General features: G+C 33.0%; 2 protein-coding genes and 1 long non-coding RNA gene across 4 annotated transcripts; 2 read left to right on the top strand and 1 right to left on the bottom strand.

Annotated features, from left to right (window-relative positions):
* Nucleotides 1–26,093: 26,093 nt before the first annotated feature.
* Nucleotides 26,094–26,747, top strand: LOC115875644. 2 transcript variants are annotated; one of them, XR_004049039.1, is made up of 3 exons: nt 26,094–26,266; nt 26,385–26,664; nt 26,715–26,747. It is a non-coding gene; the product is annotated as an uncharacterized LOC115875644 (long non-coding RNA). The 2 variants fall into 2 exon arrangements; XR_004049038.1 differs by lacking the exon at nt 26,094–26,266 and having other exon boundaries at nt 26,273–26,664.
* Nucleotides 26,748–26,840: 93 nt separating this feature from the next.
* Nucleotides 26,841–68,242, top strand: LOC115875673 (facilitated trehalose transporter Tret1-like). Its single transcript, XM_030891204.1, has 7 exons — nt 26,841–26,947; nt 27,914–28,022; nt 29,688–29,823; nt 49,765–49,973; nt 59,595–59,724; nt 61,065–61,204; nt 67,447–68,242. Exons 1-7 carry the CDS (start codon nt 26,841–26,843, stop codon nt 68,230–68,232), a joined length of 1,617 nt encoding a protein of 538 aa, XP_030747064.1. The 3' UTR covers nt 68,233–68,242.
* Nucleotides 46,681–49,012, bottom strand: LOC115875643. Its single transcript, XM_030891155.1, has 3 exons — nt 47,741–49,012; nt 47,429–47,654; nt 46,681–47,371 (listed from the first exon to the last, which is right to left on the bottom strand). Exons 1-3 carry the CDS (start codon nt 48,092–48,094, stop codon nt 47,253–47,255), a joined length of 699 nt encoding a protein of 232 aa, XP_030747015.1. The 5' UTR covers nt 48,095–49,012; the 3' UTR covers nt 46,681–47,252.
* Nucleotides 68,243–72,089: the final 3,847 nt, after the last annotated feature.

The following is a 72,089-nucleotide window of genomic DNA, read 5'->3' as shown; positions in this document are numbered from 1 at the left end:
AGATACAGATATTGCAGTTATTGCATTAGCGCATGTTGACCAATTTAAAAAAGAAAATAAGCTTGTTTGGATGGAAACTGGTCAAATTTCGAATAATTCGTTAAGATATATTAATCTTACAAAGATACAGGGCTCTTTAGGATCAACTCTTAGCCAAGCACTACCAGCATTCCATGCATTTAGTGGTTGTGATTAAGGAGCCTCATTTTATGACAAAGGAAAAAAGAAACCTTTTGCAATATTAAAAAATATATAGCAATCAAACTCAAGCTGCTTTCGCGTTATTGGGGTCAAAGCCATTTAAAGACATCCCTCAGGAAACACTAAATACTCTGGAAGATTATGTTCGCAAATTATACTGAAAACCAAATTTAAAGTATATAGATAAGGCCAGAATGGAATATTTTATTAAAACTTATGGATGCATATCAGAAAAAAATCCAGTTTTATTAAAGTAACATTTTAATGCTCAAAACTTTCCCCCCTGCAAATCAGTATTATTGCAAAAAATTCGAAGGACCAACCAAATTGCTGCAATTTGGACGAATGCAACCAAAGCTACTCCAAAATTTTACGATCGACTAAATAATGGTTGTATATTGAAGGAAAATAAATTCGATATATTGTGGTTTGAAGAGCATCAAACGCCCGTTCAACTTGGTGATATTTTACATAAATCTGATTTAACTAACGAAAGTGACGACGACGGGGACGCCGACGCAATTTTGGTTGAATCAAGTGACGAGGAGGGTGATTTCTTATAGGTATAAATAACGACATATTTTGTATTTTGAAATTTTGCAACAAGTTTTTGGGAACTTATTAGTCTTTGATATAACTACATATCCTGCTTTAAGGTTTTAAGAAATATTTTTTTGGAAACGATTTTTCAACTAGATTCATTTGTAGGGGATATATTTTTTTGTTTTATTTTTGTTTAGATAAATACGTTAAGATTTGTTAAAGTTCCCTCCCTCTTATTTAGGTTACGAAAGGTTATTTGTGAAAGAATAAAAATGGGAGGCTGACCTGCAATATTTTAAAATCCTGTTTTATAGTTTTAAGAAATGTTTTTTTTTAGAATGATACTGGATTGTTGATTTGTTGAAGTTCTCTCTTTTATTTAGGTTACTTATTTGTAAAATAATAAAAATGGGAGACTGATTTTGTGATGTTTTAAAATCCTAAGTATTTTATAGTTTTAAGAAATGTGCTTTTTTACAATACTTGGAGAACTAGATTCGCATTTATAGAACATATTCTTTGTTATAATTTTTTTTAATAATAGTTTTAGGTTTGTTGAAGTATTCTTTAACTTGAAGGTTTCGTTAATGAATACAAACGAGAGACTGATTTTATTAAGGTTTAAAAATCCTGTTTTATGTTAGTTAAAGAATAATTATTTATTTTACTTTTACTTTTATTTTACACCAAACCTAACCAGTTTTTCAATAAAAATGTTTAAATATCATTTACCAAAGTTGTTTAATATTTAGTTCACCAATTTGAGTAGTTTTAATTTTTTATCAACAAGAGCAAACTTGTCAGTTTGACAGCGTCTGCCACAGAAACGCTGTCAAATATTTCGTCTGCCATATGGTTTTTAGTTAACGTACTAATAAGGGAATACACACACCAAAATTAATGTGTAATACTTTTCGATCACTTTATCGTAAAATATGTCACTTTGACAAGGGTCTGCCAAAGTTAAGCTGTCACATAGGTAGTCTGCTTTCTTAAATTTAAAAAATACCCTTGTGCTTTATCTTATTTTACCAATTTAAGCGATTATAAATATTGTTTACTAAGAGTGAGCTTGTCACTTTGACAGCGTCTGCCACAGAAACGCTGTCAAATCTTTCGTCTGCCATATGGTTTTTAGTTAACCTACTAATAGGGGAATACATCCACCAAAATTAATGTGTAATAATTGTCGTTCACTTTACCGTAAAATATGCCACTTTGACAGGCGTCTGCCAGGGTTAAGCTGTCAAATAAATCGTCTGCTCACGTGATTTCGGCACATTCTTAAGTTGTTTCTTTAAGTGAGTGAATATGGGTTTTGATCAATATTGTTCACCAAATCTTAAAATCACCCTTTTTTAACTGCATCCCCCTAGTTAAAGCTGCCACTTTGAAACGGCAGACGGTCGATTTTAATTTGTCTATACCATGTATAATTAGACCCTGTAGGTGAAAATTTTGATAAATATCGTTCACCTCAATGTTTGCCAGCTCCTATACTATATAAAGAAATATTTTTTAGTTTCCACAACTTTATAGTAGCAAGACGTCAATAGGAGTATAGTACCCGTTACTTTATAGTAACAAACCATAGTTGCAGTTACTATTTTGGGACCAACAATCATTACCCAAATACCTCGTAACTTTAAGACCCAAAATATAGGGTACTGCGACTATTCTGCGACTAAGCATGGGACTATATAGTAACAAGTACTTCATACACCCAGTTTAGTAGCATAGGCTGGTAGCCGTTCCTTATTTATTGTCACTATGTAGATTTTGCCACTTAGTGGTAACAATGAAAGGATTTGCGTAGTCCCAGTTACTAGACGCAACAACCCATTTTTGCCTAGATAACGGATACTATAAATAATAGATTCATAATCTTGAGTAAATTTTTCATATTTTTTGTTAGAACCATTTTCCCCTATCTACCAAAATAAAGTGGTGGGGGGAGGTTAGATTTGTTTTTATATAAGTATTAATAACTCCGGACTGGATGATCGGAATTTAACAAGCGAGGGCTCGTTTAAAAGAGCGTTTCTTACTTATATCGTACCATATAAATAATAATAATAAGCTTTTGAATGTAGACGCTAGGGGGCGTTGTCTTATAGTTTAACAAACATTGCACATTTTCTCAAAAAAATTAAATGCGATAGTATATGTAATTTTAGCTGATAATAAAGAGTAATAAAAGCTTAAAAAGTCAGCGAAAACCGCATATGAATATCCTCTTTCAAACCGAAGATATTAGCAAAATTATAATAAATACGAAAAAATAGGCCTTTAATTACCTTATTTTTTTTAACACGGTTACAGTAGCCCTCTTGATTATGACCATTCTAATAAAAAAAAGATAGAAATGATTACTTTATTCTAAAATCGACAATATACCAGAATACGATATGATGTAATACGAATACCAGATGTATTAATATCTAATAATTAAGATATCAATGGCAGTGAATAAGAAACGACGCTTCAATGAAGTCATGGTAGGCTTTGGAAAAAATATGCTTTTAACGGAATAGCATAAACGTCAAAGAGTTATTAAATCAACATTTTGATAGTCTTAGCAGCGTTTTTTTTTTCTTTTGAAGAAAGGCATTTTTAGAAAAGCAGTCAAAAGATAAAAAAACGCTCCTGAGACTATCAAATTGTTGATATAATAATATTTTCAGTACTATCTCTTTAAAAGCAACTTTTTTCAAAACCCACCATGAATTCACTGATGAGGCGTCGTTTCTTAGTCACTTTTATTGATATCTTAATTATTAGATATTAATACACCTAGTATTATGGTATTCTGGTACATTGTCGATTTTTTGAATGAAATAATCTTTTCTATCTTATTTTTTATTAGAATTGTTAAACTTGGAAAATAAGTTCGTCATAATAATGCTTTTATTTATTCACTATTCTAAAAAACCAATATATAACCGAATGATATTTGAATTAGATGGAAAATATGGAATGGGATATATTGAATAGAATATATCAGTGGCTATGGGGCGGAGTACCCCCGGGTGAGTCTTACTATTTAACTATCAATTTTATCCAGATCAGTAAATGATTGTTTTGTTATTTTCGTGTACAGGGTGAGTCAACGATAGAGAAAGTCCATTATCTCATTTGTTTCGAGGTTTACAAAAAAGTTTTAAATACAAAAGTTATAGGGAAGGTTAAGATACACATTTTAAAATTATTATAGAGTATACAGGGTGCTTCAAAAAAGTTTGGCGAATATAACATATGCTTTTTTAATTTCCATAACTTTTTTAAATATAATCTTATATACCTAAAATTAATAGTTTTTTTAATATTTAAATTTGTTTAAACAAATGTTAGATTGCATTGTGATGAAAAATTGTCAGTGATGCCGTTGTTTCTGAAGTTGGACAACTAAAATTTAGTAGGAGAATTTCACATAGATATAGAAAAAGATCTATGCAAAGATATTTTAGTTAGATGCTACAGGGTGTTCAAAATATATTTATGAATTTCAACTACTTAAAATTAAAAAATTTCAAATTTTTTAAATGGGATACCCTATATATTATCATTTTTTCTGATAGATTTTACAAAACTCTTCAACTTTTATTAAGTATGTCATATACCTATTTTTAATAGTTTGCGATTTATTCCAATTTTTTCTATTTTTACCTATATTTTTAATACAATAACGCTATAAAATCATAGTTACCATGACAAAACAAACTATTTATTACTTATCTTTAACAAGTAGCTTCATAATTAGTTACAATTGTTAGTATTAGTTAAAATTAATTAACTTTACTCAAATAAACTAAAATCGCAGTCGTGAATTTCTTTGTGTATTTCTATATTATGAAAAATGACCTTGGGGGGGTTTCGTCGGAGCGAATAGCGACAGATTAGGGTAATACTAAATTACTTAATTGTTGAAGACTATTGATATAGTGACTGACTATAATGTTTGACTGATTATAATTCATTTCGTAAAGCCCATATTACTACTGCCGCCAAACCATCCCATTACACACTGAAGATGTTTTCTAGATAATCTACATCTATTCTTATAGTACATAGCAAAGCACTATATAATATATAGTATTGAACCAAAAAATATGGTTTTCTTGGCTTGTTCGTGTATATCAGTCACATTGACTAATTCATTTCAGGAAAATATGTAACTATTACCTCTACCATTACCACCATACGACAAAATTCAAATTTTGTTCTTAACTTAACAGACATGAAATTTTGATAATTATTATTTTTTGTCATTGCATCTATAATGTTATAGCGTAACTGTATTAAAAATATGGGTAAAAATAGAAAAAATTCGAATAATTCGCAAACTATTAAAAATAGGTATATGTCATACTTAATAAAAGTTGAAGAGTTTTGTAAAATCTATCAGAAAAAATGATAATATATAGGGTGTACCATTTAAAAAATTTGAAATTTCTTAATTGTAAGTAGTTGAAATTCATAAATATATTTTGAAAACCCTGTAGCATCTAACTAAAATATCTTTACATAGATTTTTTTCTATATCTCTATAAAATTCTCCTACCAAATTTTAGTTGTCCAACTTCAGAAACAACGGCATCACTGACAATTTTTTATCACACTGCAATCTAACATTTGTTTAAACAAATTTAAATATTACAAAAACTATTCATTTTAGGTATATAACATTATATACAAAATAGTTATAAAATTTTACGCAAAATCTAAAAATGAAATAAAAAATATAGTGTTGCATTTAAAAAACCATATGTTATATTCGTCACACTTTTTTGAAGTACCCTGTATACTCTATAACAATTTTAGAATGTGTATCTTAACAGTCCCTATAATTTTTATATTTAATATTTTTTTCTAAACCTCGAAACAAATGAGATAATGGACTTTACTCTATCGTTGACTCACCCTGTACAATGAGAGAGTGCTTGCCAATGACCAACTAAATGGATATTTGAGGTGAATTTGCATTGTGAGACCCGGTTGAGTAAGCCCCAGAAATAAGCGATTTTACAGAATGGTCATAATAAAGAAGGCTAGGGATATCGTGTTAGAAAGATAAGGTAATTAAGGGCTTATTTTTTCGTATTTATTATAGTTTTGCTAATAACTTTGGTTTGAAAAAAGATATCAAGATGAGGTTTTCGCTGAATTTTTAAACTTTTATTACTCTTTAGTATCAGCTAAAGTTACATATACTATCGCATTTAACTTTTTCGAAAAAACGCGGAATGTTTGTTAAATTGTAAGACAGCGCCCCCTAGCGTCTACGGTCAAAAGCTTATTTTGATTGTTTATATGGTATAATATAGAATAAGAAACGCTCTTTTAAACGAGCCCTCAATTGGTGAATTCCGATCAACCAGTCCGGAGTTATTAACATTTAAATAAAAACAGATCTAACCTTCCCCCACCACTTTATTTTAGCAGATAGGGGAAAATGGTTCGAACAAAAAATATGCAAAAATTACTGAAGATTATGAATCTATTATTTATAGTATCCGTTATCTAGGAAAAATTGTGTAAAAACTCCTTTTTCTTATTTTTAATAGCAGTTGCGCCCTCTAGCGGCCGCTCTACAAACGTGAAAATAATTTCCAGCAATTTCTCATGCTCTCTTTAGGTAAATATTTTTTCCGCAAGCTCTACGACTAATACTTTCCGAGATACAGCCGAGAGCTATTCTTAGTGGGACACCCGGTACATAGGATAAACTACCCGTACATAGGACATCCGTTCATAGAACACTCGTACACAGGAACTACTACCCCTACATGGGATAATGTCCGTACCTTGGACATCCGTCCCTTGGAAATCTGTACATGGGAACACTACCCGTAAATTGGACCCTAAAAATATGAAACTCGTGTTTAAAACGAGGTGTAATAAACACAATAAACCTACCTCGAAATACTTCCGAGGGCTCTATAATAAACAAAGGCAACTGTCCTTTCTTCCATTTAACATTCTGGAAGACAAAAGCAAAATAACACCAACGTGTCAGCAAAATACAAATACGAGTTAAGTTGGGCCAATCCAAAACTCTACCCTAAAAATACTCAATAAAAATATCGAATCTATAAAAGAGATCTCATCTTTACCTGTAGCTTCGAAATAGCAGCTGATTCAAATTATGCAGCAAGATTTAAGAAGTGTGTCAATAGATTTTACACTTTTGCCTTTTTTGGACAAAAGCACGATACAGAGTTTCGAACCGGTCACCCGTCCATCCACTAGTATCGCCTAACGTTGCTTAAATTCGGTGTTTTAATGGGAACCGGTGTTTCGACGTAGCTAGGCCGTTGCGCAAAAGTGAGGTTATATTGCCGAGAGCGGAACCTTGAAGCGATGTTGACAGCCCTCCACAGAAGCAGTGAAACGATAATAGGGTTGTCGACTAGAGAACGTAAAAATTACGCCGAGCGCGTCAAATAAATTATCAGGCCTGAACGATACGGAATCCGGTGACGATACGCCAGACATCATACTAAGGGCTGGCAAAGCTTAGTCTTGGGTCGAGATTTCCGTATGTAAGAAGAGTACAATGCGTTTTATAATGTACCGAACAAAGAGGGAACAGTAAACACGTTGCCAAACACATTAAATATACAATAAAAAGGGGATATAGCAGATTTGTCGTAGTCGAGCGGCCGACCCAATCAGTACCACTTGTGTCTAGCCCTAGCAGGCAACTATTAAGCCCGACCAATCACGTTAGAGTTTTTGACAAACACAAATGAATTAACACCCTTCAAATAACCACGCTAACCAACCTGATTGGTCAAGCTTAATAGTTGACTGCTAGGGCTAGACACTTCTATCAGTACCTCTGTCAGTACTTAAAGTTGTAGGGAAAGGTGTACGTCATGCGTTCAGCTTCACGATTTAATTACGTCTCGTGATACTTAATTTGTTTATTTAATAACGAGTCGTAATTTTCCCTATAGCTTGAATTTTTTTAAGTTCAAGCTAGAAACACTTGCATTTTTGGTAAAAATAAGTGGAATTGAGTGGGTGGTCGATAGTGGTCGATAGTGGTCGCGCTATTAGAACTCTGAATTCAAAAATTGATATCTCGAAATCTATTAGAAATAATAGATTGTAGTTTTATCAAGAACTTTGTTAGTATTTCTGCTGTATTTTCTTTGTAGACAGTATGTAAAAATCTTCATCAATAAAAAAATTACACGATTGCTGAAAATTGCTATGCTCTAAAAGTAAATGGATGGATTGTTTACAATTTTTGAATGGAAAAAACAACCTTATCGAATTTTTCTTATGTAAACATATTGTAAAATATCCGATCTTGAAAATAAAAAAAAGTTTCAATATCTAAAGTGGTTCTTGAGTTATGGCCTGTTATGTGTTAAAAAGTTGAGTTTTTAAATTATCGCGATAACTGTTCGCGATACGTTTTCTCGTTATAAAAAAAATGACACCCTAACGATATCCTTATAATTCCACTTCAGATGCTCAGAAACATGTCTAATTATCTAGTTATCTCTTTAAAAAAAGTATTTTAAAAATAAGCGGTTTGCGATCGTGATTTTACTTTACTTGATACGAAAAGGCATATCGGCAACGCCGCAACAGCACACCATCGCGCCTCGCGTCGGTCTGTCGCATTTCTCTCACTCCGACTTAATAAGATCCCTATGCGATTTACTTCCACACATGTAAATGCCGACCCAAAAGTAACAGTTGCCAGCACGGTATATCATATATACAAACGACATGTAACGAACTAAAAACGTTAGAAAATATTTATACAAAAATTATTAAACCAACTGGATAGGATGGGGATCGAACCAGATCTCTTGGGTAACAGCCAAACAAACTCACAGCTAAACCACGGCCTTTATTAGAGAACAATTCCAGTGAATATTTCGTTTAAAATCTGCTCTCCAACTGAGGCTGTCTAATAATATATAAAAAGTAGAAATGTCACACTAATACTACACAGATGAGATAAACGTATAATTTTATTGAAAATTCCACTCCTGTAATTTTTAACCAATCAAAACGTGTTTTTTTGACAAATCACCATGGCAACGGCTAAATTTTAATGAAGATTTTTTCCTTGTGGGCACCCAACAGCGAATTATCCTGGAAATTTTTTGACGTTTATAATGACAGAATATCTTTTTGAGAGTCTGGTTTTTATTTGTTTACATGATAATTTTGATACATTTCAATTACAAATCTGAGATGGAAGTTTGTAAACTGCTTCCATACGCTTGACTTCGATTTCCTAGTATTCGCGGGTGTCAACTGCTTAATCTCCTGGCGAATATTTTTTTTGCTTTCATGACCGAAGCGAAACATTTTTTTTTAAGCCGTGCCGCTTGACAGCTTCAAAACTGAAATAGTTTTTAGTTTTAAGTGTCACTTAGTTGTCATAGTAACTAAATAATCATTTCGGCCAAAAACATTCGTCTTCGACTCGGGAATAATTTTCAAAATATTCATGAGCTCGAAAAAATTTCCGGAAATAATTTAACCTCTAGTGGTATTACTAGTGATTATTTATATAATAAAATGTTTAACTATAATACATCTAAATAATTATAATCTTATATAATAAAATTTGAGGAATTTAAATTGTTGTATATATTAAGCGTAAAATACGTCGCGAAAAAGTCAATCAACTAATAAAAAAGACATAAACAATTGTTCTGAGGTTCAAAAATGTGACTCCAAAGGTGACCTAATTTTTGCTCTACGAAATAATTCTGTGCAAAACTAGAGCGGAAGTACTAAATACAATTTGCAAAAATATATTTTCATTATCAAACAATGTCGTCTAACATTGAACGTGTCTAGAAGAGCAGAGTAGTTTTCGCATGGTCGAAAATCTCTTTCGTTATTCAAACCACTGTAATGCGAACAAAAAAAAGATAGATTGTAAATATTTTTTAAGTAAATATTTTTTCTAGAATAAATTTCTAACCTAGAAACAATTAATTAAAACAATTAAATATCGGTTTCGGATTAACTGCAAATAAATATAAAAAAGTAAATGGCACCCTGTACATTTTTTTCAGGAGGAGGGGAAAAATCTTGCATAAGACACCCTGGTCTTTGGGTAGTGTCGGATTCCTACCGACTAAAAAAACCTTCCTCGCATTCCAATGCTCTATCCAGATGGAAACCGCTTGCGCATTACTTCAGCTGGAAGGCTGTCCATGCGGTATGACACCGCATTCTATTTTCTTTGGTTTGTATTTTTCCTCGAATGCATCTATATGTAATTTTCCATTATGTTTCACTGCTTTACAGCCCTTGCATCATATTTTTGGCATTAAAAACTTGTCCGCCACTGTCCTGTTGAAATCACTCTCTAAACGGTTCCATTCATTGCAGAGGAATAGTGTCTGTTCAACACTATTAACTTCCTTGCAATACATGCATAAGTTGAGGTGGATCTCTCGCTTTTATACAAATAGCTGTTAATCTGTTAAAGCATCCGTGCCCTATCAATGCCTGAGATACAAAAAATAGTCTGTCTCTCCAAAAGTTCTGTCTAACCAGGTGTTAATGTCTGGTATGGGATCATGTGACCATCTACTATATCTATCTAGATTCCACTCCTTTTACCATTCATTCTTGCCTCCAGTTTTGATGTCCCTTTGTGTCTTTCTCTTGTCTCCTATACAAGTAGATAATATAAATTTTATCTCTTTATATATTTATATATAAAAAATTTTTATAAAAGATTTTGCATCAAAATTTCAAACCACAGAAGTAGGCGTTTATGAAAAATGTTTTTGTTGTTGTTCTAGGACTGGAATTTATTTTTCACAATTTTTCACAATTTTCACAATCATTTTACTACAGCTCTAATAAATTATATTTAGCTTAGATATATTATTTTTATTTGAATAATATACAAGGTTTTTAAAATAATTTATTTTTTAATTTAAACTATATTTTTTTAAACTATATTTAACAACATCAACACATTTAAACTATATCTAATAACAATACAATTTAATAGCAAACCAAAACATGAGATTTTACTACATGCGTTAGACATGTTAAGTATAAACAATCGACATGAAAAGAATAATGTTCAACATCGACATGTTATGTACAGACGGGACCGTTTTTGAACATTTCTCGCGGAATTCATTAACTCAGTAGGGGTGAAAGATACCCTCGCATAACCGCTAAGTACTTCTAATTCTTGTCTAGATTATACGGGCAGATTAAAAATAAGAACTTTATATTCTTTCGCAAACATAAAAATACATATGCACGAAGTCCGGTGGCCTCGGCAGCCAACGTTCTTGTTGGGGAACTTTATTAGCTATCCAACTGTTCTCGAAATTGACTTCAAAAATTTGCTGATAACTTCAGCGTTCTGAGGTTGTGCCTCGTCTTGCTGGAAAAATATATTTTCTAGTTCCATTAGGGGCTGATCATCCATAAGTTAAAAATTGAGCTCCAGACACCGATATTAGTTTTAGTCTATCTCCTACAGAAAAACATCCAATTTGATCCACCCTGTACATGTTTTTGCATATTTACATACAGCTCAAAATTCTCTTTTGAACGACATATTACAAATTGATCTTATCTCTCAAATGGTGGAGGAGAGCGGCTTGGCTCCACAATCGGTATAGCGGAATTTTGAAGTTATTCGTAACAATCAAGTCAAAAGTAACGTACGTCAAAAATTAAAATGTAATTAAATCCTATGAAAGATGTCTTGAACATGTCATAAAACGGAAAACAAACTCGAAACCTATCCATAAATAAACACACACGCAAAAAAAATGTTACTTCCCGGCTCTACTATATCTCGATGTCATGTCAGATAACTGATGGATAACTGCCTTTTTCAGACTTGTTATTTTTTGGAACTGATTTGAGCCGTACAAATTTCTCTTGTGGGCGGTGTGCCAAATTCACACACGGGCAGTCTATAGGCCGTATTTATAAAAATGAAGAATTTACTTTCAAGTAAAAGGTAGAAGCAAAGGTAGAAGTAAAAGGTTTTGCTACAATTCGTATTTATAATCTCTACCTTTTCCTTGCAAGGAAATGCTTTGGATAAATAAAGTAAAAGGTACAGAGATTAGCAGTTCGTGATTTTGACAAACTAGTTGAAACTTGCAGTGTGCAATGAACTAGATTAGAACAGCCTACAGGGGTGTTATAAAACCTGTAGTTTAACAACTTCCTTTCAGTGGCGGACTAAGCCTGTCGGCGGAGCTAAATGTGGCCCCCGGTGTGTTTAGATAATGATATACTTCTAATGCACATTTTGTAAAATTTGAATGACGTATGTATAATGGTTGACAAAATTCAAGTATTTATACAGGGTGTCCCAAGATGAGCCTGCGTTAGAAGTTTCTAAAGAACTACAATATCTAGATACGAGATTTTGTGCATATTATTGTTTCACAATGAGGTCTATCGATTAAAAATATTTTCAATAAGGCGGCACTTTCGGAAGTACCGGAAGTTGACAGCAATTGTTGACAACAGAGATTTTTTATTTTTTCCTTCCATAAGCTTTTTTCTTTCCTGCTTAAGCTTTTCATGCATCCGTTATCTGTCGATGGATAAAAGGAATATTGCTGGATGAAAGGAATATTGCTGGTTGCTGTAGATAATTTGCTCAGTGAAAATACCTAAATAAAAAGGACTTTTCAGGTCAAAAAATGTCAAAAGGACACGTGGCAACCCTAGTGGGGGTAGTTTTTTTACCCTTCCCGTATGTTTTCTTGATTTGTGTGAAAGCCAAATCTTAAATCACTTAGCAAAACATAGACACCCAAAATCTCATTCAAAATGGGCTAATGGTTCTGAAAATATCTGGAAAAAAATGTGTTTCTTTTCTTAAAGTTTGATACCGTCTAATTGCCAAACAAAGCACTTTTGGTAAATTGTGTCTAACGGGCTTATTTTCATTCCAAAAATATGTAGAAATTTTGGGACACCCTGTATAATGTGAGCCAATTTTAAAAAAAAATATTAAATTTGTCATAAGATGACAAAACAAATAAATGGGAGATAATTCCAGCCCCATAATATAATATCCTTTGAACCGAAAAAAGAATTTGTTATTCCTTTCCAAGTTCAAAAGTCTGAGATGTCAACCACCCCGTTTATACACTCTAATGCCATAAGCAGATTTAATAAGAGCAATATAATAATACTTTGTCGCAGTTGATAAACTGACGTTTTTTGACAGCACTGCATCAACGACGACTCCTCTTGTATTAAATTTCGAGACAAATAATTAATATTAGTTTAGGGATGTTAAAGATAAATTTGATGGCAGTTTAAAAACAAGTGGAATACATCAATATATCAGCATATATTACCGTTCTTTAAGATAAAGCTTCATTCAGAACCTCGCAAATAGTGGAATAAATTAGTGGTTTCAATTACACGTTATACCGCTTTATACTTTTTAGTTTACGATCATTCACAATGTTTAAAAAAAAGAATTAAAATTAATAGAATATCCTAGCAATAGCTTGCGGTGGTCAGTTGTATCCATAGAGAAACCCTAATATTTAGCTTATAAAACAATCAACTTTTGATTTCTGACCACAATTTCTCTTGGGGAAAGATAATCAAAGGCCAAAATGACATTTCTCTCGCAAAGTATAATTAGAGGAAAAGTTAAAAGTTTGATAACTTTTCTACTAATTGAAAATGTCTACCACTAATTTTGACGTTCTGAATGCTTGCATTGAAATTAAAGGAACAAACTTCTACGCTAATTGAAACCACTAATTTATTCCACTAATTGCGAGGTTCTGAATGAAGCTTAATAGCTCAAACAATTTGAGTGGGTAAAAACAAAAAGCAAAGCAATCAAAATTTAAAAATATGAAAATCCATAAAATAAACAAACAACAATATTTCTAGATAAAGCAAGTGTGTTGTAAAGAAATGTGTTATTGAAGAAAGGATTTAAGTAATACCTATGCTATAGATATTGCAGAACAAGCAAGGATTAATTATGTTTTAAAAATAAATGGAGTTAGACAAAATGTTTAAAATATATTGCCTTGAATTCCAAATATTTCCTTAATTTCTCTTTGTAGAAATTACATTTACATTACACAGTTTCTTTTCTTTCAGTCTTTGTTCTTTGTGTTTTTTTTTGCTTCTGACGATGTGTGTGTCTTTCCTAGATAATCGTAGATGTATTCCTAACATTTTATTTTTTGAATTATCCTATTATATCTGTATTCTTTTATGAGCTACATATTTTTAAATACTGAATTTGTTGAAAATGGAGCATATTTATAAATATTGAATTTGTTGAAAATGGAGCTCTCAATCTGAATTCCCACCGTTATATTGAGGATGTCCTCCAAGATGTTGTAGTTCCATTTGCTCCTTTCATTCAGAATCAGTTCATACTGATGCATGATAATTCCAGACCCCACGTCGCGCGGGGTAACGAGTTAGGAGTACGAGTAGTTAACGGGTACCTGGATGAGGTTGGACTACGAAGATTGAAATGGCCCCCTTGTAGTCCCGACCTCAATCCAATGGAACATTTGTGCGATGAACTTAAAAGAACTGTTCGTTGTCTTCCTATTTCACCACAAACTTTGCAAGAGCTATGGCTAGCATTAACGGAGATTCCTCCGTTAATGCTTTTTTACATATGCTACCCTTAGCTCTTGCAAAGGGTTTTTATGATTTATAGCGTGATATTCATCAAGCTATAGATCAAGAAAGGGAATAACTAAGGTGGACATACACGCTATTAAAATTATCATAAAATTCAATAAAAAAAGTCAATAAAAGAATCATTGAAATCAATACTTTACTTTAAAATGTGTAGCTCATAAAAGAATAGAGTTAATGGGATAATTCAAAAAGTCAAATGTTAGGAATACATCTAAGATTACAGGGAAGTGTTTTTTATCCAAAATTTCGGTCTCATTTTTTTCACAGGGTGTTTTGAATTTATTGCAAAAAACATCGTTTTGATTTACACCGGTATAAACCCACGTAACCGAAGAATATACTCCATTAAAATAATAAAAAACGATGCCAATATATTTATCTTCATACTGATACCATAACCATAAAAATCGGATTACAAAATAAAAAGTTGTGAAACATCAAACTTAGTCAAATTTTTAGGGTGGCGGAATTTTGTGCCGTGCAGTATATGTATAGTACTTCTTAGTGCTCAATTACGTCACTTAAGGGACTTCGATAAGTACTTCTTAACTGTTCAAAATGTCTTACTATTAGAACACACATCCCCAATTTCACCTACCTAGGGAATCTCCCCAAATCACTTCTTAGTGCTCACCTCCGTCACTCAAACAACCATTGTGCAAAATTTCATGCTTCCAGACCAAGTGGTTTAGGCTGTGCGTTAATCAGCATTAAATATAAAAATACAGATTACAAAAAAAACACTACAAAAAAAATATAATATACAAAATTCTATTTAAAATGTCGAAGATAAAAAATAATTTAAATCCATACGCTTTATACTGATTTGGTCATTGAAGTGTGGTCTGGATTTTAACGTGTAAGACACTGATGTAGGCAGCTTAATGAAAAATCAAATGTATTAAAAAGAAATCAAAGTTGGGTTGATACATTTCTTCTATACGGTATCGCCGGATTTTGCATCAAAAGTTCAAACCGCACAAGCAGATTTATGGACAATGTTGTATCTAGGGTTGGAACCTTATTTTTCACAATTAGTTACTCATTTTACTACAGATATAATAGATTATATTTAGCTTAGATTTATTATCTTCATTTCAGTAGTATATATATGAAAGATTTTAAAATAGTTCATTTTTTTTCTACACAAATTTTCCTACAAACGTAAAAACCGGCACCACAGTATGCCGCTTTCGATTTTGTCTCTTTCTGTCAACCGGCCATTTATATTATTCTCTGTCTTACACGTTAAAATCCAGACCACACTTCTGAAATGACCAAATCGGTATAAGCATCCCTAATATTCATCACAATCCTATCTCCATAAATGTCATCGACCGTATACCCTGCTGGCAAGCGAAACCTTGGGTCGGCGTTTACATGTATAGGAATGAATCGCTATGGCATTCTAGTAGGGTTTCATCGAGACGAGAAATCCCGTCTCGAAGGCAATTTCTCGTCTCGTCTCGATCATCGAGACGAGATATTAACAAACTCTGGATGTTTTTCTCGAAGTCAATTTCTCGATCTCAATTCGAGATTCTCGAAATTTCGAGTCTCGAAAATAAATAACTGATTTATTATTATTAAAAAATATCATTTTATTAAGTCTGCATCGAAAGAGAGGGTACATTTTTTCTGTTAAAAAATTACGTTATAAAATACAGAGAATACATGTGTAACAAAAAAAGACTTTGGCCCAAAATCCCAAAAATAAAAATATATTGTTTTAAAAAGCGAAAATCAAAACGATTCCTTTATTTTTTAATTTAGTCGTTTATCCATATGGGTTTAAAATTTGCCTAGCTACCTACGAAAGTTTAGAATTTTTACTTCGTTGCAACAAACTGATTTTTGTTTACTCGAAACAGTCTTTTATTGAAAAACTTTTTTTCTTCGACATTACTTAAATTCGTTTCACTCATTAGGAGATAATAGTGAAATTTATACAAAAATGGTGCCATAAGAACAAGAATATATTATATTTACGGCATTTCTTTATTCTGAAAAAACCGACTGATCGAACAGTTTTGGGGAAGTTATCTTTTGATTATTATTTGTAATAATTGTAAATAAAGAAATGTAAATTAGCATTGTACGAGAAAATAAACTACATAAATGAGTTGGCAAAACCTCATTTAAGATGTATTATAATAGTCGAGGGAACTTAACATTATTTGTTGTTTTTCATCATTAGTTGTTTTGTGCGGAGGTAAAATGCCTTCGTCTATCGCCTGTCAAACCCTTATGATTGAGTTTTATTCCTATCTTTCCTCGCCGGCCCTACTATAGTGTTTAAACACATAAACAAAAACTGAAAGCCATCCAGAACCACATGCCTCGGGAGTAGCGGGGTGCGGGAGGCTTGTTTGCTTATCTTTGAATTTGAAATTATGTGACGAGCCCATCAGTCCGTGCTAACGCAGCGGTACACTTTGTTATATAATAATAATAATTATTTAAATTCTTGGATGTGTAACAAAGATATATTTATGAGTGCATAAACAATAAATTTGTTATAATTTTGTTACTTAAAAAAAATAAAAAAAAAAAAAGGTTTTTTGAAAAGCTCGAAAACTATTTGAGTTAAAGAGCTATAAATTTAGGTGAATGATTTTGATTCGACACCAAATCGATCCCCTGAGTGCGAGTCAAAAAAAGCCGTGGGGGCAGATTTCCCATATTAATCCGCCTATACCCTTTAAAGTTTATTTTTCATTTTATGACACTTACCATCACTATCATCAAATCTTCTCTATTAATGTTTATCTTATGTTTTGTTCATTTCTAAATGTTTCGAATTTATTTTTTGCGTTTTAGTTTAAGAGTCTTTTTTTCCTTTAAAAATATGAAAGTATTTCTGTTTTTACCTTTGTTATCTTTGTTATGTTACTTTTGCTTTGTTAATTTTCTTATGTTTAAAATGAATTAAAATAATTTCCCAACATAGTTTTATATTTCCATTTTTCTAGCGTTTTATGAGCTGTTGATTTATTGCAGCATCTAAAGTTTTTCGAGATCGAGAAATCTCGAAAAAATATCTCGATCTCGAAAAATATCGAAGTCATTTTCTCGATCTCGTCTCGAAAAAAATAGAGAGAGCAAAAATACGAAGTATTTATTACATAATCACTTAATTTGACGCTAGATATTCCATGCTCTTGGAAACATACTTGCCTTCTGTCTTTATTCAGTACATCCTATTTTACTAAGCGTGTTGGCCGTACTCTTCGTACACACGAAAATCGGCACCCAAGACCAGAAATGCCGTCCCTTAGTATATCGACCGTGTATATCGAATTTTTAAAACTAGCTAAAGAAAAAAAAGTTCTTTCATACATCTACTATATTAAGTGAACTTTAAAATAACTTTTAAAAAACAATTTTTGCTGCAAAAGTATACTTAAACCGTTTATAATTTTGATATTAATTCGTTATGTGTAAATATGATTAAAAAATAATATCATATAAGAAATGGCCAAAATCTACATATATAAAATGCTAATGTTTATCTGTGTCGTCTCTACTGAAGTAACGACTTGCTCTAGAAAGATGCTTTTTACTAAAAGATAGCTAATTGACTCTTCTAAAAACTGTCGTCGCCGGATTTTTTGTTTTTCATTTAATTAAACAAAAAATAAAAAGTATTTTTTTCCCTGATGTCGTGGCGAATGCACCAGGCCTTCAACTAGTATCTCAATAATTTTCTATTGCTTGAACAATGTAACAAACTACTAATACAAGTTAAATATCAAATTAATTGTCTTAATTTAATTACTAAAATATTTTCTTATTTCTGTACACATTTTATTTTCAAATTGAATACGATACCACAACGATACCTATAATTTCTAATAAAAATTAAAATTTCGACTAGCTAAACACATTTAATATTCTGATTCGCACGTAGCATAAACATATTAAAGAATAAATAACACCTAATGTATGCTATCTTAAAGGTTATGCGAAAACTCCAACTGGCAGACCTTCTTGTAGGTGTGGGGGTCATCCTAATTTTAATGTCAGCAAGGCGAGCAACATAAAACAAAAAGAAATGCTTCATTCAATCACATTATCAATGCGGCTATCATACAAGAAATTAAAAAGCCAGTGCATCGCAAACCACCAAATCTGATAAGTGATTTTACAGTGTAGAGTGACAGTGTTTTCGAAGATTTGCATCTAAAATGTGTAACGAAAAAGAATGCAGGTAAGTTTCATTCATGATCGCTCTATATGCTTTATCAATCTAGTCGAAATTACTTTTTGAAAAAAAAATTAATTAGTTAATATGGAAATTATTTGGGAATTAATACTAAAATTGCAATATGTCATATTACATTAAATTTATTTAAAGAACAATTATTTTGTATAAATTATAGTTGGACCCTCAAAATTTGTTTAAGTGATATAATTGATTTCATCAAACAGTTGCTTGTATTCATTGTTGAATTCACAAAGTACATCAACCTTACAATAAACAATACATTTAAAATAAGTATTAAATGGCCTATATCTGGTTTTTAAAAACCAAATAGTAAAAGAATTTTTAATGTATAAACAAAAATATTTTCTTAGCATAAATTCTGTCTATGCCTTTACAATGAAATGAAAATATTACTGTGTCATGCCTTACAATAAAATGGTATTTTCCGAACGTCAAAGAGCAAATTTAAGCAAATTTCAAAAAGCTACATATATTCTTGAAGAATAAAACTAGTACTGTTTTATTAACTTGATAGGCATAGTTTTCTTAAAAAGCAAATTTTTATTTATTGTAGTACTTAGACATATAGGAAAACTGAGCGTATTGAGAGCAGAGAGATGAATATAATTTTAGTCAGATAAAGTGTATATTGTTCTCATGTAGTTCATTACTGGAAGATCAACAAATTCTCTCTAACTTCATGTTTTAATTCAACACAAACGAATACAGATATTTTTATTTTTTTAGTTTAGATATTCATTCACATAGACAGAATATTTGTATACAGTATGTCCCCAGATTGTCTTTACAAGAGAAAAAACTTTTTTTTATTGACGTTTTGCGAAGAATGCATTCTTGTAAAAAACTTTGCTTGTTCTAAAATGATTTAATCCCGTTTATATAATAATAATAGCTCCCGTATATAGCGTTTAACGCCTTGGGAGTAGCAAGGTACAGCTTGCCATACTAGAGCCGTTCGGTATACAAGGAAGGTAATGTGGCTAGCACTACGCATCAACCGCCTATTATTACCTCAGGATTGTGAATCCCAAGTACTCATTTAAGGCTGAGTCGACCTAGGTACCCAAACTATTTTTATTTTAATAAAATTTTTATTTTAATAAAAATAGTCGGCTGATGCAATGTCGGGTGTAGGGATCGAACGAATCCACTACCTTGAGATTGGTATAGTGTGACCAACGGATCTGTAGCTACGGGGTATCGGCAGGGGAACGCAGTTATAAACAAAACACGCCCAATTTCATTCATAAAATAGGCATGGGCGTACGGTGTTTTATGATAATAATGTGTATCATAAATATAATACTCTAATATAATTTTTTTCAAAAAACTTTATGCTGTTTGAATCGTTACTGTTGAGTTAGCAGATAAACACTAAAAGCTTTTATTAAAGCTCCCTTAAATATTTTGAATCATTTTATTATTGTGTTGTTAATATAATAGAAGAAATAATTACAGCTGGGGATTGGAACCTTTGGTGTTACACAGCAAAATAAAACACTAAATCAGTACAATACACCAAAACACTTTTAATTTTACACTGGACGCACGTTTCGCTAACCATGTCTGCCATCACCAGATGATCAAGACTGAGTCTTGAGGTATATTTATTTATATCGGTACTAACTATATTTTTTTCTATAATACATAATTTTAGATATAACTATTTCCAGCAAAAAAAAAATCTTGAAAATAGTTAACTTTGGAAGCGCAAACAAAACATAATTTTACTCACCAGTAGATCCAATATTGCCTATTACACCAGATATGGTATCGCTCCGCCAGCAGTTTTTAAAGGTTAGGTCATTGTCTACCCATATGTTTCATCCAAATAGATAATACTTGGCTATATTTTCGAATTTCGCGTATATATTTTTGCAATGCAATCTCTCTCTGCAATATAATGGGCCGCTCCATTAATAATTATCTGTTATTTTGATATTTACGCCAAAAAAATTCATTTGATTTTAATAACCCCCTAAGCATTTCCCTGCAAAAGGAAAATTCGATTCTTCCTGCAATTTTTGCAAAAGCTTTCTAATTGTGGGGACGAGTTTGAATTCGAGATAAAATCTATTTATCAAATTCCTGACCACTTGGAAAAAGTCGTCGAGCGTTTCAGCAGCAATCTCACGTGGTCGTTTCTTTCCAGGGCTGGATATCATTTTATTGGGGTTAGTTTCCAGCCTTTTTTTTATCTTCTGTGTGATTTTTTTTATAGCCGATAAGCTAACTCCGGTAAAAAGAAATATCCGCTCAAGTTTACGTTTAAGCGGCAATTTAAGCGAACTCTCTGTAGCTTCTTCGTCGCAAACCCTATTATGAACACAAGGAAATAAACCAAATGAGATTTCATCACGTTTTATTTATATTTATTTTAGTTTAGCTAAAATATTTAGGTAAAATGTGTGCTTTTTATTTTGTAATATTTAATTTTAATATTCTAATTATATTATTATTATTCTACTTACCTATATAAATTAGCTATTGTTTCTCTTGTCTGGCTATGTAGCGTCTTACCCTTAACAAATTTATTCATTTTAAAAACACAAATATACGATCAAACTTGATATTAATAATTAAAACTACGAACGAAAACATTATAACAAGATAACAAAACAATAAAACACAACTTAACTATCAAATATACGAAAATATAGGAATAAAGTTTAGGGATAACCGGTATAAAATAATGAAATAAAGTAATAATTATCAAAAGAATGACACCGCCACTGGATATTTCAATAGTATTCAATATTCCTACTCTTTTCAGAAGAGAGACCGTGAAGTTGGGGATAAAGCAAGCGAATAGGAAAGGCGTAAAAGCCATGGCAACCGCGTGGTAACAAATCCTGTGACGTACTCTCGCCAATCATGTTCGATGAATAGGCGGCCATGCGCGGCGATGCCGGTTTGCCAATGATATCGTTGAAAAATCTTGAACTTTCATAATAAGCAGATTATACAGAATGAAAGAAATAAATTATTAAATAAAACATATCGAACAATATGAACTACGTCAAAATTCCTTAGTAATATACGTCAGAATATATGCTAAACACATTATATATAATAAAAATATATTAAATTTATAGTTCATGTCTGGCAATTTTGCAATTTTATAGATAAACGTGGCAATGTCGATTTTTTTTTCTCGCATTCCTTCCGTAGCTTCAGATCCGCTGGTCAAACAGTAGACGAGAGCATGTACCTCTACGCCACTGGGCACCCCGTTTATACTTTTCACAATCCCGTTTATACTTTTCCAAATATGCATACCGTTTTAGAGGAAATTCAAAAAAACATGAAAATGTATTTGATTTTTTTTCTTTGGAAAGTTCCAAAAACTACAAGGCTACAATGGTAATATAATTTCGATTTCATTCTTTGATAGATCGTTAGAATTAATTTTGATTAACGTCACATTTTTGATGTTGTTAAAGTATCACATTTTCCGATAACTATTATCACCGTTTCCGTAGCATTGAACTAAATAAATTTTGTGCTTCTTTAACAATGTAGAATACACGAAAACTCTGGGGTTTAAAATAAAATACTGTTTGCTTGCTGGCTATCGTGTATTGACTCAACTCGCCTTTCCGCATTACGTAAAGATAAACATTGTTGTTTACAGTTATTCAGAGTACATTTTTTATATAATAATAATCTCTAAACTATTGAACACTACAAACAATTTAAAACAAGAAAAAATATGACGTTGATTAAAATTCTGTCAATAATATCAAAGAATGAACAAGAACAGACATTTCCATGTTTTTATTTTAATCTTCTCTGAAACGGTATGGAAATTTGGAAAAGTATAAACGGGATTTTAGCAAATAACAAGCAAAACTTTTTATGAAAAATGCATTTTTCCAGTATAATTTGCTAATTGGATTTGTTTTTCACATTAGAATTAACTTTATATGGAGTTAGTTACTGTAATAGATTCATTTGTAATAAGTGTAAATCAATTTTATAATAATCAGATGGATCTCTTAAAAATATTTCTCATAAACAATATGTCCCCGGATTGTCTTTACAAGAGAAACAACTTTTTTGTTGACATTTTGAGAAAAATGTCAACGGATCAGAAATTTTGATTTAAAACCCGGCAATACCACATAGAAGAAATGTATCGACCCAATTTTTATCTCTTTTTAATACATTTGATTTTCCATTAAGCTGTCTACATCACTGTCTTACACGTTAAAATCCAGACCGCACAGTTTCGATGACCAAATCGGTATATAGTGTGACCAACGGATCTGTAGCTACGGGGTATCGGCAGGGGAACGCAGTTGTAAACAAAACACGCCCAATTTCATTCATAAAATAGGCATGGGCGTACGGTGTTATATGAAAATAATGTGTATCATAAATAATAAATAAATATAATACTCAGATTAATAATTTTTTTCAAAAAACTTTATGCTGTGTGAATCGTTACTGTTGAGTTAGCAGATAAACACTAAAAGCTTTTATTAAAGCTCCCTTAAATATTTTGAATCATTTTATTATTGTGTTGTTAATATAATAGAAGAAATAATTATTACAGCTGGGGGTTGGAACCTTTGGTGTTACACAGCAAAATAAAACACTAAATCAGTACAATACATCAAAACACTTTTAATTTTACACTGGACGCACGTTTCGCTAACCACTGCCATCAGCAGATGATCAAGACTGAGTCTTATTTATATATCTGTACTAACTATATTTTTTTCTATAATACATAATGTTAGATATAACTATTTTCAGCAAAAAAAAAATCTTGAAAATAGTTAACTTTGGAAGCGCAAACAAAACATAATTTTACTCACCAGTAGATCCAATATTGCCTATTACACCAGATATGGTATCGCTCCGCCAGCAGTTTTTAAAGGTTAGGTCATTGTCTACCCATATGTTTCATCCAAATAGATAATACTTGGCTATATTTTCGAATTTCGCGTATATATTTATATCCCTCTCTGCAATATAATGGGCCGCTCCATTAATATTTATCTGTTATTTTGACATTTACGCCAAAAAAAAATCATTTGATTTTAATAACCCCCTAAGCGTTTCCCTGCAAAAGGAAAATTCGATTCTTCCTGCAATTTTTGCAAAAGCTTTCTAATTGTGAGGACGAGTTTGAATTCGAGATAAAATCTATTTATCAAATTCCTGACCACTTCGAAAAAGTCGTCGAGCTTTTCGACAGCAGTCTCACGTGGTCGTTTCTTTCCAGAGCTGGATATCATTTTATCGGGGTTAGTTTTAAGCCTTTTTTTAACTTCTGTGTTTTTAACAAGTTTACGTTTAAGCAGCAACTTAAGCGAACTCTCTGTAGCTTCTTCATCGCAAACCCTATTATGAACACAAGGAAATAAACCAAATGATATTTCTTCCACGTTATTATTAACTACCGATATAAATTAGCTATTATTTCTCTTGTCTGACTATGTAGCGTCTTCACTCTTAACAAATTTATTCATTTTAAAACACAAAAATACGATCAAACTTGATATTAATAATTAAAAACTACGAACGAAAAACATTATAACAAGATAACAAAACAATAAAACACAACTTAACTATCAAATATACGACAAATATGGGAATAAAGTTTAGGATAACCGGTATAAAATAATGAAATAAAGTAATAATGATCAAAAAAATGACACCGCCACTGGATATTTTAATAGTATTCAATATTCCTACTCTTTTCAGAAGAGACCGTGAAGTTGGGGATAAAGCAAGCGAATAGGAAAGGCGTAAAAGCCATGGCAACCGCGTGGTAACAAATCCTGTGACGTACTCTCGCCAATCATGTTCGATGAATAAGCGGCCATGCGCGGCGATGCCGGTTTGCCAATGATATCGTTGAAAAATCTTCAACTTTCATAATAAGCAGATTATAAAGAATGAAAGAAATAAGTTATTAAATAAAACATATCGAACAATATGAACTACGTTAAAATTCCTTAGTAATATACGTCACAATATATGCTAAACACATTATATATAATAAAAATATATTAAATTTATAGTTTATGTCTGGCAATTTTGCAATTTTATAGATAAACGTGGCAATATCGATTTTTTTTCTCGCATTCCTTCCGTAGCTTCAGATCCGCTGGTCAAACAGCAGTCACTTGCATTTTTACTAGCGAAAAGTTATTCCATTATTTCCCTCGTTTTTGACCGAGATCTACCGCACGCTACTACACAACCAACCATTTTACAGTCTTTTTCGATAAATCACAATAGTGTCATTGTTAATTTAAGTTCTGCTACAATTTCCTTCTAGATTTACTACCTTTAAACAACTATCAGTAGTAGAATAAATTACATAAAATAAGTTCAGTAAAGACTGACAAATCCACAAAATTTCAAATCCAATTCAAGTTTGTCAAATGGATCGTCAAACAGAACTGTCAAGGATCCCCACCCTAGAGCCCTTTGTCCGGCCACCTTGCATGAATACATGGATAGCATTATACTCCTTCCTGAATTTTTTTATTCAAAGTCACAAATGAAATTAAAAAATTAAGTCCAACGAGAGAGACAGTGAAGATTTCGAAGGTCGACACTCAAAAAATGTCACAAAAAATAATCTACTTTTGAATTAAAATGACGGACAACTTACTGTCACTGCCAAGCATTCTCTCATTGGATAGGCATTAAATGTGAGAGATCGCCTACGATTTGTGTACAGCATGTGTACAGCTGTGTACAGCTATATATGTGTACAGCATGTAAATAAAAAAAATTGGCGCCGGGAGGCACGTATAGCCGGCCATACTAAAATATGTTAATAAAAAGTTGGTAGGCAGTTCTTTTAGTTTCAAAGTAAAGGAATTTTTTCAATTTTTTTTATCTCAAAAACTGCGACTTTGACTGGTTTTGATGTTACTACAAATTTTGTTGCAAATATTATTTCTAATCTTAAATTGAAAACCGCGTTTCGCTAGCTACTGTAATTTTGGAGTTACGATTTTTTTAAATTTTTAACCCCCACCAGCCCCTCACTCCCACCAAAAACTAATGGCCAGATTCTCGGGTGCCACAGTATTTTTGTGCCAAAGTTGGTTAAAATCGGTTTAGCGGTTTTTGAGTTATCGTATTACAGACGGACAGACAGACAGACACCATGAAAATATTTATTCAATATTTATTTAGGTCATTTATGCCCAAATAACTCATTTTGAGTGAAATTAAAAAAACTTTTATTTGCCGATCTTAATAGCCTATCATACCTATTGGTATGGTCGGCTAAAAATCATATTTAAAACTTCTGTAGGTTAAGACCAAGGTTATTAGATTCTACAGGTTACCTCAGTCGGCAGATTTTAGGCGAGAGGTGCGCGGAGGACGGCGGGTGTGCGTGACGTAGTTCTGAGACCCGCCGTATCTCTTTTTAATACCTTCCATTTCTTTCTTTTCATACGGTTTTAATGGCAATGGCCGTTGGTTTGGTAGTGGTTTTGTGTCGTTTTTGTATTATTTCTTTATTTTCTAATATTTCTTTAAGTGTTACTGGTTAAGTTAATTGTGGTCTGTGAACTACACATATTTAAGTACTTTGTGGACAATTTATTATTTGCGTAGTTCTCAGGAACTGGCAATTAAGTGAGTATAATTACTTATATAAATGTTCAGACTAGAGAAACGTTTATCGGCATGTTTATACTAATTTTTAATAACTATTTTTTTTTGAAAAAAAAACAATAAGATTTAATATTTTTAGAATGCTGTGAACTCAGTGTACAGTTACTACTTGTCAAAATAGCCTAGAAAAGGCTAAAAATTTGGAAAAATTATTAAATTTCATGCTTTCCCGAAGAATACCGAAATTACTCAAATATGGGTGCAGATTCAAAGGGTGTAGAGTTGTAGAGATGGAAAATGGAATGTAGAAACTTGTAGGATTTGTTCAGATCATTTTACCGATGACGATTATGAAAGAGATCTTCAAGTAAGAGGAATTATTAGGACTTGGAAACTAAGAAAAACATTAAAAGCAATTGGTAAATAATTCAAAGCTTTTTTTGGCTTTTTTGTAATATAATATTTTTAGTTATATAGGTATGAGTAGAATCTTATGTAAAAGTAAAAAACAGTCAGTCCACCTGACAAAATTGATCCATTGAGGCAAAAACGAGTTGAACAAAGAAGAACACAAGTGGCGGTGGAGGTATTACTAATGAAAAATTTCGAGGAAGGCAATGTAAATGTTGCCGAGGAACACAGTACCGTAGCATCTGGAGCTGTTATTACTTGTGTTGGTCATCCAATATATGATGAATTATTGTTAAAATATAATGAATTGAAAACTATCCTATCTCTAAAGGAAGAATTATTGATGGCAGAGGACCAAAAAATTAAGAAATAACAAAAACAACTTTTAAAATCTCAACTACACTTGAAGCAGAAAAGTCCTATAAAACAGTAGAATACTAAGTCGGTTAGTTTATTTATAAATTTTAAATTCAACTTTTGTTCTAAATTTAAACTTTAAGTTTAAAGAAAATAAAAAAGAAATGCTAAGAATTTTTTTTTACAATGTAAATTATTTTTATTTATATACATATTTAGAAATTAATTATACAAACCATGTCGTAAAATTGGTATTTCTGAATTGTTTAAAACTGTTTGTACTAAATTTGCATATACATCATTTATATTACAAATAAATAATTTATTGCTTTGATTAGGTACTTTGATTTATTTATTTCAATAACTATACAAATTCATATATTACTAAATAAAAATGTAAGGGTATTGATAATAATTTCCAAATATTAAATTTTATTTATTGTATCTATTTTTATAAATATATACCAAAATATTTATGAAAAAGAAAATCAAGATTTATTCACGATAAGATCCTTTTACAAAATCTTCAAAATTAATTAACTTTTTACGTTTTAATACATTTACACATTTCATTTAAATTATATGAAAATAATTTAATTTTTTACATTTTAGAAAAAAATATAAAACATTACAAAATAATACCAATCTTTTTGTATTTTGCATTATTTTAAAGAGACGACAAAATACAAATTTAAACTGTTAGTACGAGAGAGACAAAATCCATATAACTTCTAGGCTAGACAAAGAGGAACTGGGTCTCGGGCTGACGTCACGCGCTATGATTGGTTGGGCTTAGGTGAGGTAACCTTTAGAGTATAATAACCTTGGGTTAAGACAACATTTAATTGCCTTTATATGTTCTAATATGCCTTTATGTTCTAATATGTTTTTTTGTTATAGTATTGACGTCGATAGAAAAATAAAATGCTCAACATGCAATTTATATACTCCCCTAAAGGACACAAAGCCAATCAAAGACAACGGGACACTTCGTAAGACTTTAGCTCAGGTAATTAAAAATATAAGCTTCAAAGAATATTTTTTCCTCTAACTTAAAGTGGAAATTGATTGCTAATACAGGAATGATTTTTTTATTTTTCAAAATTTTATTTGGACTTTTTTTTTAGTTGAGATTTCTGATTTGTATTTTTTTCCCTTAAAATAATAATATAATTTGAAAAGTTTTATAATTACTTATTTATTATTTTACGTTGTAAACTTCTCTTTAATAAATAAGTACATGTATATTAAAATATCTGCAAATAACTCAAAAATATGCCACCTAAAGACAATGGCTCAAAATAAAATTACAGCAATTTAGAATACTAAAATTACTGCAAGTAATATTAACACAACGTCGTATAGAAAAATTGACGAAACGGAAGTAATCGAAGCAATAAAAATGCTGAAGAAGGGGAAAGCTGCGGGTCATGACAATATAACAGGAGAAATGTTGAAGAATTTAGGAGAAAGTGCTGTCACTGTTTTCACTGATTTTCTCAATAAAATTATAAATGAAGAGGAGGTACCCAGAGACTGGGAATTGGGAATTATTTTGCCTATATTCAAGAAAGGTGATAAAACAACATGTGCAAACTATAGAGGCATCCCTTTGCTTAGTATACCATCGAAGGTGTTTGAAAGAATTCTGGAGCAACGATTAAAGGGGGACACAGATGAACTACTCGATCAAGCACAGAGTGGTTTCAGAAAGGGAAGAAGTGTGCAGGACCATATATTCACGCTCAAACAAATGGCAGAAAGAATAAAAGTAACGGGGAAAAATATATATGTAGCATTTTTAGACATCGAAAAAGCTTTCGATAGGGTACCGAGACAAGTCGTGTGCAATAGCCTAAAGAAAAGGAATGTCCATTCAAAGCTGAAAAGTGCCATAATGTGTTTATACAAAAACACAAGGAACTATGTAAGAACAGATAATGTGGTTTCGGATATTTTTACCGTAAATAAAGGGCTGAGACAAGGTGGAGTCCTCAGCCCGGCCCTGTTTAATTTAGTTATGGATGACATAATAAAGGATACAAGTGCAGCTGTTACAAGAGTATACGCCGGTCATAGAAATCTACAACCAATTTGGATAAAAGAATGTGCATTTGCAGATGACTTGGCAATTTTAATTAACAGCAAAAATGAACTGAAAAGAAATTTAGAAATCTGGCTGGAAGCTCTTGGAGAAAGCAATCTAAAAATCAATGATATTAAAACAAAAGTTATGATTTTAGGTAAAACAGAAGTCAATATGAATAAGAGATAAATGACATCAATTTGGAACAAGTCGATTCATACAAATTGTTAATATTGAAAAAATGCAGTTTAATCGTAATACAATTATTGACGATGGAACCTTTGGCGCTACAACAGCAAAATAATACTCTAATTTACCACTATACTATACAGATTATTAGAACTCTAACTTTTAATCATAGGATACATTTTAATCATCTCCTAATGAGCCTAACGTGCTAAGCGAATCGCGCATCCACGATTAAAAATATAGTGCCTTGTTGAATAGTGGTCACCAAGATTTTATTTTGCAAGCCATAGTTTTTGCAATAGTAATATAATAATTACTATCGATTTAGGGTTCATTTTAACAAAAGCTAAAAATACTGATTTTGTGATTTACTTTCTATAATATATTCTAAAATTTCAGGTTCTTCTTACTAGTGCAGTAATGCTGACATCGGCTAGTTGTGGTATGCCGGTGGGATACTCAGCAATATTATTACCACAGTTGAAATCAGCTAATGGTACAATGCAAATAGATGATGAAATGGGATCATGGATTGGTAAGTACATTGGTACTGCATGTAGCTAGTGTATAACAGGGTTTATTTATTGAAATAAAATCCTAATTATAAAATTTGGAAGATAACAAAAATTTGCAAATTTAAATGGTTGTCCGAATACCAGAAAAATATAAAGGCATAGTCAGGACCAAAAAATCGATATTCACAGTAATTATTTAATTAACAAAATGGTAAATAATATTTCTGTCTCAGTAACAATTCTCTAATAATTTTACTTCTTTTAAAATTATTTACTTTTTGAATTCTTTTTGAACTTGACTAATAAGATAGATTAAAGGACAAAAAGTAAAGTTCTTGCCTTGTAGAATTAAATTTATTTATAAAGTAAATATTAATATTAACATATTATCAGAAATAACACAGCAGTACTACGTGCCTCAGCCATGATCATTATAAGTAACCTTTCAAGAATAACAGAAAAATCATTCAATTTAATATTTTACCTTGTAGCTATTTTTCAATAAAATAACAATAAATCGCAATATATTACCTCCGTGAGATCTTGACCTAGGAATTACAATCCATAAAGGCAATGGCTGATATTTTCGACTTAATTTGGGTGAACGACCTCTTAACGAAGTTAATGCAAATTGACGCAGTGGTATCAAATGCATCGTCGTATGGTCAAAAACCTTAAAACAAACATTTTTTTTTTCTAAAATAAGCCATCCGATGGATTTACGAGGTATGTCCCTATTAATATTTCGTGACGCTCTGTATATCTTATAAATGCGCTCGAGAAAGTTTAATCGACTTATAAAGTTACGTCCAAGGAAAGAAGAGACGATTATTTCACCAGACGACGCACATACGAAAATTATGCTTATTTAGCGTGCCAAAGTAAAAAAATCTGATATATTTAAAACATATTTTGTCCACGCACGATTTGTCCACACATATTTTGTCCACGCACATATTGATTTGTTTGCGGAGCATGTAATTGGCGAAAACTATGATGTTCTGGGACTCTCAGAAACGTGGCTGTCTGGTAACGTGACAGATGGGGCTGTTTTATTAAATGGTTATAACTTAATACGAAATGATCGAAATGGCCGAGGTGGTGGAGTGTGCTTCTATATTAAAAATTCACTAAAATGCAAAGTTCTAACGGTTCCCTTAGATGACTCTACGTTGGAGCAGATCTGGGTGAGTGTGAGGGTGGGTAAGTTAAATTTTTGCCTGGGATCGGTGTATCGTCCTCCCGATTCTAATTTGTTGTGCTGTGTAAATGGTTTGGAGAATACTTTGATTGATGTGTTGCCTAAATTTGACTGCGTTTTATTCGGAGGAGATTTAAATGTCAATTATTTGAACAACGACAATAATATTTTACAAAAAATGTTCAACAAATATGGCTTAACACAAATGGTGGATTCGCCAACTAGAGTAACTAATGTTTCTCAGACGTTGCTAGATATTATTGTTTGTTCTCGTCCTAGTTTAATTAATGATGTAAATATTGTAGATATGGATCCAATATCGGATCACTCATTGGTTACTTGTACACTGAAAATTTTTACTAAAATTGACCAAATTAAATATCGTACATATCGTGATTATTCAAATTTTAATTATATCGACTTTATGAATGATTTAGAGATGCGCAATTGGGATCATATATATAGTCTGGACGAAGTTGATAAAATCGTAGAATACCTGAATATTAACATAAACTCAATTTTTGATGATCACGCTCCCATTAAATCATCTAAATTTACCAAAGCTCCTGCTCCGTGGCTTACAGAGAACTTAAAAATGATGATGAAGTTACGAAAGAAAGCCCTTTCAAAATATAAAAAACTTAAAACGGACGCATCCTGGAATTATTATAAAGATTTGCGTAATTTTGTTAGTATGGCAGTGAGAAACGAGAAAAAAGCTTATCTTGTCCATAAATTCAAATGTGATCCCAAGCAGTTCTGGAAGACAATAAGGTGGCTAAATATTAAATCGGTTGCCGACATAAAACCTGAAGAAATCCATAACGACCCTAATCAATTCAATAGGCATTTTACAGAGAATATTCCTGCCACTGATAGAAATGACAAGTTTTTAGACAAAAATTATGTAAATAAGACAATAACACTAAATACTAAAAAATTTACTTTTAAAAATGTAGATTGTACGCTTGTTTCGAAAATAATCTCTAAATTAACTTCTAGTGCTGTTGGCAGTGATGGTATAAACCTAAAAATGATATCTATTATAACGCCCTTTTTAACACCTCATATTGCATTTCTTATTAATAAATGTTTGTCGTTAAATGAATTTCCATCTGCTTGGAAGCATCTCAAATAATACCCATTCCCAAGATTTCAAAACCTACTTTAATTTCTCATTTTAGGCCCATCAGTATACTGCCTACACTTTCAAAAATATTAGAAAAAGTAGTCCATGAGCAACTTAGTCTGTTTTTAGCGAAAAACAATATACTTCCAAGTACGCAGTCCGGATTTCGCCCTCATCATAGTACTAATACAGCTCTGCTAGATGTCACTGATAATATTTTCCGAGCATATGATAAACATGAAAACACTTGTTTGGTCTTGCTAGATTATAGCAAAGCATTCGACACTATAGACCATACTATTTTATGCAAAAAATTGTCATATTTTGGATTAGATAGTAGCACAGTTAATTTCTTTCAAAGTTATTTAGAGAATAGAGAGCAGAAAGTGAATTTTAGTAATGGTAAATCATCAGATACTGTATCAATTACTAGAGGTGTTCCACAGGGCAGTATTCTGGGACCACTATTATTTACAATTTACACTGCAGACTTTTGTAAATGCCTCGAATATTGTTCCTCCCATCAATACGCCGATGATTTTCAGTTGTATTTTTCTTTTGAGGAGGTTCGATCTAACAGTGCAGTGGCACTAATTAATTCAGATTTGGCGGAGATATACAAAATTTCTAGTGCACACGGTCTAGTTCTTAATGCAAAAAAAACTCAGATGGTACTGCTTGGGAGGAATAGGAAAAATATTATTGATAATACTAATTTTAAGATCAAAATTAATAATGATATTATAAACAGTACTGACTGCTGTCGTAATCTCGGTTTATATTTGGATGTTGGACTTAGATTTGAAACTCATATTTCTAGATTGCTTCAGTCAAGTTATGGTAAACTCAAACAACTGTATTTGCATAAAGACTATTTAAATTCAGATATTAAACTTAAATTGTGTGATGCGTTGATTCTTTCTTGTCAGTCCTATTGTGACACAGTGTATTGGCCAGCTTTGACTTCAAGTCAAAAATTAAGTCTGCAGAAGCTACAAAATTATTGTTTGAAATTCAGCTACGGTATTAGAAAGTACGACCATGTTACACCGCTCTTTGGCATGTCAGGTTGGCTTACTCTGGAGGAACGATATACTGCTCACTTGTCAACTTTGGTATTTAAGATATTGAGTACCGGTCTTCCAACTTATCTTCGACAAAAGCTTATAAAGGGGTCTGAAGTTCACGGCATGCACACCCGCTATAATAATAAATTAGTAATACCAAAACACTCCACTGCATTATTCCAAAGGTCATTTAGCTACAACGGCGCTAAACTGTTCAATTCGTTACCAGATACTGTAACAAATTCGCCAAGTATAATTAGTTTTAAATATAAATTAAAGGAAGTACTATTTAAAAGATAAAATACATTCTTTTTAAGAAATGGGAGAATCTATTTGCATATAGATGGATAAATATTTTGTTTATATCTTTATACACATTTCCTGCGACGGTTAGATGGAGTAGCTATGCTAGATCTCGCCGTCTAAAAATTTATGTAATCATTATTTGTTATTATAACTGACTTAAATAAAGACATTTATTATTATTATTATTATTATTATCTGTTGCACAATTTATTTTTTTATCATTTTTTTGCCCTAATGAGTTAATTTTTGCACTATTGCCAAAAGTTAAACTTTTAACATAGTACCTAGATAGTGAAAAAGGTAGGAACTTAAGAAAAATATTTTTTTATCCAAAATGTGAAAGCATTCTGTTAATAAAAAAAAACTCGTATATTTTTTGTCTATTTGATTGCTTACAATGATATTTCAGGCAAATTCAAGCATAAAAAATCACTTGAATATATACAACTATTTTTGGCACGCTAAACTGGCATATTTGCCATATGTGCGACGTCCAAAAATTGGTAGAAAAAAAAGATGTTCTGTTAAATTAAATCGGAGATAAGAAGTCACTATTATACAGGGTGTAAAAGTTTCATTTTTATATCGGTTTGTTCCAAATAATTTCTGAACTACAATCAATATTTTGATAAAAATTTGTGTCTGGGTGTTTTTTAAACATGAGAAATTTGTCTCGATCTCAATATGACTTCTAGTTTTAGAGGCCGCCACCTACATATTTAGCTGTTTTGAAAAGTAGAATGTAGATGTTTAGGAGGAGGGTTAATCACCGATACCTTACAGATCTATTATGTGTTCCCATTTCTTGTGTTATAGCGAATTATAACTTATCATACAGTCACTGGGCTTTAACAAAAGCCGGTTTCTGAGACAGCTCCACAGTAAAGTTGAAGAATAGATAATAACTTTTCATCCGTACCTATAAACCGTATAAAACTACTGAGTGAAAAATATACATTTCCGTAATTTTCTACGTAAAAAAGGTCTTTCGGTAAAAATCGCTACGAACAACCCTTCTCAGGATATTTGGAATGGAAATAGTAAATACATGTCATTATTGACAAAAAAATAAACATGTCTTTAACAATAACATGTTTTTAAATTAATCATAAGCTTTTCTAGAAAAAAATTATGATGAAACAACTTCTGTTGAACGTTTGACACAAAAACATTTTTAATTTTATTATTTCAGTCTAATAACTATTTAGTCAAGATGTTTAATTTTTGACAATTATGCCATGTATTGACTATTAAATTTTACGTTACCCGTAGTGATTTTTACATAAAATACGGCGGGCATGTATTTTTCACTCAGTAGTGTAATAAAGATACGGTACGGATTTTTTTACGGCACTGTGGTAGGCCAGTAGTAGGCCAGCGTTTTAGGGTCCGAATTCTGAACACCTGCACCGATTGACGTGAAATTTTAACAGCAGTGAATACAGGTATATGTAAGAATCAAAAGTTATAGAGTAGTGATGTGCGCTTTCAATCTGAGAGTGAGTGGGGGTGAAAAATAAATCACCCATTTTAATTGCAAAAATAAATAAAGGGATGAATTCTAAGCAAAAAATGTTCTATAACATTTTTCCAGAAAATTAATATTTTCCTAGTTATTTAGGATTGAAAATGTTGATTTTGCATCTAAAAACTGCATATTTTTCTGCCATTTTTATAAATAACTCGAAAACCTTGCGTTTTATCGCAAAACTCATATAAAGCACAAATGAAGAATTTGAAATAACTAAACGATTCATTTTTTGTTGATTACCGTATGTGTAATAATAGCCCAGTTATCACTCTGTAAATGTGCTGGCGAAAGAACACACTTTTCCAAGAAAATGAATATGACCGTTTTTAAAGCGCTAACTAAAAAGACCTTTTAAATGCATTTTTAAAAAAGTTCGTAGCTCAAAAACTCGCGGAGTTATGATAAAATTAAAATGGTCACCTCATTTTTTCGGAAAAAAATTAACAACAAAATCTATGATTAAAATCATAAAAAAAACTAAGCGTAATACATGTTCAGTTGGCTATATTTAGGTACTAACAACGGGCTCTGCAATTTTTTTTCTTGACATATCTCATAAATTAAGCAAGATACGTAAAAAATGCGACAGAGTAAAATTGAACATCCTTTTTTTTGCAACATTTTTACTCTCTTTCAATTTTCTGTAGAACTCTTTATTTCGGAGACACTACGTTTTTTTTAGATTGACTTGCGTATAAGAACCACCTTCTTTGAGCCCTTAAAACCCAAAAATCTCGTAAAAATGTAGAGTTCAAGACTGTTTAACTATAGAAGTTAATTTGTAGTTCGTGTAATTTCCTACAAACACGATAGTTTTTATTTTTATGATTTTAGTCATATAGATTTTGTTCTTAATTTTTTTCCAAAAAAATTAGGTGACCATTTTATTTTTATCATAACTTCGCGAGCTTTTAAGCTACGAACTTGAAAAAACCTTTTTTTTCAAGAACTTTAAAAACGGTCATATTCATTTCTTCGAAAACACTTGTTACACCTACGGTAATCAACAAATAGTCTAAGAGCTGGAACTACATGAAAAACCTTATCATCGTTACATGGCTAATTTTTTATGTGAAGTATCCTTTTGTGTAGCCATTATGAGATAGTCATGTCTGCCAGCGCGACGCCGGGGCTTAAAGCGGGGGCGGCCAATCGAAAGGGTAAAATTTTGACACTAAAAAAATTTTTTTTTAAGGTATATACGAGTTATAATTGCCAAAATAGCTTTTATTTATTATTAAGAAAGGTGAAAAATTGTTGGCAGACATTTTTCTAGTCACTAAAATGCCGACAACAATGCGCAAGAAGCATGAAATTTTAAAAATTTGCCTAACAAAGAAAAAAATACTTAACGTTTCGGAAAGTTTATCTTTTTCCGTCGTCGGAAGAAAAAAAAAATACAAAGAATGAAAATTCAACTATTCGAGAACACTTTTTTAAAACAGATTGCAGTGCAGTGGCGAAATACCCATAAAGGATTTTTTTTGGAGAAAACTAATCTATGTTGAACAGCCAATATAATTTTTTTTAGAGAGACTATAGACTATAGAGATAGTCCAGGAAATGTCACGAGACCAGGGTGCTACAAATTCGAGGTACGAGCATTGGTATCTCGATAACCGTAATAGATAGGAACATGGTTAAATTGGGGCAAGGTTGCGTTTTGGGATCTTCACCAAGATGCCATCAAAAAAGTTTTAAAAACTTCAAGGATTGCTGAGTTTTTTGGAAATTAATTTTATTTTTTCCTATTGTTATTATTAGAAAATTTATTAGAAAATCAAAAAATTAATTACACATTTTCATAGCCACTTTATTAGGGCTATCTGATTTCAAATCAGCTAAAAATTTGTGACATACAGAGGCCAACTTAATTTTTTTAAATACGACCCTGCTTTTTTAATTTCAGATTTTGAAAGAACCTGTCTCCTGAGTACAATGATATGCCACACTTTGTATTGTTTTTTGTTTTGGGTACCTTAACACCAACAAAAGTATTTAATTATTATTTAAAATAATTTCAAGTCCGACTCTGGTTTTTTATATTATTTAATCTGATTATATTCATCGCAACAATATTGATCAGCGCTAGTTAACACTGAATAAGGAAAATCGAGCCAATTGGAAGATTCAAATAAATTATATCCAAATCAGCAATTTAAAGATATTATTTTTAACTTTTTATTCTGAATTTGAAATCTCAGTGTGCGATCTAATAATATGCGTAATATTAATCGTAATTATTATAAATAAATCAAGTTCTGCAAACTAGTTTATAATGCTCTACATGTTCGAAAGGGTTACCACCCCCTCTGCACAAATTTATTTTTCGTACAATTCGTTTAATTTTATTTATAGCTCTTTGAACTTTCTTCTTATACTTCCGATTGCATTTTGCACTCTTTATTCTAAATGTTGAGATGTTTTGATTTCACTTTTACAAATGATGTGAAGTAATGTATATTAATATTAATTAAGTAGTAATATTATTTGTATATTATTTTTTATTATTTTATTGCCTTTGGTTTTCCATATACATACATACATACATACATACAGCCGTTACTCGCTGACGAGTATTCGACACACATAAAGAAGACGGTCACGCAAGGCGTTTTCTTTCATGAGCTTTTCTGTGACTGAAAAGCCCTATACGTGATGTTATCTGCCTACCGCACTCCGGACATTCAAAAATCTCATTGCTTTGTTGCCTTTTTACTTTTTGGTTATCGCTGTTAACTGAGTTTACAACTCTTCTCCATTGAGTTCTATTGTGAGCTGCTGTTTCCCACTCATTCTGCATGTTAATCCCCTTTAAGTTTTCGTGGAAAATGTCCTTGTACCTTTTCAGTTGTCCACCCGGCCTCCTCTTACCGTCTACAAGCTCACCGTAAAGCAGAGATTTTGGTATACGATTTTCTTGCATTCTGCATACGTGACCAGCCCTTTGTAAGCGAGATTTTGTAACCATGACTCCAATACTCTCGCAGTTAGCTTTTTCAAGGACCGATACGTTTGAGACATGATGGAACCACCGGATTCTTAAGAGTTGTCTAAGGTGTCTCTGTTGCAACTTGTTTAATGCGTTTATGTGTCGGCGATACAGCACCCAGGTTTCACTCCCATATAACATGGTGGGGATTATAATTGCTCTGTACACTGCAAGTTTTGTTTTTGTACTCAAGTCATGATTGTAGAATACCCTGTCTTTTAATTTCCAGAATGCCCTTGAAGCGCTACTAATCCTGTGCTGAATTTCAGAGTCAATATTGGCCTTTTCCGAAATCAAACTGCCAAGGTAATTGAATTCCGCCACATTTCGAAGGCTTTTGTTAGATCGATGAATGCAACATAAAGTTTAGACTGCTGCTCTTTTACTTTTTCCTGTTGTTGACGGATGGAAAATATGGAATCGACGGTGCCGCGGTTGGTACGAAAACCCGTTTGCGATTCTGGAAGGATTTTTTCTATATATGGGTGCAGGCGGTTTGACATAATTTTTGCAAGAATTTTTCCGCCGATAGCCAATAGTGAAATTCCCCGGTAATTTCCGCAGTCTGATGCACTTCCTTTGTTCTTAAATATATTCACTATATTCGCGTTGCGAAAGTCCTGAGGTACCTCTCCGCTTTCCCATACGACATCGAAGAGAGCTTTAAGATGACCAATAAGTTCATTACTTGCACACTTATAGATTTCCGCCGGAATCGCGTCACAGCCAGCTAATTTGTTGTTTTTAAGCTGTTTTATGGAGATCTTTATTTCCTGTTCTGTTATTGGGATGTCTAATACATCGAGGATGTTATACTGAGGTATTGTGTTTAGTGCTTCCATATTGGGGATATTTTCTTGGTTAAGGATATGACTGTACTGTTCTTTCCAGCGATTTCGGATTTGTGATTCCTCTTTTTGAAGTTCGCCATTTTGTGCCATGATTGGGCAGCTTACCTTCTTGGTTGGACCGTATATTTCTTTTACAGCCTCAAAGAATTTACGATAATCGTGTTGCGTGGCGCACTCTGGAATCTGATTCGCTTTTTCTGACCACCAGTTATCCTTTATTTGGCGCAGTTCTCTTCGAAGTGTGTTGTTGGCTGCTTTAAAGTTGTCTACCAGTCTTGGATTATGTGGATTTGCAGTGACTGCTTGATGTGCTCTATGCTTTTGTTCCAACAAAACCTGTATATGCGGTCGATTTTCGTTAAACCAGTCTGGTTGTTTCTTTTTGTTCGACTTTCCCAGTACTGCTTCGCTGGTTCTATGAATCGCATCCCTTAATTGTGTCCAGCCTTGTTCAGCTTCCAGGATTGAGATTGAAGTTATCGGTGGAAGTGATTCTTTGATGGCTTCCCGGAGGGCGTCGGCGGTATTGTTGTTCTCTAGACCCCGTACGTTCAATCTGGTCATGTTGTTTTGCTTTTTACAGTGTGGATGTTTGGGTTTTAACTGGATTTTCATTTTTGAAATTAAAAGTCGGTGGTCAGTGCCGCATTCGGCATCTATTCTGGCTTTTGTGAGCCTAACGTCTTATAGATGCGTCCTTCGAACGATTATGTGGTCTAATGATGGAGTGGCCTGATCTAGGATGTTTCCAAGTACCTTTAAACTTGTCCTTCAACATGAACCACGTATTGGTGATGCAAAGATTATACTCTGCGCATGTTGTTAATAAGCGTTCACCATTGCTATTTACGTTTCCCATTCCATGTTTTCCTAATACGTCAGGCCATATTTCCTGTTGTTTGCCAACACGGGCATTAAAGTCACCTAGCAAGATGATCCGTTCGTGCTTTGGACTTCGTTGGAGGGCATTTTGTAAAACTTGGTAAAATTTATCCTTATCCTCAATTTTAGCGTCAAGGGTGGGAGCGTAGGCACTAATGATGTTGACGTAAGTTTTGTCTGATATGGGGTACCTTAGGGTCATAAGACGTTCGGAGACACCAATAGGTACTTCTGTTAATTTAGTGGCGATTTCGTTTTTGATCGCAATGCCTACGCCATGAATTCTTCTGTGTGTTGCGGGGTGACCATTCCAAAAGAAGGTGTAATGGTCCTCAATGAGACTACCTTCATCCGCAAAGCGGGTTTCGCTTAGAGCGGCAACATCTATATTTAATCGGTGGAGTTCCTGTGCGACCAGTGCTGTTCTTCTCTCTGGTCGATTTGAATTTATCTTGTCCAGTAGAGTGCGGACGTTCCACGCCGCAAACGTGAAACATTGATGTTTTTTGTTTCTCCGATGATACGCTCGAGTAGGCACCCACTCCCGGAGATCCGATTGAGGGGTATTTACCTCGGACGATAATTTTGTCCCACTCGAATGTTCCATCATTGCTGTGTGTAAGCTGCGTGAAAAGGTTTAACTGTAGCGGTTACGCTGCTGCACAGTTTTGGCTGCAACTGTAGCACGGGATGGCTATGGCACAGTGAGGACCGCGACGATAGTTCCCTTGTGCTGCGTTCTCGGCCAGCTAGGTGTAGTTTACTACTCCTTTTCTCCAGAAGATGGTAAGTCTGAGGGTTGTATAAGGTTATACCGCCTATACTCGGACGTCTGAGCCTCGTTTGTGTAAACAGGGTGCACCACGTGAAGGTGAGGTTCACTTTTGGGTAAGCTAGGCTATATGTATCGCTTCAATACCCCTTGCACCCCAACTTTTCATATATACTTTCCATATACAATGTTTTACCCTACGCCATTGTTAAGTTTGAAAGTTTATCAATATTGTAACGATGAATAGATTAAATATTAAAAAAAACAGAGTCGAACTTGAAATTAGCTTAAATAAATTGTGTTCAAATGTCCAAAAACAAAAAAAATATTAAGTGTGGCATATCATTGTTATCACGAGACCAAGTTCTTTCAAAATCTGAAATAAAAATGCAGATCCGTATTTTAAAAATTAAGTTAGCCTCTGTATCTCATAAATTAGCAGCTAATTTGAAAATCTAAAAATACTATCAGATAGCCCTTATAAAGTGGCTATGAGAATGTGCAATTAGTTTTTTGATTTTCTTAAAAGTAACGAGAGGAAAAATAAAATTCTTTAAAAAATCCGTTTTTCCAAAAAACTCAGCAATCCTTGAAATTATTAAAACTTTTTTGATGGCTTCTTGGTGAACATTCCAAAGCGCAACTTTGCTCTAATTTAACCATGTTCGTATCTATTAAGGTTACTGAGATACCAATGCTCGTACCTCGAATTTGTAGCACCCTGTATATACTCCAAAGGTTTTCCAATCAACCAAATATTTTCAAATAGTCTGTCTTTATTATTTATTAATCATATTAATTGAAATTTTAAAAAGAAACAAAAATTCTGTTAAATTAAATAATCTATTTTCAGCAATATTATGAAAATACGTAATCATAAACAAAAATGCCACCAATATTTCTTTCAGCATAAACAACTCAACAAGCAATGTCATGTGTAAGGTCGCGGTAAGACAAAATTGCATCGAGGCCACAAAATTGCAGTTATCCTCTATAAACTATTCAATAGAAGTTGACATTGTAAGTAACGTAATACTGAATGGCTGATTACTATGTCAAAGTCACATAACTATACACATCAATAAAACAATTAATTAATAATTTCGACCAAATAAAGATGTATTTTATTTGTTGTTTTTATTTCTATTTACTGTCTAATGTTAGGGGTTTAGTAACCGAATAATACTAAAATGCAGTGTATATTAATTCAGTAGAATTTTTTATATAATTTTATAAGCAACCTGTAGCTTACTTTACGTCATATCTCTAAATATACCTATTAGAATACAATAAAAAAATAAATTAACATCTTAAAAAATAAAAACAGATTTATTCATATCTGATAATCACTTAAGTGTTTTTAGATGTTAATTTTAATTTAAAAAACCAAAACCAAAAATGATAACATACAGAGATTTTAGTAATATTGAGTTTGAAAAATTTTATATCGATTTGCAAAGATTCTCATGGCATCATATACGAATTCCAGACATAAATGAAAAAATAGATTTTCTTACAAATATATTGATAGATGATGAGATTTTTGATATACATGCCTCATTAAAGACAGCTCGCGTTATTAAATCCAAAGTTCCTTGGCTTACTACAGATCTAAAAATAATTATGAAGGAACGAGATAAAGCTAGTAATAGCTAACTAACAGTACAAAAAATATAAAACTACTCAAAATTTGAAATATTATAAAGAATTGAGAAACTTTGCTAAATCTACGATACGGAGAGAAAAATCTGCTTATTTGAAATTTTTATATGAGAATAAAAACACATCTGAACTTCAGAAAGCATTTAAAAATTTAAACATCCAAAAATCAAATAATAGAATAGATTTGCTATCTATTATATATATATTATTTACGTCTATATTTCAGAATAGTGATAGTGTGCTGAAAAAATATATTACTATAATAATAATAGAATGACAAATAATGCAAGCTTTACTTTCAAATTAATTGAAGTTTCTAATGTTCGAAATGTGTTTAATGAGTTGAAGTCAAATTCTTGTGGTTTAGATGGTACAGCTTTACATATGCTTAAATTGTGTTTACCGGAAATAGATAAATATATCTGCCATATTGTAAATTTATGTTTGGAATGTGGGTATTTTCCAGAAAATTGGAAGCAGGCAGTTGTAATACCTTTAAAAAATAAGTTGATCGCGAAAATTTTGGAGATCTCCGTCCAATAAGTTTGCTACCCATTTATCAAAGATCCTAGAAAAGGTCGCATTTAGGCAGATCAACAAATATTTGAAGGAAAACACGCTGTTACGCCACAACCAGTCAGGTTTTAGAAAATGTTACAGTACAGAAACATCGCTTTTAAATTTATATGACAACATTATACGTGCATGGGACAACAATATGGCAACCTCACATATTCTGCTTGATTTTACCAAAGCTTTTGATACTATAAGTCACAATTTACTTGTATCTAAATGTAGATTTATTGGGTTTGACGAGATCTCCTTGCATTTTCTGAGAACATATTTAACAAATCGTTTGCAGATGGTCAGGTACAATGACCAGTCATATGATCTCTTACAAGCCTCTTTGGGTGTACCGCAAGGCTCTGTACTGGGACCCTTACTTTTTCGTATTTATAAAGTCTGAGATTTGGTCTCATGTATTTCAGATAGTACCGTTCAGTTCTTTGCTGATGATACTCAACTTTATCATCATTTTGAGTATAATGAATGCAATAATATAACGAATTCTTTTTTGATTATAAATAAAAATTTAGAAAACATTTATCAATACGCTAAAAAATATAATTTACAACAATTCAAAAAACTGTAAAGCTATAATTTTTTGCCTGAAGAGAAAAAGAGACACTTTAAAATCTAAAATAAAATATTCTATAAATAATGAGGACATCGTACCGTGATTCCGTCAAAAACGTATGCGTTTATTTTAATGAAGATATGAAATTTTCAAATCACATTTTATAATTAACATATACGTGCTATAAGAACTCTATTCAAATAGGGAACTTCTATCCCACGAAATGAGAGTGAGACTATGTCAACAGCAGGTTGTCTCCCGATTATTATATTGCATTTCTGTCGATTATCTGGATCTGGACAGTCGACATCAAACAGGCCAGGCGACTTCAAAAAATTCAAAATACCTGCTGTAGATTTGTGTATAACTTACGTAAATATGATCATATATCAGCAGCTTTTCAAAATCTTAACTGGTTAAGGGTAGAAAACACTTTCAAATATATATTTTTATCGTCGCTCAAACGTGTTATAGAAACTTCATTGCCATTTATGACAAAAATTAATTTTTAGGCAAAACATGCATAAGTTGGATTTTAGAGCAAAATAAAACACTAAATCACCACAATACACCAAAACACTTTTACTTTTACACTGGACGCGCGTTTCTCTAACCATATTAGCATCATCAGCAGATGATTATAAACTGAGTTTATAAACTGTGTGCTTTGGTGTATTGTGGTGATTTAGTGTTTTATTTTGCTGTGTAACACCAAAGGTTCCAACCCTCAACTGTAATCTTGGATTTAAGAGACAACATTTTTCTTACTATGCCTCTACATAGGACAGCCATGTTTCGGAAGTGTATCACCTATAATGCTGTCAACCTGTTTAACGCCTTGACCAAAGATTTTAAATTATATATAATCGTACACTCCGAAAAATTCAAAATACATTTAAAATCTTATTTATTAGATACTCAAAATGGTTAGGTAATTTAATTCTGTTATTGTTGTAACTTATTTTTTTTCTCTCTTTTAATTTATTATTAAAATATTTATTTATTAATTATCTTTTCGTATAGATCATTAGATTAAAATATTAGTATTAGACTGTAAGCATTACTGTAATTTTTGGGTTAAGTGTGAGTGGTTTTTTTAGCAAGACTTCGCCCATTTATTTATTAAATAAAGCCATTACTATTATTAAAAATGTACCCATTATATTAAAGGAAAAAAGTATTTAATGTTTGTTTCCTATACCTTTCTAACCACTGAAAACTTACAATGGCTATAATTTTTAAACCAAAAAAGATATCAAAAAAATAAAAAATACCGTTTCTATAATATCGAGCGGGAATACATATGACGTATTTTTTGAACCACCCCGACCTACCCCTTAAGAGGCACCCCTACTCACTTGAAAATCTTAAATAGCAACACCCAACTTGTGGCGTCTTTTTGGAAAGCTCATGAAAAATGCTAAATGATGATCATAAAGTTTTTAGGGTGAAATTGAAAAACTACCCTTACACGAACAATTAGGTGGACATTAATGTGAAAAAGGTGATTTTTTCAGCATAAGTCTAAATGACGCAAATGAAGTATTTTTCAAACCACCCCAACCCACCCCTAGGTGGCACCCCCTGACTTCTAATATCAAGATAGCGATACCCCACTTGTGACACTTCTTTGGAAAGCTAATTGAAATTGCTAAACGATGGTCATACAGACTTCAACTTAATTACTGGTTAGTGACAAGAAATGTAGGTGTGACAATTTGAAAGAAATTTAAAATGATAATTTATTTTAATAATTGCTCAAAATGACAGCCCTTTTGTTCCATACAAAAATACAAACGATTTTCAAATTCTTCTCTCACTTTTTGGAAAGTCTCTCTCGGAATATTTCGACATGCTTCAGTTCTCCTCTGCCGCAATTCTTGCAACGAACCTTGTTTTGTCTTGTAGACTATGGATTTAGTGTAACCCCACAAGGAAAAGTCTAAAGGAGTGAGATCAGGTGACCTTGGCGGCTACTCGATTAGACCCCTTCTGCCAAACCATTGCCTTGGATAATATTTATCCAACGACCGCCTTGTGACAATAAAATAATGCGAAGGAGCTCCATCTTGCTGAAAGTGTATGAGGTCTTCATTAAGAGTTATAATAAATTTTTTTGTACCAGCTTTTTTTTCTCGCAATGGTTCATGGATACAAAAATAATTCATTCTATTGATTTTGACACGTTTTGACATTTTTGTTTTATTTTTAGGCTCAATTTTTTTTCGTTCTTTTTTATGACAGTCGTTCAGCATTTTTTATACGCTTTCCAAAGAGGTGTCACAAGTGGGGTATCGCTAGCTTGGGGTTAGAAGTGAGGGGTGGCACCTAGGGGTGGGTCGGGGTAGTTTGAAAAAAACCTCATTTAGCTGGGTCCCAATTTGTAACTTATGCTGAAAAAATCACTTTTCTCATTAATGTCCACCTAATTTTTCGTGTAAGGGGTAGTTTTCCAATTTCACCCTAAAAACTTTATGATCATCGTTTAGCATTTTTCATGGACTTTCCAAAAAGGCGCCACAAGTGGGGTGTTGCCATTTAAGATTTTCAAGTGAGTAGTGGTGCCGCCTTAGGGGTAGGTCGGGGTGGTTCAAAAAATACGTCATATGTATTCCCCCTCGATATTATAGAAACGGTATTTTTTATTTTTTTGATATCTTTTTGGCTGTACTTAAACTGCCGTTAAACAGTTGCCTACTGAAATGCCATTAATAGGTATGACGTCGTTGATGTGACGCACTTGACGGCTGTTTAATGCTTTGGTTAAAATGCCGTCGAACGGTCGCGTACTAAAATGACGTTAATCGTTAATGCAGAGTAGGCTACTGATTAATACTTAATAATTTGTAATGTAATGTTGTCCAAAATCCGTCAAGGCTTATTCTGAATAAAATTAACTTGGAAGGGTGTATATGTAGGTAGACGTATATGTTGCCGTTGTAGGTTTGAAAATGTATTTGCGATAAAATGTAATATATGGCATTGGTTTTCAGGTTTTTATTGCAAATTATAAACTGACAACTTAAAAATAATACTACGTCAACTTAAAAATAATAATGCTACAGATAGCATTCTCTGCAAAACCACAGTTTTGATTTAGGTCGCTTAGTCAATCCTGCACAACGGATATGTCTCCATAGAAGGCATCTACTGCAACAAAGTGACATATGATTTTTCTGCGTGTCTTCACTGCACACAAAACAAAACCAACTTTGTTGAAGTCGTTTTTTCAACTAGATTGGTTATTTTTCAAAGGCTTTCTCGGTGCAAAAACTTCTAAAAATCGTAATTTACATTATTAGTTATTAATTTGGTAATTATTAGGTATCGCTAGACTTACCTTATCATGTGGATATCAACAGCCTCATCAAGAACGGCATGTGATATTTCTTCGGGGAGCATTTTAAGGTCTACAGTTTCAAGAAATTTCCCATTTGTGATGTCTCTAACGATGTTACGATCCTTAACGAAGCAATTCAGGATTACATTTTGTTTTTCATGATGGGATTGTTTAGCAAATGCTACAGTACATCTTTTCTTTTTCTTTGGTAGTCCTATGACTGTTAAGTCCTGTCCTTTTGGACGTCCTCGTTTTTTATTGAAACAGGCATCTTAATTGTTGTCAAAGCGAAATCATTGACTTCAACTATCTGATGGGACTGGTTGTTGACGTCATTTAAAACTGAATCACTAATATAGGAAAGTTGATGCGCTTCATCTCGTGTCATTTCCTCCTCTATAACCAGCTCGTTACAAAACTCAGGTGCTTCCACAGGTGACTGACCAAGAGTTGATGTATTTCTATTATCTAATATGAGCGCTTCACTCATATTGTTTCTGTCTTGAAGGTCCGTCTCGTCACAAACCTCAGAGTGTTCCACAGAAAACTGATTTTTACTTTCAAATACAACTGCATCATCATAATTTATATGTAGCATCTACTGCAAGAAATTCTGGAAAAGCCTTCATTGTACTTTTCATAGTTGGACTTTGAATGAAAAGTCCTCTGAAATTATTGTCTTCGTCTCCTTTGGTACCTGAAAACAGAGTAGTTATTGGGACTAATAAGACGATAATAGAATATTTTAGTTTACCATATTTAGCTTTAAGTATATTTAAGCAGCCATCTAAGTTTTTATTTCTTAGTTGATCGGATATCTTCATATTTGTTAAATCTTGTAAAGTAACAATTTTACCAGTACTTTCTTGAACTTTTTGCTGTATCATTTTTCTATTGGCCTTCATATTCAAATAATCCTTGACCCTTTCCTTCATGTTACTGGAAAGTTTTCTTTGGCTAGGGTTATGTGCATGTAGAACCTAGAAAATATATCTTTTATGAATAAAATACTGTTCAAGCAAGAATTCTAAAAGCATACTATATGTCAACTAATCTGTAAACTTACCTTCGAAGTGACATGATTGTGCTTCATTTGAACCGATGTTACCTCGAGTGCTTTTCCATCAGACGATGCTTTGAATCTTACATGTACTGGGCAATCTTCTTTAAATGTCCAAGACTGTCGAATTTTTTTCCCACTGCCCTTAAACTTCTTTCCACCGTGATTACATGCATATAGAGGTTGATAATAAATCAAAGAGCTTTCTATTGGTCTCACAATTTTACTGCTTGCAAACGTACGGGCATCTCGTTTCCAAAATGTTGTGTACGTATTTTCACCAAGTTCCTCAATCGCTTTCTTTGCGTCAGCGAATGAGCTGAACCTATCCCCAATTTTCAGCATGATAATTTCAGTCATGAAAAATAATTAGGTACCTAACTAACCTAAAAATGTTTATAGATAAATTAACAATCAGAAAACTAACTGAAACACTCTCTCCATCCTGAACCGATAATATCCAGATGTACACCTTAATTAAAATCAATTTATAGCACTTAGCACAAATTGTTGCTACAATAATAGGGCAAACGCAACGAAAAAAACATACCAAAAGGGCAACGGAAAACGGCATTGATTAACGGCATTTTAGTACGCGACCGTTCGACGGCATTTTAACCAAAGCATTAAAAAGCCGTAAAGTGCGTCACAAGATACACAATTTAAATATTCATGTAAAAAATAAAGTCCGACTAAATAAGGTCCTATTATTCCCGCCCAAATATTAATAAACCATCTATGTTGATTATTAAGTATCTGATAAAAATGCAGATTAGTATCAGAATATAATAATGATAATTATGCCTGTTAACATGTCCATTATTATGGAATGTGCACTCGTGAGTAAGCAAAACAAAAGTAATAAAGTGTTGATTTTCTGCCACACTATCCAACACCCACGTACAAAATTCTATTCTTTTTTGAAAATCAATTTGGGAAAGTCCTTGGTGATATTGGTGATTATTTTGTAATCATCATGAACATGTTTTATTGATGCACTGGCTCGGCTAATGTTAAAATTTTGAGCTATTTCATTTTGTATATGAGGACTTTCAATTTATAGACGCAATCACGCCAAATTCATTTTCATCATTTGTAGCATGTCGAATTCTGATAGCTTCGTTATACTCAAGACTTCCAGTTTGCTTAAACTGATCCTACAAATTTACAAAAACATTTTTATTTGGATGGTTTTTGTTGGGAAATCGTTCAGCGTAAACTCTTGACGCTAGTAGGCAGTTTTGTTGATATTCTCCAAGTATAAAAATCATGTCAATCAGCTCCTCTTTTGAATACAATTTAATTTTAAATAATAATACAGAAATACTAACAAATAAAATAATCGAAACGAAATAACAGAAAACAATAATAAAATAACAGAAACTATAACAATAACTAATAAAAAAACCTCAAGAACACTTTTATAGATATCTCCGATAAGCGTAGACAAAATAGGTTGTGTCAAAATATCATGGGTATATAGATAAATATTAAAATTTTTAAAGAAGGTATGAATTATTATAAAAATATGCATTTTCTGCGGAAACCTGAAGAATTAGTTAAAAAAGTTGTGACAGACTTCGATAGATAATTAAATTTTGCATGAGATTTAAAAAAATATATACAGGGTGTTCTCAAGTTATTGGCGTGTTAATCTAGTAATTTAAGTAATTTAGAATTAATTTTTAATAGTAATTGAGAATTGATTTTTAGACATCCTGTATAAGATAATAATATTTTTATTATTGCAACACAATATCTGATCAATTAATAAACTTCATTAAATATTTAGTATTAAAAACTTTGATACCCTTGGAAAAATAAAGCCTTAATTTTTTTACTGCAATTTCACAAAATTGAAAATATTTCAAAAAAGATTTTCAGATATGATAAACCTTCAACGAACTCAGAACTTACAATTTTTAAAAATCTAATCGTTTAGCTACAATACTCCGTGTCGTATATAGTGAACAATCCTGTTATTTGAATCATGAGTTTCAAGAAAAAATAAATCATTGAATTTTTTTCAGCAAGTTTACATTCAGCAGCCACCCCATTTGGATCGTTGCTTAGCGGTGTTCTAATGGATAGAATAGGCAGAAAATTCGTTCTACAACTGGCATCCGTACCACTCATTCTAGGCTGGATTTTAATAACTCTTTCAGAAAACCACGCCGTACTGCTTCTAGGTAGAGTCATAGCTGGATTATCTGCAGGTTTAAGTGCTGCAGCTGGCCAAGTAAGTAATTTAAAATATCCAAAACTAACATATGAGGCGATGGATTTATATAGTAGTGTTGGTATTACTGAGGAGAAAACATCGATATATGAACATTTTAAAAAGTATCTTGAAATGTTCGGTTTTTGTGGTTTTATGTCAAAATTGTATTTCTCCTGTATAATATCAAATAATAATAATCATGGGTGCGACTCAATATTGTTTTCTATTAATAATAAACCAATTAAGGAAATATATACATGGTGAGTCTTAATGAAGTGAAAATATTTTTAGGCCACAGAAATACGTTTTTCAAAACTAAAAACTAAAACCCCCCACTGATAAAAAAAATTCGGAGTTTTTTATTTACTCGGTTTATTTCCAAGAAAAAATGTCTCTTGTAACTTTCTCCTATCTAACACCATTTTGTCACAATTTAAAAATAAATAAATTTTTTAATGAGAATCTTAAATACAGCGAATTATTATAACTAGAGGGCAGAAGTTCATGTGCATCGTTAGCTCACTTCATCTTGGGTAACTTTAGTACTTTTTACTATTAGCACTAAATAAATTTTTAAAAAATTATAAATTTAAACTAGAATTTTTTGTTGTTAATAATAAAATTCGTAGTTTTAAGCTGGTTATAATAATTCGCATATTTAAGGCTCTCATTAAAAAAATATTTATTTTTAAATTGTGACAAAATGGTGTTAGATAGAAGAAAGTTGCAAGAGACATTTTTTCTTGGAAATTAACAGAGTAAATAAAAAAACTCCGAAATTTTTATTTTTATCAGTGGCGTACTATTTTTTTTGAAAAAATTACCCCATGCGTATCACAGCTACGCCACTGGTTCAAACTAAAACCTCTTCTTTTTACATTTAAAGTGTCCCTGTTAGGTAGATACCGATAATAAAATTTTATAACGATACCCTTAACTGTTAAAAAACTATTAAAGAATATCTTTAATTTTTCAAAAACTTTAACACCCTGTATTTTACGTAAGAGGCATTTCCGACCCATAATGTGCTATATCAAAATTAATATTTCGACGTCCCCCATCATTCCTCGAAAGCATGACCGACTTACAGGAATCACCCTGTATATATATAAAAAACAATATCTTGGTGATATGGCAGCATAGATAGTAGAATAAATTTAGACAAACAAAAATACAGAAAAAAACAGTGGTTCTCAAAATTTAAGCAAAAAACATTTTTAAAATTTTTGAAAGTAAAATATCTCGGCTATTTTAGACTTATTGATTTCAGACGGTAAAGAGAATAAATATTTCTTTTATCAAGATCTACAAACTCTGAAAATATTTGCACTTATGTAAGACTCTCGAAGTTGGGCACTGTAGATAGGACCGTAAGCAAGCATGAGCCATCTAAGTAGCTCATATAATAATATGGTATCGAGTGTAGACAAAATAAGTAATCCAAACAATAATAATTATATTTAAAAGTTATTAATAATTATATTTAGAAGGTTAAGTTTTTATTTATTTCTAATTGTCTAAAAAAATTATCATTTTAACATATTAAGAATGATATAATAAAAATAATAAAAATACTCGTACACATCGAAATAAGTTTACAATGTATATGGTGGCCAGGAATTATCAAGTGCTGGTGAAATATCAAAAGTATGTTGAATATGAGGGAAGAATAACCACCGTAAATAGAGAAAGAGGTGTTGAGGTGAAAATAACACCTATAGAGGAAGGATTTGGCTTTACGCTCATAGCTATAGCGTTAGTGCAACGCTGTTTCGGGTAGTTAAAATTAAGTGAAAGAGAACCCGAACTGAGCGATACATTGAGTTGTGACAATGTCGAATGATCAAGAAATTGCCGCAAAAAAAGCAACAAGAATAGGAGGACACTATTGTGCGGTTATTGGGTGCAATAACACTCAATACAACGTTCCAAGAATAACAATTATACAGCTTCCCAGCTTTATAACACCCATTTGATCAAAAACAAGAATGGATTAAGGCAGTTCGACGAATAAAGTGAGTACACAAAGTGCCCATTATATAAGCAAAGAAATCTATTGGCATACATATACTAAGGGCTGGCAAAGGTTAGTCTTGGGTCGAGATTTCCGTATGTAAGAAGAGTACAATGCGTTTATAATATACTGAACAAAGAGAGGACAGTAAACACGTTGCCAAACGTATGAAATAAACCGAGAAACTGTGCACATCGCTAAGAGACATGGAAGGGGATATAGCAGATTTGTCGCAGTTGACCGGTCGACCCAATCAATACCTCTGTCAATACTTAAAGTTCTAGGGAAAGGTGTACGTCATGCGTTCAGCTTCACGATTTAATTACGTCTCGTGATACTTAATTTGTTTATTTATTAACGAGTCGTTGTAATTTTCCCTACAGCTTGAATTCTTTTAAGTGCAAGCTAGAAAAACTTGCATTTTTGGTAAAAATAAGTGGAATTGAGTGGGTGTTAGATAGTGGTCGCGCTATTAGAACTCAAAAATCGATATCTCGAAATCTATTAGAAATAATAGATTGTAGTTTTTTCAAGAACTTTGTTAATATTTCTGCTGTATTTTCTTTGTAGACAGTATGTGAAAATCTTTATCAATAAAAAAATTACACGATTGCTGAAAATTGCTATGGTCAAAAAATAAATGGATGGATTGTTTACAATTTTTGAATGGAAAAAACAACCTTATCGAAGTTATCTTATGTAAACATATTGTAAAATATCCGATCTTGAAAATAAAAAAAGTTTCAATATCTAAATTGGTTCTTGAGTTATGGCATGTTATGTGTTAAAAAGTTGAGTTTTTAAATTATCGCGATTACTGACGTTTTCTCGTTATAAATAAATGACACCCTAACGATATCCTTATAATGCCATTTCAGATGCTCAGAAACATGTTTAATGATTTTATCTAGTTATCTCTTGAAAAAAAGTCTTTTAAAAATAAGCGGTTTGCGATCGTGATTTTACGTGATAGGGAAAGGCGTATGGCAACGCCGCAACAGCACACCGTCGCGCGTCGCGTCGGTCTGTCGCATTTCTCTCACTCCGACTTAATAAGATCCCTATGCGATTTACTTCCACACATGTAAATGCCGACCTAAAAGTAACAGTTGCCAGCACGGTATACTTATGAGGATAAAATATAATTTGATCAATACTAATGGTATACTTCTTGTTAATCAACTGGTGCTTTATTTTTTATGAACGTCTTTTATAATTATAATTATGTATCTCTTAAAAAAAATTGGTTATAATCCAGATAGCCCTAGTAATATCCCAGCTAGAAAAGCCGGTGCATAAAACTATGATCGCTACCGTTGTTGAATCAGGCGAGTTATTACTCATCTACAAGGTTTTACTAGCTCGAATAATAAATTATAATGCCAGTGATCTCTGAAGATATCAAAATATTTACCTTTTTATTTTTTTGTTTGGAAGACTTCATAATATTTTTAGAATAATTGTATAATAAATTTTTCGTATATTCGCTATTTAATTAACACAGTAGAGTTCAAGATGGCGTCCGATAATGATAAACAATCCGACGATCCCGGAATTATTTCGGATAACGTGTGTTCGGGCTGTAAAAGGTCCTTAAAAGGACAATTAAAGTGTAACGAATGTGGTAAACAGTTACACCCGGCATGTTTAGTGCGAGTTAAGGGTGCAAAAGTGGTGGGTTATAATTTAATCATCTGCTCAACGTGTGCCCAAAATAACGATGCCAATAATGATAAGAGGCCCTGGCTGAATAAACTTCTCATGCAAATGATGGAAAACCAAGATTTGTTACATGGTAGATTGAATGACATGGAGGATCAGATAAAAAAATCTTTCAAAAGAACTTAAAGGTTTACAAGAAAAAAAAACAACAAACAGTCAAACCCGCCAAATTCTGACCCAGTGTGCGCATGCCTTGCTCAAGTGGCACACTGTAACCAAAGATCCTACCAGAAATCCAAACAAGTGTGAAGTTAGATGGAACCGATGGCCCAGGTCAGCAGAAAAGTCCAGCGACTTATAGCCAGATAGCAGCTAGTGCCAGATCATACGGGAGTGGATCATCCGATGACCAGCGTGGTCTCTAGGAAAGGGTCAACTAATGCTAAAGAAGATAGTGTTGAATGATGTGAATATTTCAGAGATTATACTAATTTTAAGGATAAAGATGATGTTTTTGAATTACAAAAACCCCAAAAAAGAAAACAAACTTACAAAAAACGTATAGGTAATGCCCCCGTCTCGGAAGAGAACTGTTCCACCGGTTTTGCTGGAGTTGACAGACGAGCGTGGATCTACATAAACCGTGTTAAAAGACACGCAACTGGTGATATGATACTGAACTACGTAAAAGCCAAGCCAGGGTTTACTGGTGTTAACGTCAGTGTTAAGGAATTGCCAAGTAACCGTAACACATATAAATCGTTTGTCGTTACAGCGCCCCTCCATTTGAAGGACGATCTATATCATTTTAAGTTCTGGCCCTTTGGTGTGGGAATAAAGAGATAAAATCAATGTGGACAAAGGGAATATAACACTACAGAAACATTGCCTTAACATTTTCTATATAAATATATGGTCAATTAGTAACAAGACAGGGGAAATTGAGGCTTTCTTGTGCAACTGCCCCACAAAGTATAATGCACTCTGCTTTACAGAACACTGTCTTTTAACGGAAGAGATCCTGCAGCTGAGAATACAGGGTTTTCAATGTGCAGCTCATTTCTGTCGTCAAAAGCATAGGCATGGAGGTGCAGCAATCTTCACTAGTACGGATGCTCGGGTAAAGACTCTTAATAGCTTTGAAGGATTCTCAAGGGAGAGACACTATGAAGTGTGCGGTGTGGATCTCTTGGACTGTGGTGTTATTTAAATAACCTTATACAGACCTCTTTCTGGAGACTTTGATTTGTTTTTAGAGGTAGATTTTAATATTCACTTAGAAAAAGAATATTACAATAAAACTAAATTTATTGATGTTATAAATTCCTTTGGATTTGAGCAGACAGTTTTTGTTAATACTAGATTAAATCACTGCTTGGATAATGACTTTGTTAATTTTAATGACAACTTTTCTTTAAATTATAATTCTAATTTTAATGTAAAAGTATTTAATCCTCTACTTTCCGATCACTGTGCGATCGACATAAGCCTTCAACCGGAGCCCACTAGGGACAGCCACAATTTAGATTCACAAAATATGTTATTTCGCCCTATAACTCAGGCAGGAATTTTTAATTTATATAACCTGCTGGAAAAGTGACGGTTCCTTGGTCGCAATATTTCAGTAAATGAGAAATCTAACCTGCTTTTAAATCATATAGTAAAATATTTCAATATGTCTTTTCCCGAACGACAAAGAAGACCTAGAGCAAAGGGGAATCAGAAGAGTCAGAAAGCAGGCTGGTTCACCACTGAAATTAGGCTCATGAGGGAGGAGCTGACATTATTGGACGAGAGTGCTAGGAATCAAATTGCCCTCTTCTTCATGAAGAATTCAAAGAATACCGGCTTCAATATAAAAATGCAATAATTGAAGCAAAAAAAATTCTAACTCAAATTATATTAAAAACGCCGACAATATGGGTAAGGCTGCATGGGAGGTAATTAATACCCAAAGAAAATCTAGAAATACCAATGAGAGAACTAATTTAGATCCTAATACTTTTAACAACTTTTTTGCAGAAATTACTGAACAGCTTGTCGTAGGACTCCCAAAGGCTAGTCTCACCTTTGATATATATCTTCAACGCCAATTTAGAGACCCCAACTTTAAATTTGCTTTTCATAGGTATAGCCACAATGATGTCAGATCCGCAATTGATAAATTAAAAAGCAAATATAGTAGAGATATATACAACTTAACGCCAGTGCTCATTAAATCTCCGTCCGAAGAACGTTCTAATTAGCTCCCTAACAAGACTCTTCAAGAAATTAATAGAAAGTTCCACTTATCCAGACTCATTAAAAATCAGTAAGACTATTCCAATATTCAAGAAAGGAAATCGAGATGTACCCATTAGCGTAACTACAGGAGTGCCCGGGGTGCCGGACCCCCCAGGTACTGCTGGGCACCCTCTTGGCTACGTATTAATTTTTATTTGCTTGTGATGCAGTAAAAATTACGTTTTGTAGTTTTGTTTAGTTAATATTATTTTGTTGTGTTCAAAAAATGTGTTAATTTTTATTTTTTTAGAAAATTTGTAGGTATTTAAGTAATCTACGGGAACACCGTTTGATAACCAAGTCTATGAAATGTATTGATAGAGAAATTTATGTAAACGTTTTATTAAAAAAATGCGTTTTTTAAAATTATTTTTCATTTTTAAAAAACAAAAGCCCTAGGCCCCCTGGATTCCAACCCAGGCCTACTCCAGGATAAATTTCTAGTTACGCTAATGGATGTACCAGACAACTATAGACCCATCTCTTTGATACCAGTTCTGTCTAAGGTGTTTGAAGTATTACTAACAGACCAACTGTGTAACTATTTTGAATCGAATAACATATTCATCTCAGAGCAATTCGGTTTTAGAAAGAAGAAATCAACAGTGATGGCACTAGGTAGATTGTGCTAGGGCATTCTGCGGGGGTTTGAGGAGAGAGTTTGTGGGAGCCACTTTCTGCGACCTTTTTAGAGCCTTCGATAGTGTCTCTCATGATATACTTGTCCGGAAACTGCACTACTATGGTGTTGACTCAGATGGTTGTCGATTAATTGAAAGTTACCTGACAGAAAGACGACAGGTGACGTATGTCGGAGGAACGTGTGATGAGGTTTGGTGTTCCGCAGGGCTCCAATTATGGGTCCTGTACTATTCCTGATTTACATTAAAGACGTTAAATGTGCAGTGCAACACCCTGAGATGAAATATATGCTGATGACACTAGTTTCCTTCTAAGATCTAAGTATTATGCAACCCTGGTAGACGTGAAGAATGAACAATTGAATGGCATTGGGGACTGGTTTGCGGCAAGTCGCCTAAACCTGAATCGCGACAAGACCAAGAACATAATCTTTTCTTTAAGGCCACTTGATTGCAGGGATCATCAGGGTGAAGCTAATTTCCTGGGGGTCACCTTAGATTCGAAACTGTGCTTTGATGATCACGTAAACGTCATAGCTAGGAAATTGACTTCGAGAACTTTTGTTTTACGAAATCTGACAAAATTGGTGGATAAGGAAGTCTGTATGATGGCCTACCATGCACTCATACATTCAGTATATGCATATGGTCTACTTGTTTGGGGGCACTTCGCTCATGCATCCAGAGGTTTTGCGCTGCAAAGACGAGCTATTAGAATTTTTGCTCGTGCCGGTTATCGTGACGACGCGAAACCCTACTTTCAGAGTCTAAAGATACTAACCTTACCTTCGCAGTACATCTTGAAAAATTTGTTGTGCGCCAGCCTTCTATAACAAGCTACCACTTCAGGTTAGAATTCTACCGGCTAACGTATTCAAAACAAGTGATAAAAAATTACGTAGTAAGAAAGGCCTTTTATGATTTTAAATCGTTTTTATCTGATAATGTATGTCTGAGTGATTTCAAAGTTTAATTTATAAGTTTTTATTTTTTTATATAAGTTTACCTTTTATAATCAATGTATCTATGTTTAAGTGACAAATATGTAATGATTGTCTAAATTTTGTATTTTCATATTATGACGTGTGTGTATATTTATTATTGTCACCAATAAACATGATTTGATTTGATTTTATTTAAACCCGAGTATCTGTATACACCAGTTATTTCCGATGGTGGTAACACCGGCGGAGAATGCACCAAGCCTATACAGGAAATTTATGATGTTAATATTAAATTAACTACCGTTAAGAAAGAGGTAAATACAGAAGCATTTTATATGATAAAGTTTGGGTGCAGCGATTCGAAGAATAATCAAAAATGATAAACGATAAAGGAGATACGTCATGGCCTCGAAAGAATGATACAGAAAGGAGATACATCATGGCGTCGACCGAGTAGCACGCGCCAAGCTGGCTCCTGGATGAAATTGATATAGTAATTTACAGAGTCAATATAGTTAACTAAAAGTGTGTTAATTGAGCGCTATGATGAAGAGAAATTCAAGAAATAATTATCCAAAATGTATTTTTAACTCCAGTGCATGTTCTACAAATTTAGAATTGGCACCTAAGGCAGCAAACCTTGAAAACCTGTACAGAACATCATTCAAGATTTTAAAAGTTTTATAACCAGTCCGAGAACCACTGATGTAGACTTATAAAGAAAAAATATAATTTGATCAATATTAATGGTATACTTCTTGCTAATCCAGTAGTGCTTAATTTTTTATGAATGTCTTTTATAATTATAATTATGTATCTTTAAAAAATTTGGTTACAATCCAGATAGCCCTAGTAATATCCGAGCTAGTAAAACCGGTGCATAGAACTATGATCGTTACATTTATAATGAAAGTGATCTCTGAAGATATCAAAATCTTTACCTTTTTATTTTTTTGTTTAGAATTTTCACAAAATGTACTTCATAACACTTTTAGAATAATTATATAATAAACTTTTCGTATATTCGCTATTTAAACCCGTGTATTTGTATATACCAGTTGTTTACGATATTCTCCGATGGCGGCGGAGAATGCTCCAAACCTATAAAGGAAATCGATGATGTTAACCATAAAGAAAGTGGTAAACACAAGAGGATTCTATATGATAAAGTTTGGGTGCAGCGATTCGAAGAATAATCAAAAATAAAAAATTATAAAGAAAGGAGATACGTCATGGCGTCGAAAGAATGATGACGAAAGGAGACACATCATGGCGTCGGCGTCGTCGGGTCGACCGAGTAGCACGCGCAAAGCCGGCTACTGAACGAAATGGATATAGTAATTTACAGAGTTAAAATAGTTAATTAAAAGTGTGTTAATTGAGTGTTATGATGAAGAGAAATACAAGAAATAATAATCCAAAAGGTATTTCGAACTCCAGTATATGTTCTACAAATTTGGAATTGGCAGCTAAGGTAGCAAGCCTTGAAAAACATGTACAGAATAGCATTCAAGACCTTAAAAGGGTTATATAACAGGCCGAGAACCACTGATGTAGATTTATGAGGATAAAATATAATTTGATCAATATTAATGGTATGCTTCTTGTTAATCAACTAGTGATTTATTTTTTATGAACGTCTTTTAGAATTATGTATCTATAAAAAAATTGGCACAATCCAGATAGCCTTAGTAATATCCCAGTTAGTAAAACCGGTGCCATAAAACTATGATCGTTATATTTATAATGCAAGTGTTCTCTGAAGGTATCCAAAAAAGATTTACCTTATCATATTTTTGTTTAGAATTCTCACAAATTATAATAATATTACTTCATAACACTTTTAGAACAATTATAATACAATTTTCGTATATTCCCTATTTAAACCAGTGTATTTGTATTATACGAGTTGTTTACGATATTCTCCGATACGATACAAATACAGGAAATTGATGATGTTAACATTAACTTAACTACCACTAAGAAAGAGATTTATTTTAAAAATAAAGAAAGTTTCACTTGCTTTTAAACTAGGTCTGTGTTTGTTTTAGTTAAAGCGCTCTTTCTATAAATCTTATATTTTAAATAATTTCAGGTCCTAATAGGCGAATCGACCGAGCCGAGGCTACGAGGAATGCTTTCTAGTGGTCCATTTGCTAGTTATTCTTTTGGAATTTTATTAGTTTACGCCTTGGGCTCCTTATTGTCGTGGAGATATGTAGCAGGTAAGGAGAAATGTTAAAGCGATAAACAACCGTAAAAGAGTATGAATAATAAAGTTTGTATATAATTATAATATTAATGAATTAATTAATGCAACTACTCAAAACTATAGCTGCTGAATGAATGATAGTAAAGCACATAACAGTAATTTCATAAAAATAATCATATTTGCTTTTGAAATTCATATTCAATTTTAATTTATGATCTTTTATATATTACTGTCTCGTCATAGATAATTATCATAATAGAGATAAACTCCAACCTAAATGGTAGTTTTAAAGCGAATCAAGTTAAATTCCACTGTATTTCACTTTAGTTAGTGACAAATTAGGCAAAGAAAATAAAGTCCCCTACTCTAGGAGTTAGTTAGTTAGTTACTCTACGTTCAATACTTCAAAAAGACATATGACCATCGAAACGTTGTCAATAACAATAGAAAGTTTTAACATGTGTGTATTGTCCATTTTTTACAATTTTAATTCTATAGAAATCTACGTTCCAGACTTGAAAAAGACATAAATATGACTGTTGAAACGTTGTCAATGAAAAATAAATTATAAACGAAATCCAGTAACACCTTTAAAACCCCAACGACCTAAAGCCAAGAAAAAAAAGAAAAAAATAATTTTATATTTACGTAGATATACCACTATCTCTAGGGTCGTATACTATAGCAGCCACAAGAACACAACACCATTTAATTCGCCACTATTTATAGTGGCGTATATTATCATACTACATATTACATCTTTAATATTATTTATTATCATAATATCATATTCTGTAATACTTCTAAAACTTCAGCGATTGTAAGAGATTACTATTGTGATATTAAGGCTCATTTACATTTGTCACTTTGGATGTACAACTTGGATAAATCATCCAAAGTGATAAGTGTAAATTGCCTTTCATCACTCTTTCGTCCAAAGTGTACACTAAAATTGAACGATGAAACAAGTTGACGGTCTTCCTACTTTTGTTGAAAGAGCGTTCAACGAACCGTTGATTCATCCAGATTGAACGGCAAGTGAAAAATGTAAACAGCCGACGCCGACCCGTGCGGCCAACCTCGACATAGAAAACACTGGGAGAGGTGGCAGCCTGATGCGGAAGATGAAACAGTGAACTGCTACGAACTGGATGAAAATATGTAAACAAGGATGTTCAATTTGGATGAATTCAATCTGAGTGATTCATTTTGGTTGTACATCCAAAGTAACACAGTGTACACTCTGCTTAAGTCTCTAAATTTACATATTATAAAATTACTATTAAACGTCTGTATCCTCAAAGATGTACGGTATTTTTGTTTATTTTTTATTTATATTTTCTTTTGTTACAGGTTTAAGTACAATATTGCCGCTGCTGGCAATATTTGCGTTCACATTTTTACCTGAGAGTCCAGTTTTTTTAATTAGACATAACAAACAAGAAGAGGCTTTAAAATCCTTATCCTGGCTCAGAGGGGGAAGAATTACACAGGTAAGCATTTTTACATCTTTATTATATATGCGTTACATATCATTTTAATGAAAACATTTTATTAACTATTTTTCTTTAAAATATCTTTATACAGCGCCTAAAAAAGGTGTAAAGTTTTGTCTAATGTACTAACGAATCAACTAGGTCTTGGTTAGATTGTGCGTCTTTTAGTGCAATGTTGCAAACAACGTCACTGACGCCACTGTTGCCACTGCAACTTGACGCCACTATTTCATTTTCTATCTGTCCTACAATATAAATCGTGCAATAGAGCTATCAAGGGACTAAAGGCAAAGAGTGCTGAATTGTACGGCCGTATCCGCCCCTAGTATAATTTGAAAAAAAAACATTAAAAAATACGAAAAATATGGATTTGTTGGTCCTTCCAATGTAGAATGTAGAATGTTTAGGAGGCGAGTTAATCACCGCGACTTTACAGATCTATTGTGCGTTCCCCTTTCTTGAGTTATAACGAGTTATAACTCATCATACAATCTCAGGGCTTTAACAATGGCCAGTATCTGAGACGGCCCCACAGAGGCCAACTCTCCATCCTCGACATCAGCCGTACCAAAGTTCATGGCACAAATGGTCGTCGTATCGGCGCACTCAGTGATAAGGTATTCTGGTGTTTCCCCATTTTCCCCATAGAATCTGCATTCGCCGTTGTTTCTCAGCTTCAGCCTCCTGAGATGTTCGTTGAGGAGACAGTGTTCTGTAGAAACCCCGTGATAATCCAAAGATTGTTTTTACTTAAATCAAGGAAAACCTTTGAGTTTTCTCGGTCGTAAGTTCTGAGGAACTTTTTCGAGTGTCTTAGACCGTTAAAGGACACCCATTCCAAGCTACGGATGGAGTCTTCCAAATTCTTCAGTTTCGCCTTCAGTTGGTTCCCGTTTGGAAAACAGAACAGTTCTGGTCCAGTTAGTGGAGTGTTCGCGCCTTTCCTAGCTAGATTATTTGCTTTTTCATTGCGTTCTATCCCTTGGTGAGCAGGCACCCAGAGTAGGAGGACTTTATTTTCTTTGTACTTTGGACTTTATTTTCACCACAATTTGTTGAGCTTCTTTAGGCATTCTTTGGCCAACTTCGAATTGATGGTTACTGAGTTGATCGCGTTTAGTACTGCTTGACTATCGGATAGGATGGCAATTTCATGTTTTCGATAGTTCCTTCTCCTCCGATAAATTGTACGCATATTTCGATAGCGTAAATTTCTGCCTGAAGGATACTGGGGTAGGTGCCCATTGGTTCGGAGTATTTAATTTTCGGCCCAAATACTCCTATCCCTCTCCCGGCTTTGGTTTTGGAAGCATCAGTATACCACGTTATGGTATGCTCTTTTATATGCTGGGTAAGCGTTTCTTCCTTCCAATCCTTTTTATTACTCAATACTACAGTGAGGTGTTTCTCAAAATTGTAAATTCTTGGTATGCCATACACTGGGAGTTGGAGAAGTGGAATTTTCTTTTTGAGGGTGTTCCAAGCCCCTGGCCTAAAAATTCTCCCAGTACTGTTTCCGTCAATGACCATTCTAATCATTGTCACATTGGCATAACTACAGACGACAATGTGCAGTGGTGTTAGGTCTAGAATGACCTCCATTGCTGCTGGCTGCTGTTGGACATGTTCTCATGGCACCTGTGATGCAGATACATGCCAGTCTCTGTACTTTGCACAGGTCTTGCCTTGCTGTACGTTGCTCTAGTTTTGTATACCAAGCAACTGCTCCATAAGTAATCATGGGTCTTACTATCATGGCATACATCCAGCGCAAAATGTTAGGGGCACAGCTCCATCTATTTCCCGCCAGTCTTCTGCATATCATGAGAGCCTTTGTGGCTTTGCTGGTAGTGTTCTTAATATGCCTGTTCTAGAAAAGTTTACTATCCAGGGTTATTTCCAGATATTTCACTTCCTGCGATGGCAGTATTTCCTTTCCATCCAGATGGATTCTTTTCTAGTACTTCCAATAACGAGCATATAATCCTAATTTAAACCGATTTGGAATGGATAGTGTCGCACTTTTCAATTTTTTTAGTTTCAAATTTCTCTAATTTTACATTGTATTATTAAATATAAAAATGTTAAAAAAGACGCAGCAAGTAAAAAACTAATAAAGAAATAACAGTATAGAACAGTATTTCATAAACACACAATTATTTTTCTATTATTTATTTAATTCTTCATCTGAGTTACTGTCTTCCATAGCTGAATCAACAACTTCTACTGCAGAAGATGACGGAAATTTTTAATAGATGCATTATGGAACAAAGAATACCAGAGCTATGGCAAAACGCAACAATCACTCTAATTCACAAAAAGGGTGATAACACCAGACTCGACAATTATCGTTCCATCAGCCTGCTCTCGCACTTCTACAAAATATTCACAAAGGTGCTGACAAATCGCCTGTCAAACAAATTCGACTTCTATCCACCCCCGGAACAGGCAGGGTTTAGAAGTGGATATAGTACTGTGGATCACCTTCAGGCAGTCCGCACTCTCTAGAGAAAAGCACTGAATACAACTTCCCTATATATGTCGCCTTTGTGGATTATGAGAACGCTTTCGACTCTATAGAGCTACACGCCATCCTCGATGCCCTACAAAATGCCAGAATAGACTACAGATACTCGGGCATAATATCATCTATTTACAAATTACCTACAATGACTATCAAACTGGATGACATAAATATCACAAATAAAATTAAAATGGAAAGAGGAGTCTGACAGGAAGATACTATTTCCCCTAAACTTTTTACACTGGCCCTGGAGGACGTATTTAAGAAGCTGAACTGGGACAAGAAGGGTATTAAGGTAGATGGTGGGATGCTTAACCACTTGCACTTCGCTGATGATGTCGTTGTCCTGGCCTCATCGTTGGAAGAACTTCAAACAATGCTCGAACAACTTCACCACATATCTGCGCAAGTAGGTTTAAAAATGAATTTGTCTAAAACTAAAACCCTAAATGAAAATGAAGAGCAAGTTAATGTTAATGGACAAAGGATTGAGAACGTTTAAGAGTATATATATCTAGGTCATGCCATAAAACTCGGCAAGGAAAATCAAACAACCGAAATTTCTAGAAGGATCAAACTCGGATGGGCAGCTTTTGGTAAACTTAACTTTATATTCAAAAGCAAAATCCCAAATAGCCTAAAAAGAGACGTTTACAACAAATGCGTCTTGCCTGTCATGAACCTATGGTTTGGAGACTATGACGATGACGGCACGAAGTGTGAACAGGTTGCGAGTGAGCCAAAGAGCTATGGAAAGAGCCATGATGGGTATCAGTCTTCGCGACCACATTAGAAATGAAGACATTCGCCGACAGACGAGGATAACGGACATCGTAGAGAGGATAGCTAACTCTATATGGTCTTGGGCAGGACACTTGGCCAGACAGTCCGAGGAAAGATGGGCAAAAAGACTTCTTTGCTGGAGGCCACGCCTAGCAAAACGCCCAATCGGCCGACCTCCTAAAAGATGGACTGATGATATCCAAACCGTCGCGTCGCCGGTAAGAACTGGATGAGGAGAGCACAAAATCGAAACGAGTGGAAGAAACTGAGGGAGGCCTACATTCTGCAGTGGATGAGTAATGGCTGAGAAGAAGAAGAAAAGAGAAGAAGATAGCTGAATCATAAAATATTATTTCTTCGACTTGATTTTCTTTGTCCGTTTCCACGTCAGGTATACTTTGGCGTTGAATTAACTCTTGGACTCCGGTTTGTAATGCGGGTTGGGTATGCATGATAGGTCGAAATTAGTTTTCGTCTAATTGCCATCGGAACTCAGTAGAAGATAACCGTTTTGTTAGGCGTGCATTCTTATATTCATAAGCTTGTAAGTGACTCCGAGGCAGTACTGTTTCGATGAGTTTTTGTCTGGTAGCAGCCGGGGGCAGAACCATTGTTGTAACTGCTGCCATTTACGTACTCTAGCCTCACCCACTGTTTTGCTTACCGGATCGTTATAAATAATTCTCATGGATAATAGTTCTAGTTGAAGAAATAACTCCATAAATTTTTCATGAGCTCCAAATTAAAAACTAAGAACATTAGTTCATCATACTGCAACAAAGCAAATCCTCAACCTTTTGACTTGTAGACAAAATCCCATAACACTGGTTGATATAATACAATATAAAATAACAACGGTGATCTTAACTTTATTTACAGCTGATGGTATGTTTCACAAACCGACTAAAATCAAAATTTATGTCATTAAGTGTTTAGCCTGTGTTACCACCGACAGACATCATGATCATGTCTTGATAGATGTCGGAATGGCTTTGCATAAGGGTGCAGCATGCAAGGCAAGGGGTTAGTATGTCTTAAACATTATTTCAAAAAAAAATCAAAAGTGACTTTCATGTTTAATTTATGCCACGCCACGCTATGAGCACCACGTGAGCCCACGTGTTGCGACGTGGAAAATTGTACACATGAGATATGGGACAGACGAATGGCCCATCACACGTGTGATAGCGTGAGATGGCGTGAGCCCTAGTGTACATAATCCCCATCATTATCCATGCAAAAAATAAATATCAGAAATAAAAAAGGTCCCTCAAAAAACACGCGACATTTCATATCTCGACTGGACCATTAGTTTGTGCAAAAAATTGGCTTCAATAAAAATCTGTCTCATCTTCATTGTTAACTGAGCGTTACCAAGGTTTTAGATAGCTGTGACTTTGTTGGTTAAGATTTAACATCACAATTTGTTTATCGTATGTGTATTTAATTGGGGTGAGTTTTTTAAGACAATTTAATATTGGTGCAGTTTGGTTTGAACAGACTAGTTTGCGCAAATTAACTGAGAGTGTAAACGGCCCATTAGCCTATGCCTATTATTATGAAAGATTAACTTAGTAGTATTAAGTAGTTACTGTCCAATTTATTGGGCAGTTATCATAGTCGGTTAGGAAGAGTCACAATTTATATATATTTTTTGAAAATTTGAATTAACTATTAATTTAAATTCCTATTTTTTTAATGTTTGCTCATATACAAGGTGTTTCAAAAAATATGTGCCATCTCTCGTGGGGAGATTCCTCACGTAAAAATAAGATTTATTTTTCATATCAACATAGGTCCGATTTTGCTTTGTTTCTTAGCTACAGGGTGTTAAAATCTTAATATTTTTTCGATTTATTATAATTCTCTTCCAAGTGCTTTTAACGTTTCGAATGAAATTTTGAGGGTAAAATTTACTATAAGTGTAACATATTTTAAAGCTAAAAAAATATCGACATATTCACCAGGGACGTGCATATGGGTTATCACTGGAATATTTTTCTAAAAAATCATGTACACCACTGACTTTTTTTTTCTCTTGTTAGCGAAATAATGTAAGGAATTTAATGCCGAATAAAAGTTGTATCTTGATATTTTGTCGATTTCGGCCTCCTTGATGAGATAAACATAATTTTATTAATTTTCCTTGATCCAAGTCTAATAGCAACCTTTAAAAAATTTTAATATCATTAACTTGCGAAAGTACTCGTCGATTCCTCGTCGAAGAATTTGAAAAGTTCCTATACACATGGGTATGCAAATGCATAGTTTTAGAATTACAGGGTGTTAAAAAATTTTAAAATTAGGTTTTTTGTAATTATCTTCAATACCATTATTTTTTATTTGAAATTGCTGTAGGTTGGACTAATAGTAATAATACCTAGTTGTAATAATATTTAATAATAATATAGGTAAAATATATATTTTATTAACTTCATTTTAATTTTTTCATTTTATTTATGGTGATTAATAAAATTGCGTTTATCTCATCAAGGAGGCCGAATTAGACAAAATATCAAGAGATAACTTTTAATTGGCATAAAACGACCTAGACAATTTTGATACCGAAAGAAAAAAAGTCAGTGGCGCACATGTTTTTTTATTGAAAAATATTGCAGTGATAACCCATATGCACGTCCCTGAAAAATTTATCGACACTTTTTTAGCGTTTAAAATATGTAGCACTTATAGTAACTTTCACCCTCAAAATTTCATTCGAATCAGTAAAAGTACTTGGAAGAATATAATAATAAATCGAAAGATTATTAAGACTTTAAAACCCTGTAGCTACGAAACAAAGCAAAATCGGACCTATGCTGATATGAAAAATAAATCTTATTTTTATATGAGGAATCTCCCCACGAGAGATGGCACATGTTTTTTGAAACACCCTGTATAATCCCTCCTCTAATTATATTGTCTTCATTTACAGGCAAAAAATGAAATCGAACATTTACTACAACGAGCTAAATCAGAAGGACAAATTCACAAAGAAAGCATCTTCAGCATATTCACAAAACCAAACGTGATGAAGCCACTTCTAATCATAAACATTTTCAATATTTTGCAAATCCTTTCCGGAACATATTTAGTCGTGTTTTATGCTGTGGACATTTTGAGCAACATAAACGGAAAACTAATAAACCAGTTTCTAGCTGCGTCTTTGACTGCATGCGTTAGATTTATTTTCACTATTATAGCCAGTCTACTTCTAGCACTAATCGGAAGAAGAAAGATCGCTTTAATGAGCGGAATAGGGTCCACTATATCGGCATTATGTCTAGGAATAATCCTCCAGCAAGACTGTGAACAATCCCATTATCTTACTGCCTTGTTCACTTTAACATACGTGGCAGCGAATACCTTGGGTTTCTTCGTTTTACCTGGTGTGATGCTTAGTGAACTCTTCCCAGCTAAAGTTCGCGGTCATGCCGGTGGAATCACGTTTATGTTGTTCAATTTTGCACTGTTTGGTATAGCTAAAATATTTCCTTTTATTAAGAACAGTATTGGAATACACGGAGTGTTCTTAATATTCGGATTATCGTCCCTTTTAGCCAGTTTATTTCTCTATCTAGTCTTACCGGAAACAAAGGGGAAAAGTTTAAGTTATATCGAAGATTATTTTCAACAAAATAATTTTGTGTGGGCTAAGAGAGATAAAAACTGGGAAAAGAAACTTCACGGAAGTGAGAATGAAAGACTAAACAAAGCCTAAATTAATTAACTTAAATTGTAAATAGATACTGGGACATGGGAAGCATTGTTTAAGTAGAAGATAAAAAACAAATTAGTCTTTTGCTCTTGATTGTGTAATATTTACATTATAAGGCTGTTTCCTGTAAAAAAAAATTATAAAAAGTTTTGTTAACTCCCCAAAAAAGTCCTATGGATATTTCGCCACGGTAAGAAAATAAAAAAAATTAAATAGTTATTTTTTGTAAACATTGCTGCGTTAATCCAACGGAGACTAATTGTCAACAGTGGTTTACTAATAAACAAATTTGCCCAATGCCGCAACCGCGCATGCGGCATTTAGCGATCTCCGATCGGGGCTTCGCCGATTTCCTATGTGTATGGATGTGGAAGTCGGAGTTCGGCGACTCGATCGGCGACTCGATCGGCGACGAGAAGGAACGCTCGTCTCTATGTTGTTGCTATCAGAGCCCGCATGTGTGGATGGAAAAGCGAAGTCCGATCACGAGCGCTCGGTAGTTGACGAGCGCTCGGAGTTCGCTAAATGCCGCATAACGGACAAAAAATACTTGCTTCGGGAAGTATACCGTGCTGGCAACTGTTACTCTTGGGTCGGTATTTACATGTGTGGAAGTAAATCGCATAGGGATCTTATTAAGTCGGAGTGAGAGAAATGCGATGGAGTGCTGTTGCGGCGTTGCCGGTACGCCTTTCCCTATCAAGTAAAGTAAAATCACGATCGCAAACCGCTTATTTTTAAAATACTGAAATGGAATTATAAGGATATCTTTAAGGTGTTATTTTTTTATAACGAGAAAACGTCAGTAATCGCGATAATTTAAAAACACTTTTTATCACATAACACGCCATAACTCAAGAAACACTTTAGATATTCAAACTTTTTTTTATTTTGAAGATAGGATCTTTTACAATATGTTTACATAAGAAAAATTCGATAAGGTTCTTTTTTTCCATTCAAAAATTGTAAACAACCCATCTATTTACTTTTAGAGCATAGCAATTTTCAGCACTCGTGTAATTTTTTTATTGATAAAGATTTTCACTTACTGTCTACGAAGAAAGTGCAGCAGAAATATTAAGAAAGTTTTTGCAAAAACTACAGTCAATTATTTCTAATAGATTTCGAGATATCGATTTTTGAATTCAGAGTTCTAATAGCCCGGCCACTGTCGAAAACCAACTCAATTCCACTTATTTTTACCAAAAATGCAAGTGTTTCTAGCTTGCACTTAAACATTTTCAAGCTATAGGGAAAATTACAACGAGTCGTTAATAAATAAACAAAGTAACACGGGACGTAATAAAATCGTGAAGCTGAACGCATGATGTACACCTTTCCCTAGAATAAGTATTGACAGAGGTAAGAGGTACTGATTGGGTCGACCGGTCAACTGGGACAAATCTGTTATATCTGTTCTCTCTTTGTTCAGTACATTATAAACGTATTGTACTCTTCATACATACGGAAATCTCGACCCAAGACTAACCTTTGCCAGCCCTTAGTATCTGGTCCCGTCGTCGCGTCGGAAGCAAAAAAACAAAGAACGAAGAAAAAAACTATTTAAAATATCTAAAGCCAACTATATGAGTGAACACTTTAGTGAACACACTAGTTTTATTACGTTCTGTTAAAATTACACTTCTTGATTTTTAATTTTTTTTATTAGCTGAATACATACGAACAGTTTAATTATACAAATTGTAACGAAAAGTCTGCTAGTTTATGTCATAAAGGAAATTTTAATTTTGGCAGATAAATTACTGACAAATAATTTGGGACGATAATTTCCTCTAGTACACTAACACAGCGATTAGACAAATATGTCGCGAATTATCAACAATCTCATGACGATAGTAAATGTTGAAAAGTATCTTCATCCATGTATAGGTAGCTATTTAAAATCGCCAGGCTCATCCTTTTGCAGCTGCTTTATAAGCGGAATGTGGTGTAATTCTTTTCTCAATGACCATATTTTAACCCATTCGGTCTGTTTTTTATTGACTGGGCCTTATTTTATATTCACATAACCAATCATTCCAATTAGTAAAAAGTTTTATAAATCATTTTTTCATTCATCGTAGACTGACTGAAAAGATAGACTAATCTACGAGTAACAATTAAATCGCTCAGATTTTCAGAAATTCCGAAAAATCAACGATCCGAATACAGGGTGAGTTTCCTACGATGTTCTCTATGGGTATCTCGGAAACTACTGGAGATAGAAAGTCAGTTAAATGGGGAAAGAATTGCAGTTTTGTGGGGTCATAAATATGCGCTTTTCAGATTTTCGAAAAAGTTCATGGCTTACTAGATATTTCGAAAAAAACAAATTTTAGCTATTTTAAAAATTGTCCCTAATTCCATTATAATCTATTTTAGACAAAAAGTTTTCAGATAAAAGTTGTAGATAATCACATTCCTAATGAGTTTGTGTTCTCCGATTTTTTCTAAAGCCTGTCATTTTTAACATATGACAAACATGTTTTTTAATGGAAACCATAGTTGGCCATGACTTCATAAAAAGCGCCATTTTTAAGCTTTTCAGGCGATATAAGCTATAATATATTTCTTTCACAAAATTACTGAGTTATAGCCAATTTTTATCTTTCTTGACTAATTTCACTTAGCCATGGAAACAAGTTCAATCGTCGTTGCTCTCAGGAATGTGAAATTGTCACATCCAATCTTTGTAAATTAACATAAACAAAAATTGTAAATAAGAGTTTTTAAATGAAGAAAAGCGTGTAGGATTATTGATTCAACTTTTCTTGGCTTTACAGTTTCGAGGATACGTTGACCGGTGAACGTTACGTTTTTTAGAGAACGGTTTTCAAGACATGTTAGAAAAGTTAAATTTAGATACTCGCGCATTAATACAGTGGTTCCAACATTACTTTGATTATGACACCCCACCCCCACCATGAAACACCACAATGAAACAAATGAAAAAAAATAAAAAAATATTTATATTATAATTATGTAGACTCAGGGATAGAAAGAGGTGGACCAATTGCATGGGTCTCCCTCGTCACTAGCTAACATTTTAGATTTTTTTATGCGGTATGGTTAACAACAAGGTTTACAAAAGAACTCGTGAATTAAGAGAGGCACTCGAAGAGGCGAAACAGGAGAAGTTTAATTAAGTCGACCGGTCGTTCTGTGACAATAGCTAGAAATTCAGTTTTAAAAAAATGCATTTATGTACTCAAAATAATTGCGGATTTTTTGAACATTTTCTAAAATAACTTAAAGTGTACGTAGTGATATTATTTTTTTAAGTTTTAGTTTGTGTAGTGTAAATTGTAAAGAGCCGTTTAATAATATATTTTGTCTTTTTATAAGTTATAAATCACCAAAATTTGTACACCATTGAAAACCGTTCTCTAAAAAACGTAAGTAACTTTCACCGGTCAACGTATCCTGTATGGCCAAGAAAAGTTGAACCAATCCTACACGCTTTTCTTCATTTGAAAAATTTTTATTTACAATTTTTGTTTATTTTAATTTACAAAGATTGGATGTGACACAATTTCACATTGCTGAGAGCAACGACGATTGAACTTGTTTCCATGGCTAACTAAGTGAAATTATTCAAGAAATATAAGAATTGGCGATAACTCAGTAATTTTGTGAAAGAAACATATTATAGCTTATATCGCCGAAAAGCGTAAAAAATGGCGCTTTTTATAAAGTCATGGCCTACTATGGTTTCTATTTAAAAAAACATATGTTTGTGTCATATGTCAAAAATGACAGGCTTTAGAAAAAATCGGAGAACACAAACTCATTATGAATGTGATTATCTACAACTTTTATCTGAACACTTTTTGTCTAAAATAGATTATAATGGAATTAGG

Source organism: Sitophilus oryzae, unplaced genomic scaffold (genome assembly GCF_002938485.1).
Source record: "Sitophilus oryzae breed Bouriz unplaced genomic scaffold, Soryzae_2.0 scaffold_1393_pilon_pilon, whole genome shotgun sequence".
NCBI classification, from domain to species: domain Eukaryota; kingdom Metazoa; phylum Arthropoda; class Insecta; order Coleoptera; family Curculionidae; genus Sitophilus; species Sitophilus oryzae.
Note: the sequence above shows the minus strand (reverse complement) of the source record. Positions and strands in the feature narration are given on the sequence as shown.

Bases quoted from the DNA above. Each gene is read 5' to 3' on its own strand.
- LOC115875643 (XM_030891155.1), bottom strand. From the start codon at position 48,094: ATGACTGAAATTATCATGCTGAAAATTGGGGATAGGTTCAGCTCATTC. The intron at 47,655-47,740 runs GTAAGTTTACAG...TATATTTTCTAG, and splicing joins ACAATCATGTCACTTCGAAG to GTTCTACATGCACATAACCC. The intron at 47,372-47,428 runs GTAAACTAAAAT...CTCTGTTTTCAG, and splicing joins TATACTTAAAGCTAAATATG to GTACCAAAGGAGACGAAGAC.
- LOC115875673 (XM_030891204.1), top strand. From the start codon at position 26,841: ATGAAAAATTTCGAGGAAGGCAATGTAAATGTTGCCGAGGAACACAGT. The intron at 29,824-49,764 runs GTAAGTACATTG...AATTTTTTTCAG, and splicing joins TGAAATGGGATCATGGATTG to CAAGTTTACATTCAGCAGCC. The intron at 49,974-59,594 runs GTAAGTAATTTA...AAATAATTTCAG, and splicing joins TAAGTGCTGCAGCTGGCCAA to GTCCTAATAGGCGAATCGAC.